Here is a 72,089-nt window from a genome sequence, read left to right as displayed (position 1 = left end):
GTGTGTTTACCTCTCCCCCGTGCACGTGCCACCGGGTTTAAACTGGGCTAATTCAGAGAGAGGATTTTGTCCTTTTCATGCTGGGATTAAGCCCCAAGCACCTGCGCTGATTGCACACACACACACACACACACACACACACACACACACACACACAGTGTGTGTAAACACGGCTGCTCTGGGTCCACTGGGCTCCACAGCTTCCAGGCTCTCATGTGCGGTTCTACACATGAGGGTCTACAGATGCGTGTCTACACATGTGGTTCTACACATGAGGGTCTACAGATGCGTGTCTACACATGTGGTTCTACACATGAGGGTCTACAGATGCGTGTCTACACATGCGGTTCTACAGATGGGGTTCTACACATGCGTGTCTACACATGGGGTTCTACAGATGGGGTTCTACAGATGCTGTTCTACAGATGCGGGTCTACACATGGGGTTCTACAGATGGGGTTCTACAGATGCGGTTCTACACATGGGGTTCTACACATGCGTGTCTACACATGCGTGTCTACACATGCGGTTCTACAGATGGGGTTCTACACATGCGGTTCTACAGATGGGGTTCTACACATGCGGGTCTACACATGCGGTTCTACAGATGGGGTTCTACACATGCGGTTCTACAGATGTGTGTCTACACATGCGTGTCTACAGATGGGGTTCTACACATGCGTGTCTACACATGCGTGTCTACAGATGGGGTTCTACAGATGCGGTTCTACACATGGGGTTCTACAGATGGGGTTCTACAGATGCGGTTCTACACATGGGGTTCTACACATGCGTGTCTACACATGCGTGTCTACACATGCGGTTCTACAGATGGGGTTCTACACATGCGGGTCTACACATGCGGTTCTACAGATGGGGTTCTACACATGCGGTTCTACAGATGGGGTTCTACACATGGGGTTCTACAGATGGGGTTCTACACATGCGGTTCTACACATGGGGTTCTACACATGGGGTTCTACACATGCGGTTCTACACATGGGGTTCTACAGATGGGGTTCTACACATGCGTGTCTACACATGCGGTTCTACAGATGCGGGTCTACACATGCGGTTCTACACATGCGGTTCTACACATGGGGTTCTACACATGGGGTTCTACAAATGCGGTTCTACACATGCGGTTCTACACATGGGGTTCTACACATGCGGTTCTACAGATGGGGTTCTACAAATGCGGTTCTACACATGCGGTTCTACACATGTGTGTCTACACATGCGTGTCTACAGATGGGGTTCTACACATGCGTGTCTACACATGCGGTTCTACAGATGGGGTTCTACACATGCGGTTCTACAGATGGGGTTCTACACATGCGGGTCTACACATGCGGTTCTACAGATGGGGTTCTACACATGCGGTTCTACAGATGGGGTTCTACACATGGGGTTCTACACATGGGGTTCTACACATGCGGTTCTACACATGGGGTTCTACAGATGGGGTTCTACACATGCGGTTCTACACATGCGTGTCTACACATGCGGTTCTACACATGCGTGTTTGCAGAGCCGCCACGCTTCACGTCGGCGCAGCTTCCTGTTGCGTTCCGGACGCTCCTTTGTTTTGTCGTCTGGCTTCTGTCTCGGCGTGGCGCTTCCTGTTGCAGCTCACCGACTTCAGCTGGAAACTTCTAGAGCTGCTGGTCGTCGGGTTTTGACGCGCATATTGTTGCTTTTATCAGACACCTTGGTTACAAGCCGCTGTACTTTGTCAAAACATGAAAAGGAAACCCTTCCATGCTGCATGAAACACTTATTTTTAGAGAGTTAAGAGGAAAAGTTGATGTTTTAAGGTCTTTGTTGGAGACGTGAGCCTCCACACTGCACAGAAATGGTGTTTTATTGTAGTTCTAGAGGAAGTAGAAACATTGACTCTGCAGACACATTGCACCACCTTCATGTCGTCTATTTTTACGCCAAACTGTGGTCGAACAGTCCCATCATAAGTTTCATAAAGTGCAGTGGTCACATACATGCATGGCATTGCAGATGTGGCAAGTCTTACACAACTGCCTGTTTTTCTACATTTTATGTCTGCTGTAAACTTTGTATAACTTATGACACCTCTGTGGAAAAAGTCATGATTTAATTCAGCTTTATTCACAACAACGTCGTCTCGGTGCGCTTTTCACACCTCAGTTTGAGCCGGTTTATAATAAATATCATAGCTGAGGGAAAACAACAAACAACCGACTGTGTTGAACTGACTTGGATCTAATCCTTCATCTGGAGCTGCACAAGGCGACAGTGGGAAGGAAAAAACTCGCTTTTAACAGGAATGAACATTTCTACACTGTTTAACGATACCAGCAGCTTAACATCAGCCGAGTTAACTTCTACTCACCGAACTGTAAGTTAATCTAAATCATTCACATCTGAATCAATGTTTAGAGTCTTTGAGTCTTGCATAAACACGAGAAGACACTAGATGCTCTGTTATGTGTAGGCTACGTGTTTATTTACACACACGAGGAAGCAACATCTGATCTCAGTGGTTACTTGACGCGTACGTGAACAGCAGGTATGAACTTGATCCGCTTGTGATCAGATCCCATATTGATAGGACGGTGCAATTTGAGCAGCTGCTGACTGAAGTCCTTACTTTTAAAGGTGGAAGTTGCAGATTTAAAGACAGTCTGCCACATTAAAAAAATGTCCATTTTTCAATTCAATTCAATTCAACTTTATTTATATAGCGTCAAATCACGGCAATGCCATCTCAAGACGCTTTACAGACAGAGGGGAAAACATAATGAAGGCCAATTCATAACAGCCTATATAAGGAAACCAACAGATTGAGTTGAGTCCAACTCAATCTCCCATCCTGAGCAAGCACACTGGCAACAGTGGGAAGGAAAAAACTCCCTTTTAACAGGAAGGAAACCTCCGGCAGAACCCGGCTCAGGACAGGCAGCCATCTGCCTCTGCTGTGTGGGGGGAAGAGGACAGAAAGACAACAGACAACAGGAACTGCTACTCCCGGCCAGGGAGACCTGCTGAGACAGGAAACATACATGTTAATGATGCAACACTGTTATGGGGGGGGGGATAAAAGAAAGAGATAAAGAGAAAAAGAAAGAAGCTCAGTGTATCAGGAAATGTCCCTCAGCAGTCTAAACCTATAGCAGCATAACTAAGGGATGCTAACCATCCCTAGCTATAGGACTTATCAAAAAGATAAGTCTTCAGCCTAGTCTTAAAGGTGGGGAGGGTGTCTGCTTCCCTAACACTAACTGGGAGCTTATTCCATAAGAGAGGGGCCTGATAACCAAAGGCTCTGCCTCCTGCTCGGCTCTTTGACACTCTAGGAACCACAAGTAAGCCTGCAGTCTGCGAACGAAGTACTCTACTTGGTATATAAGGAACAATGAGGTCTTTGATATATAGTGGTGCCTGGTTGTGGAGGGCTTTATATGTAAGGAGAAGGATTTTAAATTCTATTCTAGATTCAACAGGCAGCCAATGAAGAGAGGCTAAAACTGGAGAAATATGATCTCTCCTGCTGGTTCTGGTCAGGCTGCAGAATTCTGGATCAGCTGAAGGCTTTTCAGGGCATATTTAGGACAGCCCAGTAATAGAGAGTTACAGTAATCTAGTCTCGAAGTAACAAAAGCGTGAACCAGTTTTTCTGCATCACTCCGAGACAGAATGTCCCTAATTTTGGCTATATTACGTAAATGAAAGAAGGCTGTTTTAGTAACCTGCTTAATATGTGGGCCAAAGGACAGGTCAGGGTCAAATATTACTCCAAGGTTTCTCACTGTAGCACTGGAAGCTAAAGTAATGCCATCCAGGTTCATTACAAAACCGGAAAATTTAGCTCTGAGTTTTTCAGATCCAACGAGAATTACTTCAGTCTTATCTGAGTTTAAGAGGAGAAAATTTCTAGACATCCAAGTCTTTATGTCTATGAGACAATTTTGTAGCCTATTGGGCTGATTTGTTTCATCTGGTTTAAAGGATAAGTATAGTTGAGTATCATCTGCATAACAATGAAAGTTTATTCCATGCTGTCTAATAATTTTGCCTAAAGGGAGCATATATAGCGTGAAGAGTATTGGTCCAAGTACAGAACCTTGAGGAATTCCATGACTTACTGTAGTTTGGGAGGAGGACTTGTCATTTACATGAACGAACTGAAGTCTATCAGATAAATATGATTTAAACCAGCTTAACGCTGTACCTGTAATTCCGATCACCTGTTCTAGTCTTTGTAACAGAATGTTATGATCAACTGTATCAAATGCAGCACTAAGATCAAGCAAGATAAGTACGGACACAAGTCCTTTGTCTGAGGCCATAAGAAGGTCATTAGTAACTTTCACCAATGCTGTCTCAGTACTATGATGAGCTCTAAATCCTGACTGAAACTCCTCGCATAAATTATTTTTGCTCAGGTGGGCATGTAGCTGAGCTGAAACTATTTTCTCCAGAATTTTGGACATAAACGGGAGTTTAGATATAGGTCTATAATTTGCTATCACCTCTGGATCCAGAGATTGCTTTTTAAGTAAAGGCTTGATTACAGCAGTTTTAAATGATTGTGGTACATATCCTGTCACTAAAGACATATTGAAAAGATTTAGTAGTGATGTATTAATTAAAGGGAAAATGTCCTTAAAGAGGCTCGTTGGGAGAGGGTCTAAGATACAGGTGGATGGTTTAGATGAAGCTATTATTTTAGTTAATTCAGAGGGTTGGACAGGACAGAAACTATTTAGACACAAGTCAGATCCTGGTTCTAAGGATGCTTCGGAGACCACAACAGGCTCAACATTATAGGTAGAAGGAAGAGTATTGTGAATTTGATCTCTAATAGTGTCAATTTTATTCCTGAAAAAATTCATGAAATCATCACAGCTAAGTGAGAAAGGAATACATGGCTCCACAGCACTCCGGCTCCTAGTAAGCCTAGCTACAGTGCTGAAAAGAAACCGAGGGTTGTTTTTGTTTTCCTCTATCAATGATGAATAATAAGCTGTTCTTGCCGTACGTAAGGCTTTTTTGTATACGCTTAAACTTTCTTTCCAGGTTAAGTGAGACTCCTCTAGTCCTGATGAACGCCATCTGTTTTCCAAACGCCTTGATGCCTGTTTTAGAGCTCGAAGCTGGGAATTAAACCAGGGAGCCTTCATAATCTTACCTAATTTCTTCTTCTTCTTTAGGGGAGCAACATTATCCAAGGTTGTACGCATTGAAGCTGTTATAGTATCAGCATGTTGATCAATCTGAGCAGGAGTAAGGCTTAAAGGGGGACTCTCAGTCATGCTAACACATGGTAGATGTGAAAAAATTGATTCAATTGATTGTTTAAATTTTGTAATATTATTGTCTGATAAACATCTACTATAGTAGAATTTATTTTTGGTCAGTGAGTAATCAAATAAAGTGAATTCAAAGGTTAACAAGAAGTGATCGGACAAGACAGAGTTTTGAGGAAATACTTTGAGCTTATCAGTCTCAATACCATATGTTAGAACAAGATCAAGAGTATGACCATGAGAGTGAGTGGCTCCATTGACATTTTGTGAAAACCCAATTGAGTTTAGAATAGAGCTAAAGGAAATGTTTAAACTATCATTTTCATCGTCAGCATGAATATTAAAATCGCCTAGTACAATGACCTTATCAGTAGTCAGCACTAACTCAGACAAGAGATCAGAGAATTCGGTCAGAAACTCGGAGTAAGGTCCAGGTGGGCGATACACTAATGCTAAAAGGAGCGGTTTCTCTGAATTCCATTTTGGATGAGATAAATTTAATGTCAGGAATTCAAAGGATTTATAGTTAGTTTTGTGCTTAGGATTAATTAAAAATTCTGACTTAAAAATAGCTGCAACACCTCCTCCTCTGCCTGTAGTTCTAGGAATGTGAAAGTTTAAATAGTTAGCTGGTGTAGCTTCATTAATACTAACATAATCCTCTTGCTGTAACCAGGTTTCCGTAAGACAGAATAAATCAATGTGGTGATCACCTATCAAGTCATTGACTAATAAAGACTTATTTGGGAGGGATCTAATATTCAGTAGGCCACACTTTATTGTCTTATTTTCAGATTTTATTAGATCCATTGTTTTTATTTTTATGAGGTTTTCACGATTAACCCCAGAAGTGTTTTTGTGTTGTTTAATTCTTACTGCTGGGAAGTTGTATAAGGTCGGAATGGGGTTTTGGGTGGGCGGCGGCAGGCGGGAAGCTGCAGAAAAGTGTGTAGGACTACAATTCTGCCTCCTGGTCCCAACCCTGAGTTGTCAATTTAGCTGACTAATAAAAGAGTCCATATTGCTAGATAAGAGAGCGGCTCCATCCAACGTGGGATGGATGCCATCTCTCCTAATAAGACCAGGCTTTCCCCAAAAAGCGCTCCAATTATCTATAAAACCCACGCTGTTATCGGGACACCACCTAGACAACCAGCGGTTGAAGGATGACATGCGGCTAAACATGTCATCGCTGATTAAATTTGGCAAGGGACCAGAGAAAACTACGGAGTCCGACATGCTCTTGGCAAAGTTACACACCGAAGCAACATTAATTTTAGTGACCTCCGATTGGCGTAACCGGGTGTCGTTACCGCCGACGTGAATTACAATCTTACGGTATTTACGTTTAGCCTTAGCCAGCAGTTTCAAATACGATTCGACGTCGCCCGCTCTGGCCCCAGGAATGCATTTGACTATGGTCCCCGGTGTCTCTAGTGCCACGTTTCTGACTATGGAACTACCTATAATCAGGGTTTCTGCCTCAGCGGGTGTGTCGCCGAGCGGGGAAAATCTGTTAGAAACGTGAACAGGTTGGTGGTGGCCAGTGGGTTTTGGTTTGGGGCTACGCTTCCGCCTGACCGTCGTCCAGCCCGCCTCGACTCCCGGCTGCACGGGAACTGCTGAGGGATGGCTCGGGATTGCTGCCCTGGCTGGTAGCTCCGCACTGGCTAATGGGGGCTTGCTGACTAACTGCTTCCCTAACTGAGTGCGGAGTTGGGCTTCTAACTCACAGAGCCTCGCCTCCAAGGCTGCCAAGCTGCTACACTTAATACACCTACCGTTATCACTAAAGGAGGCGGAGGAGTAGCTAAACATCAGACACACCGAGCAAGAAAAGGCAGGGGACCGGGGTGTGGGAAGAGAGCTAGCAGCCATGCTAAAACTGAGTGCTTGAGCTGTTTAAGTCAGTAAACAGAAAGCCAAAGATCCCAAAAATAAATGCAATATATAGAACAGTGGTTTGGGAAGATATTGTGCGCTAAAGTGAGTGGTTGGTTAACAATAGATAGAAGTTAGAAAGAAGTTAAAGGAGCCAACGGCTCGTAGCAATCCGCAGTGACACACGCTAGGGAAACAGGAAATGACACAATACGTTACCGCAACGTCAGCGCGTCCATTTTATGCGTAATTATCAAGTTGCAGCTCAGACATCGTTAGTAAACATCAGTGATAATGCTGTAATAAAAGAAATAAGGGGCCAGTTGCTTAGAGCCCCTTTAGGATGACATATTGGTTCAATTCAGAGATAAGGAGTTCAAACTACTTTAAGTCTTTAAGTAGGGCTGGGCGATATGACCTTTTAGTAATATCCCGATATTTTTATGCCATGTCACGATATACGATATATATCTCGATATTTACCTCAGCCTTGAATGAATGCTTTGGTGCATACAATCACATCAGTAAGATGATTTTGTGTCTCCATTAAAACATAATTGTTCATACTGCATTAAGATATGCTGATTTTAAACATTCATGCCAAAAGGATGAAATTGTAACGAAGCAAACTGATCAAAACCGTATTTATTGAACCGTTTTTGAGTTGTCGTGTATTTTTTTTTAATCGCAGAGTTTAGCATAGAAATCAGTCTTATAATACAGGCAGAATGTCCTCGTATCGTCTCCAATAAACGGCTTCAGCCAGCTTTTAATTCAGGATTTGATTCCCACTGCTTTCTGTACTTTCTAGAGACATGACGAGCTAGATAAATAGTAGAAAAAAAAAGCCGCCAGATTTAGAGAGAAAGTGGCTCCACGCTGCCTCTCATGACGTAGCACGTAGCTCACGTTATGTACGTAACGAGGTGCGCTTGCTTTAACTCTCTGTGCAAAGCGGTGCAGAGTCGAGGAGGAGGGAGAAAAATCCACCCACAGCTAAAAACACCTGCGTGACAACAGGATACTCGAATATGACGAATATAGGCATTTTCTATATCGCACAGAGGACTAGCCACGATATATCGAGTATACTCGATATATCGCCCAGCCCTATCGTTAAGCCTTCAGATTGATTAAATTTTTGGAAAAAGAGCTCCGCATTGAACTTCAGAGAATAAACTGTGTTTTAAACGTGACAGCTGGGAGGTTTTAGTGATAAATGATGGAGATGTACGCCTGTTGTACGAAGCGACGTGTTGGGTGATGATGAGCGATGGATGTTGCTTTTTAAGCTGTTCAGGCACGTTTATGATTTGTCGACCGTTTACAGTCAGATCTTTCTGCTTCAAAGCTGTACTAATGATCACCGTGTTTTGGAGGGGTTTTTTTTGCTTTTGAAAAGTGGTTTCAACAGCCTCTTATATTATTTACAAAGTCTCAGTCGACCAGTTTGCCCAGTCAGTTTAAACAAGGGGAGGTTCCCATTCGCGCACCAGACGACTGCCACATGAAGATGATTTAAATCACAGAATAAACATCTTTCAGTCGGAGTTTACTTAGTTTTTGTTTTGTTTCTTACATTTTAAGGTGATCTTTAAAACAACAAACTGTAGAATTATAGCTATAAAAACTGTTTAAAGGCTGAAAAGGCCTTTATTTTATTAGTTAAAAGCAACTATTTAGAGATTTTGTGCAACATCCTGAAGTGAATTCCTAAGTTAAAGAAGACATTTAGTCCTAAACGTAACACTTGTAAGATATACATTTTAAAATGCACAAATTCACATTTTTAGAGTCGGGTTGTGGTTCACCTCTCCCTGAGCCGTTTTTTAGAGTCGGGTTGTGGTTCACCTCTCCCTGAGCCGTCACCTTATCGTGGTGGAGGGGTTTGTGCGTCCCGAAGATCCTAGCAGCTATGTTGTCGGGGGCTTTATGCCCCTGGTAGGGTCACCCATGGCAAACAGGTGTCTAGGGGAGGGACCAGACCAAGCACGGCTCATAGACCCCTATGATGACGACTAACCTGGGCATGAATGTTCCCTTGCCCGGACGCGGGTTACCGGGACCCCCCTCTGGAGCCAGGCCTGGAGGCGGGGTACGAGAGCGAGCGTCTGGTGGCCGGGCCTTCGCCCATGGGGCCCGGTCGGGCTCAGCCCGAAAGGGTTACATGGGCCCCACCTCCCGTGGGCTCACCATCTGCGGGAGGAGCTGTAGGGGTTGGGTGCAATGTGAGCTGGGCGGCAGCAAGGGGCGGGGACCCTGGCGGTCCGATCCCCGGCTGCAGAAGCTGGCTCTAGGGACGTGGAACGTCACCTCTCTGGTGGGGAAGGAGCCTGAGCTTGTGCGCGAGGTTGAGCGGTTCCGACTAGATATAGTTGGACTCACCTCGACGCATGGCTTGGGCTCTGGAACCAGTACCCTCGAGAGGGGCTGGACCTTCTTCCACTCTGGAGTTGCTCATGGTGAGAGGCGCCGAGCAGGTGTGGGCATTCTCATCAGCCCCCAGCTTGGTGCCTGCACGTTGGGGTTTACCCCGGTGGATGAAAGGGTAGTTTCCCTCCGCCTCCGGGTGGGGGGACGGGTCCTGACTGTTGTCTGTGCTTATGCACCGAACGGCAGTTCAGAGTACCCACCCTTTCTGGAGTCCTTGGAGGGAGTGCTGGAGGGTGCTCCTTCTGGGGACTCCATTGTTCTGCTGGGGGACTTCAATGCTCATGTGGGCAATGACAGTGAGACCTGGAGGGGAGTGATTGGGAGGCATGGTCCCTCCCCTCTGAACCCAAATGGTGTTTTGTTATTGGACTTCTGTGCTCGTCATGGATTGTCTATAACGAACACCATGTTCCAGCATAAGAGTGTCCATATGTACACCTGGCATCAGGATTCCCTGGGCCGCAGTTCAATGATCGACTTTGTAGTCGTATCGTCGGACCTGCGGCCACATGCCTTGGACACTCGGGTGAAGAGGGGGGCGGAGCTGTCAACTGATCACCACCTGGTGGTGAGTTGGCTCAGATGGTGGGGGAGGAAGCCGGTCAGAGCTGGCAGGCCCAAACGTGTTGTCTGCTGGGAACGTCTGGCTGAGTCCCCTGTCAGAGCGAGCTTCAACTCCCACCTTCAGCAGAGCTTCGAACATGTCCCGAGTGAGGCGGGGGACATTGAGTCCGAATGGGCTGTGTTCCGTGCCTCTATTGCCGAGGCGGCCAGCCGGAGCTGTGGCTGTAAGGTAGTTGGTGCCTGTCGTGGCGGTAATCCCAGGACTCGTTGGTGGACACCAGCAGTGAGGGATGCCGTCAAGCTGAAGAAGGAGTCCTATCGAGCCTTCTTGGCCTGTGGGACTCTGGAGGCAGCTGATGGGTACCGGCGGGCTAAGCGGCATGCGGCTTCGGCTGTTGCCGAGGCAAAAATTCGGGCATGGGAGGAGTTTGGCGAGGCCATGGAGAAAGACTTCCGGACGGCTTCAAGGAGATTCTGGTCCACCATCCGGCGGCTCAGGAGGGGGAAGCAGTGCTCCATCAATACTGTGTACAGTGGAGGTGGGGAGCTGCTGACCTCAACTCGGGACGTTGTGGGTCGGTGGAGGGAATACTTCGAAGACCTCCTCAATCCTACCAACACGTTTTCCCATGAGGGAGCAGAGCTGGTGGACTCAGGGGTGGACTCTCCTATCTCTGGGGCTGAAGTCGCTGAGGTGGTCAAAAAGCTCCTTGGCGGCAAGGCCCCGGGGGTGGATGAGATCCGCCCGGAGTTCCTTAAGGCTCTGGATGCTGTGGGGCTGTCCTGGCTGACACGCCTCTGCAGCATCGCGTGGACATCGGGGGCAGTACCGCTGGATTGGCAGACTGGGGTGGTGGTCCCCCTTTTTAAGAAGGGGGACCACCACCCCAGTGGTGTTCCAATTACAGGGGAATCACACTCCTCAGCCTCCCTGGTAAGGTCTATTCAGGGGTCCTGGAGAGGAGGGTCCGCCGGATAGTCGAATCCCGGATTGAGGAGGAGCAGTGTGGTTTTCGTCCTGGTCGCGGAACAGTGGACCAGCTCTATACCCTCTCTGGGGTCCTGGAGGGGGCATGGGAGTTTGCCCAACCAGTCTACATGTGCTTTGTGGACCTGGAGAAGGCATTCGACCACGGGGGCTCCTGTAGGGGGTACTCCGGGAGTATGGGGTACCGGACCCCCTTGTACGAGCTGTCCGGTCCCTGTACGACAGGTGTCAGAGCTTGGTCCGCATTGCCGGTAGTAAGTCGGATCCGTTTCCGGTGAGGGTTGGACTCTGCCAAGGCTGCCCTTTATCACCGATTCTGTTCATAACTTATATGGACAGAATTTCTAGGCGCAGCCGAGGTGTTGAGGGGATCCGACTTGGTGGCCTCAGGATTGGGTCCCTGCTTTTTGCGGATGACGTGGTCCTGTTGGCTTCATCTGGTCGTGATCTCCAGCTCTCGCTTGAGCGATTCGCGGCCGAGTGTGAAGCGGCTGGGATGAGAATCAGCACCTCCAAATCTGAGACCATGGTCCTCAGCCGGAATAGGGTGGATTGCCCTCTCCGGGTCGGGGGTCAGGTCCTGCCTCAAGTGGAGGAGTTTAAATATCTCGGGGTCTTGTTCACGAGTGAGGGAAGGATGGAGTGCGAGATCGACAGACGGATCGGTGCGGCGTCTGCAGTAATGCGGGCTCTGCGCCGGTCTGTCGTGGTGAAGAAGGAGCTGAGCCAGAAGGCGAAGCTCTCGATTTACCAGTCGATCTACGTTCCTACCCTCACCTATGGTCATGAGCTGTGGGTCGTGACCGAAAGAACGAGATCTCGTATACAGGCGGCTGAAAGTAGTTTCCTCCGCAGGGTGGCCGGGCTCTCCCTTAGAGATAGGGTGAGGAGCTCGGTCATCCGGGAGGGGCTCAGAGTAGAGCCGCTGCTCCTTCGCATCGAGAGGAACCAGTTGAGGTGGCTCGGGCATCTGGTCAGGATGCCTCCTGGACGCCTCCCTGGTGAGGTGTTCCAGGCACGTCCCTCTGGGAGGAGACCCCGGGGAAGACCCAGGACACGCTGGAGGGATTACATCTCTCGGCTGGCCTGGGAACGCCTCGGGATCCCCCCCGCAGAGTTGGCAAATGTGGCTGGGGAGAGGGAAGTCTGGGCTTCCCTGCTTAGGCTGCTGCCCCCGCGACCCGACCCCGGATAAGCGGCAGAAGATGGATGGATGGATGGATGGGTTGTGGTTCAGGAGCAGAGCTGTTGTTTGGGAACGTCAACAAATGGACACAAGACATTTACAAGCACACAGAGACGTGAATAAAAGTAGTTTAAGCCATTTATTTTTACACTTAGCAGCTTTAAAGAAGAGCAGCTTTGTTCACATTTATTTACAGATAAGAAGCATAAAAACAGGTCAGAATGTGCAGCGATGACCCTGCTGCTACACGGTAACACACAGAAGGTGCAGCACGATGCGTGCACACAGTAAAACTGGATTAAGTCTGTCTGTAAAACCGAACTGGGACTGGATCTGGCTGCCTTTCTGTGCAGGAGATCAGCTCAAACCACGTCGACGGCTAATACACACCGACCTCTTTGCACGCAGCCAGCAATGTGTACAGAGACAACAAGTTTTCTCATTGATGCCTTTTAGCAGCTGCTCGCTGCAACCCACAGACACAAGCCAAAGAAAAAAAGATAAAGAAACTCACAAGATAAATGAAGGAGCTGTTTAAACATCTTCTATGTAAGTTACCATCCTGACAGCACATTGATGTTTACCGTGTGCATTCCTGCAGCTGTTGTTGCCCTGCAGCGTCCCGAGGCTCAGAAATGGCACTGCACGTTTTTTTCTTCTAGCTTGGGGCATCACGTGAAAGCTGTGTTTTGCTTTACAACACCACGTCTTATCGCAGCGACTGTACATGAACACAGTGGCCGTTTTTAACGCGCACCAGGGCTGATTCAGCAGAGAAACAGCAGGATATTATCTGCAGAGGTGAGGAAAAGAAAGACAAAGGGACAAAGCAAGAGATAAGAGTCAACACGGGAGGATTTTTACTGTCTGGAGAGAGCTCTGAGAAGAGACAGGATGAAGTTGGGAGCTAAATTAGCCTTTTTGAGGGGCTGCTGAAGAGCAAAAATCTGCCAAAGTTCAGCAGACCCATTTAAAAGCAAAATTACCTTTTGGACAAAACGAGTCATGAATACAGATTTTAAGGTTAGAAAGTTACGGAAGGAAAAAAAGTTTTTAAAAAAAAAAGAGGAAACCTGAAGGGATGTGGAGAGAAATTTGTTTCTTTATTATCCAATCAAATAAGTTAGATTCTAAACCAAAACTGATTTTTGAGAGCAAAAAAAAAAAGTGAGAATCAAATGTTTTTCGCCGCGCCCTGAAGTTCACTCACTGGTTGAGCTACTCTGCTCAGGCCATGACCAGCAGACAACCTGCTAATCAGTGCGCTTGGAGCAGCAAGCACGGCGTTATAATTCATTTCTTGTGTTATTATTGTAAATGTATGACTGGTTGTGGCCAACAATATGTAGTGCAACTCATAACTTTTGGAATAGATTTCCAGACTAACAGGCTATCAACTTTACCTGCAAGCAGGACAGCAAGCGAAAAATGGGTGAAACGCAGAAGGCGCAGCTGGCGCCGGAGCCAGGTGAAACCAACCAATAGAAACTCTGCTCTCACTCACCAGCGCAGGCCCCGCCCATTTAATGCAGTTAAATTCGCAACCAAAACTTAAAACTTGCAGGCAAAGAGGACTGATTTGCAAACAAAACTTTATAACTTGTAACCAAATGTTTAACTGTTTTAAAGAGAAGAGGACTTCTTTTTATGCACAATGGTTGTAGTTCTTTACTTACAAACATTAGTTTTGATTGAAGTTGGAGAAGTATGCTTTCTCAAATATATATATTTTTAATTGGAACCTTATTTTGTTTCTAGCTCTTTTTTTTTTGCTTTCAGAAATCATTTTTGGTCTCAAATCTAACTTATTTGATTGGATAATAAAGAAACAATTTTCTCTCCATAAAGGGATAAATAACAAAATTTAGTTCATCCATTCATTCATTATCCAACCCGCTTAGTCCGATGAAAGGTTGCGGGGAAGCTGGAGCCTATCCCAGCAGTCTTTTGGCCGAGAGGTGGGGTACACCCTGGACAGCTCACCAGTCCATCGCAGGGCCACACAGAGACACACCCACTCACACTCACACAGTATTTAACCTAACATGCATGTCTTTGGACGTGTATGCGTGGAGAGAACTCACACATACGCGGGGAGAACATGCAAACTCCACACAGAAAGGCCTCTGTCCAAACCTATGCCACTGTGCAGCCCATTAAATGTAGTTTCTCAGTTTCTAATAGAGAAATGGATATTATGTTGATGTAAAGCAATAGATTACCTGGTCTAAACAGATTCCAAACAAAGCGAGCCTGGCTGTACTGACAGTTTCACACCATTATGAGATTTCCTTCGGCCAACTTGGCCTCAGTCCTCGTTTATGCATAAAAAACACTTTATAAGCATGATCGGAGGGCTCTGATTGGTCACAGTATTAGGTTACATCACCACAGAGCTGCATTAGTTATGGACAACATGAGATTGTAATCAAATAATAGATGATTGTAATGGAATGATTGCTTCAGTGAATGAGCTGTGTTCATACTGGAAATGCAATCAAGATCATGAATGCTAAAAATAGCAGCTATGGCATGTGTGTCTCAGCTGTATCACCTTTCTTTTTTCTTTTTTTTTTTTATCTCTCTGCAGGCTTGATTTTCTCCTGTGGTGTCTGTGTGGAGCGTGCCACACACCCACTCCACAACAACGACGGCTTTTGCTTGCATCTTCCAGTGTTTCTTCTGTCAGCAAGTCCAGCAGAGCTGCAACTCTTCCAGTGCCAGCCCTGACACCAGTGAGGAGCCCTGCCCCACTGACATGGTGAAGATGACCAAGTCAAAGACCTTCCAGGCTTACCTGCCGTCCTGCCACCGCACATACAGCTGCATCCACTGCCGGGCACATCTGGCCAACCACGACGAGCTCATCTCAAAGGTACGTCAGGTCTACCGGCAGCCGTCCTCACGGCGACCTGCTGGAGAAAAACGACACCAGCATGTATCGTACTGGAAATACACTCATCAGCTGTGAGTGTTGGCTCTTTCCACAGCGCTATAAATAACTATAGATAGTGTGATACAGCAGAAAAAAAAGCCAATGTAGGTTACTGTGACAGTTTTTTGTCAGTACTGTTTCCAAACATGTTGAGCCGTGAGAACAAATAGATAAGCTAACGCTGAATAAACAAACTCCACCAGACCAGTCAGACACTTTTACCACCAGAATTACCATGGTGCTGTGAAAGATGTCGTAGTCTTTTTCAGATGTACCTGTAAGAGTCCATGTAGGCGCCAGCCTCGTCCTGCGTGCTGCTGCATGAGTCAAGATCTCCTTTCTCCCCAAAAAGCTCGGCATCGATTTGCTTAAGTTCAGAGTCCTGCAGAGTTATTTTATAGGATGCAAAATTAAGATGTGCAAATTGATGCGACACCAGGATGAGTCGTGAATGTTTTTATTGTTCTCCAGCGAGATTCCGAAGACCGTTAACGTTCCTGCAAAGTTATTTCCTGCAGTGGTTTGGCCAGACGACCGCTATTTGCAAAAATATAAAACAAAAGGAATAAAGTAAGACCTGTTTTAGAAGTTTTGGGTCAAAACTGAAAGCTAAGCCTAATTTGGAGTTTCAAAGAAATATAATGAGGTAAAAAGCAGTTTATCTGGACTCTGCATGGAGTCTTTTATCTGAAAAACCTGCGCTGATCAGCGAGAAAAGGCTCGAAATGTGTCTGATCTGGAGGAGTTGTCGCTAAACAAAGAGCTTATGTGCAGGAAATATGAAGCATGAAGAGGGTGAGAGGCAACTGATAAAGCAGGATTTTACAGCTGTATTTCTGTTACTTGTAGTTCTGCTCCAGTTCACAGTGCTCACTATGATATGTGCTTGAATAAAAATGAGTCTTTTTATGTCAGAAAACTGTAAAAATAAGCCAATCATTCATGCAGATGAACATGTTCTTATGTTTCTCACCATCCAGTCCATCACTCCTGAAACCAGGCTGGACCAGTTGCTTCATGCAGCTGCATATCATCTGCATATCTCATAAACCTGCGTGTTCTTCCCATCAGATGCTGAAACTAAGACATTTTATGGTTTTGTTGTAAATATGAGCAGCAGCACATCTGAAAAGGTGGAGCAAGGGAAACTAACTGGTTAAGTAAAACACCTGGTCAGGTTAACTAGCAACAGGTTAGTAACATGACTGGGTATGAAAGGAGCATTTCAGAGGCAGAGTCTCTCATCTGATGTGTTGTTTATGTCCTGTTTGAGATAAAATGTGAGTTTATGTCGGTTTAAATTGTTCCCAGTATGCAGCATGTCGCAGCTTCTCTGTGGACAGATATGTGTGTAAACTGCACCTCAGCTGGCTGAAGGGCTCGACAACACGCAGCACGAGCCTCCCTCACAAATGCTCTTATTCAACATTATTCCTGATAAATAATCATCCAGGTAACCTTCAGTCATCATAAACACGTGTGAACGCGTCTTGTCACCGCTTGCACATAAATCCCCTCGCATTCAGTCTCCATTAATGATGAATTTTCACAGAGTAGGAAACAAACTTCATTCTGCATTCAGATCACAGAGCGGTGCGGAAGATTCAGCCCATTTCCCCAAAATGAAACCGTCCTGTCAGGTCTGGTCATTAATCAGAAAACAGAAAGGCAGCAAAATCTCAAGCGGAATGAAATCCATAATAACTGAGAAGAAGCTGCGCCTCTTGTGACTCATATCGCTGTTTATTCCAGCATTTCTGGCTAGAAGAGCCGTCATCAGCTGAACAACAAAAACGCAAGAATTCTGCTTTTAATCTTGATTGTGAATCAATAGCCGGTGAGGAAAGTCTGAGCAAAGTGTGAAAACTATCCGATGAGCCAGAGCCGCGGTGACTGAAGCACTGACCTTTTATGAGTTATAATAAGAGAGTGACAGCGTGCTCCCTGTGTGCTGCGCTCTCGCCACGCTCTAAGCTGATTATTCAAATGGCAAAGATGATCAATCTGAGCGCTTGCCATCTCCGTGTCAAAATCCATTTGCCTCCTGCGGTTCAGAGACTTGGAAACTCATCGTGTGTTAGTGCAAGCAGGGAGACGGCCTCTGTAAACAGCTCTGCAACCAGACTGCATCGCTGCTTTCTGCAGGAGCAGACGCTCCGTGATGCTAACTGAGGAGTCCTTTTGGTTTTAACCGCTGAAGACCATTGTTTATGATAAAAGTGATGCATGTCTGGCCAACGAGAGCCTCAGCTCGTTTATAAGCACCTCACTTAACCTGTCAGGAGCCATGTCAGCTGTATGAGGATTTATTGCTCCGCCAAATGCTGTGATAGATTCTGGGAGGTGTTTTATGCAGGGAACTTTTATTGGAGCCTGTTGGGGAAATTAAATTGTTGCTGCATAAAATTTCAACTGAATCCAAAAGCGGAGAAAACGGTGACATGTTCCAGTCGTGCAGATATACTTCGGTTTGCAGATGATGTGGAAAAAGACAAGTTTGCTGCATCATGGTTTAAATTTAGAACAAGGAAACATAAGAGGAAAAAAATAAGCTGAAAGACACTTTCCTCTTTTGTTTGTGACATCTGGCCTGCAAACAGAGAAGTAAACACTGTTAATGTTAATAAGGAAACTTATTATGTGTGAATTTGCAGTTAGAAGGAAGAAGTCTCGGAAAAAGGAGATTTTCTATCTATAAAAACACAGAACAAATGTGAGAACTAAAATACCAAAGTATGACGTGTGGGTTCAAGTAAAAGCAAAGTAACATCAGATTTAAGGATGCATCCCCATCAGGACAGTCCGCTAGACCCGGTCTGATTGAGGAGTCTGCTCAGCTGTAGGGGGGTGTATCCATGCGGACCGAGATCGTGTTTACGCTGCACTTTGGTCAAACCAGATAAACCATTAGAATAATATATCCCCATTCCCACCAGAGGTGGCGCTGCACTGGTATTTAGCAGAAGAGAGGACAAGACCGGAGTGAAGAAGAAAACTGTTTCCTTCACCTGCGAGTTAAACATGGAGACAAAACTATGGCTGTTTTGGGTTTTTATTGTCTCATGCAAGTATACTGCAGAAATACACTGCACAATGAAATGCTACGCCACATGCAGGAAGGAACTTTTTTCCTGTATTTGGTCCTCTTGAAACGGAGCGAGACCGCTTCTTTGGTCCGATTCTTTCCAAACTCGGATTCGGATCAGAAGGGCTGATATGAACGCACCCTAAAGGTGATAGAAAGTTCTGAGAAACAGGTTTACCAAAATCAAACCTCAACACTGAACAAAGGAAGGGAATCTAACTGGCGACACTCATGTGGAAAAACACCATTTAAAGTGCGTCTGTTAGAGATGTATAGCCTAGTGGTCATCAGCGGTATTGCAGTTTTGCTTGTCCTAAACTGGCAGGGTGGGTGAAAGTCGGCCTTTAGGGGCCGCTGTCCTGTTGCAGCGTACTCATCTCAGATTAATGGGTCAACATGCACCGGCAGCACTTGACAGCAATGGTTGTTGAAGCAGGGAAACATCTAAAACCTGCAGGGATGCAGCCTCGAGGACCAGAGCTGGACACGTCAACAACTGCCACCTGTTGGTCAGTGGTTTATTCCAAACCCTGGAAGAGCTGGAGGTGTTGCATGAAGCTTGTTCCATCCTCCACGAGAAGCAAGAACTGGTTTCTTGCTCTCAGGGCTGCAGGTCAGGTCCATAAATCCTCCAGCAGAAGCAGGTCTGCAGCGGGGAGGGGTCACTGCGAGGGGCGATGTCTGCTTTTCTGTGTAATGAACCCGGTTGTTACCTCCACCAGGTTATGTTTTTACCGGTGTCTTTGTGATCAAGATAACTCAAAACGTTACCGACGGATTTTTATAAAAATGTCAAGAGTGGTTGGAAATGTGAAAATGAAGAACTGATTAAAGTTTGGATCCAGGATTTTTTTTAAAGGATTCTTTAACATTGGCAGCTTGGCGGAGGTTTCCGCTCTCCGAGGGCTTTTCTAGTTTCATATTTAATGAGCAACTTCGTCCGCGGCAGGGCAGGTTGTATGGGTGGGAAAATCTAATCGAAAAATTGAAAATTGGGATTTTTTTTGTTTCACAATTTTAAAATGGATTTTTTTGTTAAAATTTTTTTGTTAAAAACGATCTTTTTATATATTTATATTTTATTTTATATATATTTAAATATTTGAAAAAAAATGATTTTTTTTTTTAAAAATTGATTATTTTGTTAAAAAATCATTAATTTTTTTTTGTTAAAAATCGATTTTTTGTTTAAAAAAAAAAAGATTTTTTTTCAGATATATAAATACAATCCATTACAAAATTTTTTGTCATTTTTCATTGTTTTTATTGATCTTTTAACTTGTTTTCTTGGGCATTATTGCAGCAGAATGATGATCTGGCTGCCGGGTTGGAAAATGACGAGCAAAAAAAAGTTTTATGCATTTTTTTTTTTTTTTGCTTTGCAATTTAAATTGAATTGGCTCCCAAAAAAATCGGAATTGAATCGGGACAAAAGCATATCATCACAGCCCTAGCGGGTCGTGCACGCGGCATGACGGGTCGTGCACGCGGCATGACGGGTCGTGCACGCGGCTGGGTCCGAGTGTTTTAACGCCACATGTAAAAATGTTGGTACTTTCTCACCACCTCGATCAGCTGTTTTATCAAAACAATCCGTTTTACCTGCAACAGTAAAAACACAGAAGCAGCAACTCTGCTTCATGCTTTCTCCGTGTTAACCACGCCCACCTCACATGTCCGACCAATCACACGTTACTTCTCGGAGCCCCGCAAGAAAAAAGTTCAGACAGCCCGATGTGTTGAGAAGTGTCTTTATGCAAGTATACTGCAAAATGACATCCGTGAGAACAAAATGACATCATTTTCTTCTCTTAACCTTGAGAACAAGAGAAAAGTTCTGGCTTCTCGTGGCGTACGTAACAAGCTTGATGTAGCCCCTGACCAGCGTGTTCCTGCTCTTTTGGAGCTTCGCGACTTGGACTCTGTGCAGCAGAGAACGCACAAAGAGGAACAAATGAGACGAGCTGCTTTCCACAGTTCAGCTTGTGCCAAACCTGGAGGTCAGCTGCCGAAGCGTCGGCTTGTAAATGTTTTTTCTAGATTTCTGAAGCGGCAGGACGTATTTGCGAATGCTGTGATGTACGGATGAGACGTTCCCGCTTTAGATGCACCTCAAGGTGCTCTACAGATTCTGTCATGTATGATTCTGCTCAGACTAGTTTGGCTTGGAGCCGATTATCTTAAACAGCGGCTGCAGGACTTGATTTTCTGGTTCATAAAAGTTCAGATGATTAATTTAAAATATTTCTTTGCAGATGAATGAAATCATGACCTTCACAACATGTAGTTAATCTCCAAACCGGGCTTTTCCTTTGCAGCGTCGCTCTATCTCTGAGCTGTATTTCTTCTTCGTGTCCTCAGCCTGACGTTGACTTATTATGAGCCGTTACCTTCCAAGCAACAAATAATTAGATGAGCGACATATTTATGAGCGCAGATGCCTGTGCTGCGGAGGTCAGCGTGGGAGAGGCTGGAAATGTTAAAGGCTGTTGTTTGCATGTTAGTTTTCCATCAGAGACACGCCACATTGTTTGCTCGGGTGTTTCAGAGCTGAGACTGGAGCAAGAATGCTGGGAAACCAGTAGCACCAGTGAGCTTCAAACTGGTGCGAGAACTAGATGGTTTGCTGCTCAGCTGATGTTCCCGTCATGTTGATTTACTGATAAAATGGTTTCTTCTTTGTTTGCTGCCTGTATTTACACGAGAACGTTTTAAACTTCTGTCTCATTTTGAGAAAACAGATGAGAGAAAATCCTCTGCAGCTGATTTAAACCTCAGTCAAATATTTATTCATGTCAGACTAGAGACGACAGAGATTACTCATATTAAACTTAAGTGGAAGATCAAATGTGAGCAGTAAAACAAAACCCTGAAAAGTGTCCTTAAAACCAACAGGGTAACGTTAGTGGCCTGAAATGTGTGGCTGCAACACAAGAAACTAACACATCGTGCAGAAGCTGGACATAAAAACCTGCTGATGTACAGAAATAACATCTCTAATGACTGGTACAGTCTTTATTAGAGGTGGCAAAATCTATCGAAAAATCAAATACCAGGATTTTTTGCTTCACAATTTTAAAACCAATTTTTTTGTTAAAATTTTTTTTTTTCAAATAAATAGAAATGATCCATTGTGAATTTTTTTGTCATTTTTATTGTTTTTATGGATCTTCTTACTTGTCTTCTTGGGCATTGAGAAATGACGAGCAGAAAAAAAGTTTCATACATTTTTTTTTTTTGTTTTTAATCTACAAAAATCAGCAATATTGAAGAATTGTGAGAATCACAATATAAATCGAATTGGCACCCAAAAAAATCTGAATCGAATCGGGACAAAAGCATCTCGTCACAGCCCTGGTCTTTATTATGTCCCATTTTTTACAACTTCTTTCCAATTTAATGCAAAAGTTCTTTTCAGCCTGAAGATAATAAGTAATAATGAATAATGAGTAAATAATGTCACTTTCAATTATGTACTGTAGATGCAAACTTATGGTAATGGATTTTTCTGCCAGCAGTGCTCAGAATCCAGAAAAAACCTCTGGTTTGTCCAAATTTCAGCTTTGTTGTTTCAGTATTTGTTTTAAATATACTCTTACATGTTCAGTAAGAAAACAACTGATTTATTGCCAATGCTCTGGTCTGGTGCCTCATGAAGGATCAACTTCCTGACTGGAGTTTTTTTTTTTTTTTTTTTGTTTTGTTTTGAGAAATTGTTGGAAAATCTGTATTTGTTTGAAATTTTTGCTCAGAAGGAAGCAGGAAGTCACTTTTAGGGCAAACGTTTTTGTCGTACCTGGAAGGTTGTAAACAAGATGTCTGTTTGACGAGAGGATTCAAAATTTGTATTTTTATTTATTTACTAAATGCTGCATCAGCATCAAAGGTTTATAGTCAGTTTTTAGTGACCAGAACTGAACATATTTCATTTGTTAACGCTTTAAAATCTGAATTCAGCAACAAATGGGTGTTAAATTCAGCCCCAAAAAAGCTGTTTTTAGAGACCGTCTGCAATAAAACTTCTAATTTCATTCTGCTTCACTTTGCTGAAGTAAAGTTCTCATGTTTGCTATGATTTGATAGATCTTTAGGTGTACGGCTGCATCATTGCAAAGAGATATTCCTAATCATGTACAAAGAAATGCTTTTTTTATTTGTACAGTGAATCCATTGTCTTAACTTCGTCTAATTCAGCGCTGCGGGAAGCTGGAGCTCATGTCAGCAATCATGTGGCGACAGGCAGGTACACCCTGGACACGTCGCCAGTCCTACCTGTGCAACGTCTCAATTTAATTTATTCTCCACCAGTAACACTTACACTGGTTTTTACACATCATCAACAAAATTTGCAGATGTTCCCTTAACTTCAAACTACTCTGAAAGTATTAAACAGACGACGTGGTTCCAGAGAAACTCTGAAAAATGAGGACAGGTGTCAGAGAGTTGTGGAGGTGTATTGAGTTACGCTCCTGTTTTGGTCAAATTTCATAATAAACAAAAAACATTTTTTATTTCACCGTTTTTTTCCGTATTTTTCTTCATTTTCGCCACTGTGTTGAGTTACAGTTAGCGTTCCCTGCAGAACAGGTTGGCACATTTACAAGTGAAAGCTCATGCTACATTCATGTTCTCCGACTTTAACCCCTGACCTTAATGTGAAAGGATAAGACGGCTTATCCGGATGCGGATGGCCTGTATAAACCACTGCCGTGAAGAGGGAACTGTCCACTGGGTGTGTTGTCTGTCTTGTTTGCTGGACTAAAGTGACTGTTGACAAATGACCTCATTAGTCTAAACAATCCACTTTGCTAATAATTGGATTTCAGGAAGAGATCTTCTTCGACAGTCTGTCTTTCTCCTGTAGGTTTCACACACACACACGTAGCTGCCGTTCTTCTGTTAATATGTTAATAACTCGCAGCGGTAAAAGGACATAAGTAGGTGAAAAAGTAAGATTGTTGCATTAAAATGAACTTTCAGATGTCACATTTTCATCTAAATGGATTTACACAGACTGGATTTGACAGTTGTAATCGCTGCGATGTCACATGAGAAGCCAGAAAAACACACGTTTGTTAACAAAGAGAAGCGAATGGAGAAACTGAATGGAAGAAGGGAGCTTCACATGATGAAGCCTTCAGGTTAAAGGCGATGGAAGAAGGAAAGGGAGCTGCTGCCTGCTCGGTGGAACCGTGTTTTCAGCTGTTTCTACGTTCATGTCTGCGTGGTAACTTACATTATGATTCAAATGCACCCTGAATCCCACTTCAGCGTGAACTGAGGTGGCGCTCATGCACAGAGGAAGACGCCACGTCATACGTGGCATGTTGTGTTGTACACTTGCTACCATGTGTGCATGTTGTTGTGCAGTTGGAGATGGAAAACATGTAAGGAATAATGCCCGACGAGGTGTCCATTAATTTCTGATGATGGACACCTCGTCAGGCATTATCTCGCTTATACCATGGTCACTCACAAAGGAAATATTTAAAAGATCAATTACTAATGTTTTTATTGCTGTTAAAATAATGTTTTTCACAAGAAAGGGCAGAGCGGACTATTTAATGTCTTTTGTTGTGGCGTTTGCAATGTAACCGGCTTTCAGAGCACCTGCAGCGCGTTTGGCAGCAGATACTATTGCAACCAAGTGGCAACCTCCGGCGGTTAAAAGTGAAGCCTATGTGGAAGTGCATAAAAGTGCAGTTCCCCCTTCATCCACTAGGAGCTGCAAGACAAAGCAAATCCCCATAGACTCCCATGTTAAAAAGACCAACTTCACAGCAGAAATAAACATGTTTACAGCCTGGTTCAAAAATCCATTTTAGGTTTAATAAGTCAGGTTTACTTTCATGACAACTGTGGGGGGGGGGAGTGAATTTTTTCTAACTCGCCCTTTTAAAAGTAACTTAAACTCGAAGTTCGGCATAATTAGGGGCGTGTCCTTTTGATTGACAGGTCCCGATCTCCAGTTTCAAGTCAGAAGAATGTAGAACAACTGCGGTTTTTGGCCGGTTAACAACGTGACATAGCTTTAGCCCGCTTACCTCTGTTAGCTCCTGTTATCTTCGAGTTAGCTCAGTTAGCTCTTAGCTACAGAAAGATCGGAGTTCGCTCAATGTCAGTCATCCACCATGATGCTCACAGCCCCCCTGTCAGCTCCACCTCTTTGCCCATATTTGTATTTTCCGGGCGAGACGACACGCATGACGTTGCCAAGATGGCGATGGTAGGAACCGCCCACCGAGCTTCAATTCAGCTCTTCAGTAACCTATGGGTGATGTCACGGAGACTCCGCCCATCTCTTTATATACAGTCTATGATTGCAACAAATACCCGATGATCCTCCTCAGTCTGCACACTGCAGCCAGGGGTAATTGTGGGGAACTCGGTGTGTATGAACGTAAGTGTGTGTGTGCGCACGGCGCGCCGTCAGGTGATCGAGTCTGAAAGATAAAAGAGTGTTGAACGGAAATGCCGTCCCATAAATATGATTATTTTCTGCCTGAAATGCATATTTCTTCACAATATGAAGGAAATCGGGGAGGATGTTTATCATGTTTATGTTGAACATTTCTGTTGCCACGGTTAGCAACTGCTGTTTGAGCCAGCGCACTGATTTAGAACTATTGGGCCATTTTACGGAACTTTTTTTTAACTGGTGTCCAATATTACTTTTTAAACGGCAACCTGCAGCCAATCAGAATCGAGTAATCACCCAGAACATGGAATAAAAACATGTAACATTGTTCCATCCAGTGTTTACATTCGATTTTCCCGCCTGCTCCGAAGCAGAATGGTGACGTCTGTCTCGCTTCAGTGACGTAAAAGTCTAATGAGATGTGATATGGCCGTTCAAACTGAAGGATATGGATCTGATTGAGTCTCTCATGTGAAAGTGTTGTGGATCGGGTTAGAAAGAAATGGATGTGCCACTCGGACTGTTGGAAAATGATCCAAAATGGGTCACATGGGGGCTAAAAAGGTCGGATTTGAGTCACTTTTGCCTCCAGTGTGAACAGAACGTACCAAACTGCGTGAAATCTGCCAGTGTCTTCATTTCAACGACTTTTCAGGACTTCAATTTCTGGTGTGATTTATAACTTAATGTGTCCATAAAACTAAATGTATGTAAATTGTAGGTGAAGAGATTTTTATATCTGACGTCCTCTGAGTTCTTTCGGCCTTCAGTCCCGATTAAACCCCGAACTACTGGGATCATTACGCTTTAAAGCAGCGTGAAAATGTCCATCCTCACATTTAAATAGTCAACCATTTGTTACAACACTTAAAACTGATTTAATGTTTTATATCGCAACCTGGAAATATCCCATATTTACATCTAAATATTGATTTGACCTCACTGCTCACAGATCTATTAATTCTCTTTTCTCTGCCACACCTTGCTGGCATATGTGTGTTCAGTAGTCCACCAGTCCTCAGCATCAATCCTTCTAAGCCGATTATGTTACTTAGGAGAAGATGACACCATAGTCTGGTGTTTTCCACTACATGCTGCCAAGGCCTGCTCGCCTTCTTTGATTTTCATCCTGAATGAAAGCACCGTGAAAACAACTACCAATTGTTTTGTGAACCGGATAAGGCAAACTAGTCAGGTTAGTCATGCTAAAGACAAAGGGACGCGTCGGATGAGCTCTGCAGGGTTTGGAAGATTTCTGTCCATGGTTGCAGCTTCTGGAGATCTCCTGAGCCAAGTATGAAAGATAAAAATAAAGAAATAAAAATCAGTTTCTCCTCCTGGAAGTTAGTTTCTCTGTCTTCAAGGCATGCCTGCCGACGAGCAGAGATGCAGATGGAGCAGCCCAAATGAAAGGATTAACCTGAGCACACAGGCCAGAAGGAGGTATGAAAGGCACAGTCCTTCCTCCTGCTTTACCTCCGCTCAGCTGTTAAATAAATATGGGAAGCCTCAGGGTGAGGTGGAATGGGAGTTTATAACCCAGTTCCACTTAAAGGTCCATGAAACCCTTTAGTCCAGAAAAGTGGAGATATATAAAGTATTTGGAACCTCAAATCAGGCGTTTGTTTTCTACAAAGTCAGACCCGACCGGTGTTGTTGATGTCGTTCTGATCACGCTGCATCTGACGAGTTGCTGCCAGTTTGTACGATCCGATCTGGGTTCCAACGTCACGGTGAAACCAGAGCAGAGCGGAGAGGCCGGTAGTGTGAACGCGGTCCTGGATACTGAGGAGGAGGCTGAGCGCCAGGGTCGTCCCACCCATCAGGCCGATGGAAGCCCGTCTCTAGTACTGATCACACGTCTCACCGTTAATGGACGCACATACCTGGAAGTCTTCCAGGACCCTGACGATAATGTTTCTGGTCTTCTGCTATATTTTTAATCTCATAAAGTGTGTTCAACACCGGGATGGTTTTATTTACGGCAGCATCGGTTTCACATCTCAGTGCTGAAATGCCCTCTGATGTCAGAGTTGTAGTGAAAACATCGCATCATCATTTAAGCCGAGTGTTTCTGAAGGCAGTTAAATCGCTGCATCTACTGCCAGTCTCTCTCAGTGACTTAGACGAGGAGGATCATCATGCAGATGCATTCCTCACATCAGAGTCTCAGTCTTCGCCTTGAAGGACCAAGCTTCGCCAGGCTGATGTAGGTTTCAGGAGCAGCTGTGTTCATGGTCATATGTCTTCCCCGGCACATGAAGATTCATTCTGAATCAGGAAAATCCAAACTTATCGGTTTTTATTTTCATAGATCCCATTGTTTGGTCATAACTCAATGATTCACTGCGTTAGACAGATGTTCAATTCTAGTGCAGATGTTTCCTGAATTCTGCTGGACGTATGAGAAACTTTCTTCTAAAAGCCTTGTTGAATGTCTGGATGACCATCGGTCTCTTCATCACGTCCTCCTTGCTTGTACCGAGTTGGACTTTTTTTCAGACAGAACTTCGTGTTTTAGATCCAACAAGGTGGAAACGTTCCTCAGAGGTTTCCTCCATGTTGACATGAAGCATCACACAGTTGCTGCACATCATGATGAGAACCTCCCAAAGCTGCTCTGCTGGATGTAGATCTGGTGACTGTGGAGCCGTTGGAGGACAGTGAACTCATCGTCATGGTGGAGATGATGTGAGCTTTGTGACATGGTGCATCATCCTGCTGGAAGTTTCCATCAGAAGATGTTACACTGTGTTCATAAAGGGATGGACATGGTCAGCAGCAGGACTCAGGTAGGCTGTGGAGGTTAAACCATGTCATACTGGTACTAAGGGGACCAAAGTGGACCAGGAAAATGGATGGATCCATGTTGTCATGATGTTTCCAGCAGATTCTGATCCTACCATGTGAATGTGGAGCTGAACTGGAGACTCATCAGACCAGCAACGTTTCTCCATCTTCTATTGTCCAGTTCTGGTGAGTCTGTGGGAATTGTAGCCTCAGTTTCCTGTTCTTACTGACAGGAGGGAACCCGCTGTGGTCTTCTGCTGCTGGAGACCATCTGCCTCCAGGCTGGACGGGTTGTGTGTTCAGAGATGATGTTCTGGTTGGAACCAGTGCTGACTGGACTTCCTGTTGTCTTTCCATCATCTCCAACCAGTCTGACCATTCTGACATTCTGGTCCAGACATTCTCTGGAAACCCTGGAGATGGTCATGTGTAAAAATCCCAGTAAATACTCAAAGCAACAACACGTTAAAAATCCCGTAAATCTCCTTTCTTCCTCCTTCTGATGCCCAGTTTGAACGTCAGCAAGTCGTCTTCATACACGACTAAATGCTTTGAGTTGCTGCCATGTGATTCTGTGATAATGTGGCGGCCAGTCAGTGTATGTTCTGCAGTTAAGTTTCTTTCCACAAGTAAAAGATCTGTATTTAGTTATAGTTAAGTGTTTTATTGTTTTATTCCTTCACAAGCTGAGTAAAAATGGATATGGCCTTTTATAATCCTGCAATATACAACAGCTCAAAGCTTTTCCTGGTTTTAATATGTGTAAAGGAGTCAACACACTCCACTTACTGTAAAACATCAGACATCTAATCTAAGATGATATTACGTCTAAACTGAATGTAAATAAAGCTTTAGGGTTTATCAAAGAGGTTTAAGTTGGAGATGAACCCTCACCTACGACAGTCGGCATCTGTTGGGACAGATGGTAAAAGTCAACCTCAGCAGGTTTCTTAATGGCTTTAAGTTAATCCTTTTATCACAACTTGTTCTGATGAACTGTATCATTCGCTGGAAGAGAAAAATAAAAAGCAAAAAGCAGCGTCACGCTCTGGTCTGCGACGCTGAAGCGCTTTGCCTCTCACGGTGGATTTAGGTTGTGTGTGTTTGGCTGAAGGAGTGGATTTCTCTGAGCGAGGTATTGTTCCTCCAAGTCCCATGTGGTCAAGAGGATTCAGGGATTTTCAGATTTGCTTTGCAGAATTCATTTCTTGAGAACAAGTGTTTGAGAGCTGCAGCAGCTTGAAGAAATGAGCTCAGAAACCACGTTTCGCTTTGCTCATGTTTTATTAAGCAGTTAAAAAAAGCTGAAAGGTTTTGGGACTGCGTCTAGCCTCTGCCTGATCCTCGTTGCGTTTCTGGAAGACAGTCCCTGAAGGATCTCGCTGGGGTCTGTAATAGGATTGCTGGAAGTCTGGAGGGTTATAATGCCGTCCCAAAATCGCATGGGTTGTTGTTTACAATGAAAACTGTGATCCAGCTTCATTTTCTTGCCTTTCTTTCTGGAGTTTTCTGTCGCTAATGCTTCAGCTGAGTGATCTCCAGCGAAGCTCACAGCAGCATGAGTAAGGAAAAAATGCTGCCAAAGTAAAAATAGACTGTGAGGAACAGATAAGGCCAGTAAGAGACAGAGCCGTCCCCTTTGTCTTTTTTGCCAGTGGTTAAGTTGATGCCTGAGCCACAGTGAAGCACAGATATGACACCCAGCTCTTGTCACATGGAGTAACCTCCACCCTCCCTGCTCTAAACGCTGTTGAAGTCTTGTTGTCGACTCCACAGGGACCGACCTAGTTCCCCCTGGCTGCTAAAGGTCGCATGTCTTCTGGCTCTGGACCGTGTGAGATCTAAAAGGAAGGTCTGAACACCTACAGAGCAGTGAAAAGATATAAGAATCTCATTTTTCTCCGCCTCAGATTGAAGTGGTTCCAAGCCAAACTCACACTATTTGAAGTAAAACTGTTTTGACAATTGCTGGAAAGTTAAAAATTGTCCCCTGAGCCTCGGCGGCGGTGGCAACGGCGGCGGCGGCTGTGGTCAGCGTAGGAGGCAGCTGGGGCTCCTATTAGGCGGTATTAGCTCAACGCCTTCAGCCGCAGCAACAAATGTATGCACCACACTCATTTGCAATGGAAAAGGAAAGCCGATTGGGGCCTGTCTGCTGGCGGAGGATGACAGGACGCGAGGATAAAAGCTTGGCTGGTTGCGTCGTCACACGCTGTGATGGCTTGGCTACTCTCTGTTTACATTATTATACCATAACGTCATGTGTGGCCTCAGAAGTGGGTGGACTGTAGAGGGAGACGGGTTTACTTTAACCTCCTAAAGTCATCGCATCATGCTTAAACGTTGTCATCTTGCCTGTCGCGTTTGTTGCTGGACGCAGCCTGTTTGTCCTTTTCATTCATGGCTAAAGTGAGATAAGCTCTCTATATACAGCATGTCTGTATTAAAAACACAACGGTTGATTAGCTGAGAAAGAAACTGATCAACTACGAAGACAAAGCTGCTATAAAAGCTTAAGGTTTGGCTGATTCATCACCTATCGTAACTTTCTTGTTTTAGAAGAACGGAAGGCGTCTCACAAGTGATATGATCTTTTATTTTGTTGTTTATAATCAGAAATTTTTCCTTGTTTGGAAATGAAAACTCAGAGATAATATTCCACTTTGGCTTTTTAGCATCTTTAAATTCAGTTCGGTTTAGTTTTCAGCACCATTTGTTCTTGTATCTCCGATATATTCTGGACTCTTCCAGTAATTCCTGCATGTTATTATATCATATCTTTATATGAGTTTTGGAGTCTCCTTGTCCACCCAGCTGCAGTGTTCCCACTATGTTCAGTTGCATAAATGTAATCCAACTCTTTCACATAACCTGCAGGGTTGCACCGGAGCGCATGACACTAGAAACTTAAGCAGATATAAGTAGTTTAACACAAACCAGGTGCAGCTTGCTGCAAAAACGACTTTCATTGGTTTGCTTTTCATTAAAATGAATAGTTTAAGCTCTTCATAAAAGTGTCTTTTGAAGACATCTTGTTGCTGTTTGTTTCTTATTTTCAGGAATATGAGCATATTGTCTGAAACATAGGAGAAGAAACACTGCTGACTGTCGAGTACATTTCTTTAATCATTTTAATCATTGTCAACCTTCAGACGCGTCTCTGGACAACTCTGTGGAGACATTTCCACACAAGGAAGCCTATGCATTATACATATTTATTTTGTTTTAATGACCAACTATTCCTTTCGGGGAGAATGTCGACAGTGTTTGTTTATAACAAGGTTCTGCAGGGAATCTAAAATGTAGCTGACCTGTACTGGAACAGACAGGTGTCAGTGTGTTACTTGTGTTTCGAGTCATTAAATCAGTCATAATCACCTATTTATATAATTCTTTACGAGAGTTTATGCAGTTCTTGTCATCGTTGTCTTGTTTTAATTGCTGTAGGAGCGGCTTTGTCCTTCACACAAAACTGCATCTGAGGTTTAAAACTCTGGGACAAAAATATGACTTTCATTAAATGTTTATGTGGACTTTACATAATCAAACGGAGATTTGGCAGATAAATTTATCACAAACATAGTTTCAACTTTTTCCTCGTTGCACACAAAGTCTCCTGCAGAAATAACCTTAAAATACTGAGCAGAAAATTCAAAATTAGTAGAAAAAGATTGGATTTATTTGTCCTGCTCTTGCATAACAGCGTGTTCTCGATAAACAAGAACATGTCTGTTGTTATAAAAGCTGACGTGATTACAGACATGCTTTCTGATGTGTACGTGCTCATCCCTCAGCGCCTCATTTTATTTCTTATCTGGAGCCAGCCTTGTGTGTGGAAACCTTGACAAGGTGGAAGAGCAAGTACGCACAGCAGTTACTGGGAGAAAAGCACCCCAGGGCATCATTTGCTGACATTCCTGCTCTCTGCAGTGTTGTGCTGTTGTTTAATGTTAACTTACACTATTTCTTTCTCTCTTTTTCTTTCAGTCATTTCAAGGCAGTCAAGGAAGAGCCTATCTCTTTAACTCAGTGTAAGTATGACTGTTAGTTGTTACCTTGCAAAGATTAAAATGATTTCTTTTTCTTGCCAGCTTTTTGTCCGGCATGAGCCATAAATCAAATAAATAAATAAATAAATAAAGTCAGGTGACTAAACGTTGTGTTCCCAGAAATTTCTGGTTCTTAAAGAAGGGCTGTTTCAGTGTGGATGATTTCTACATTTACTTCTTTTAATGTGCATAAATGGGTACATCATTCTTCCATACTTGCATGGATCATTTATGTTGGTATGGCTGTTAGACTATACATCCACCAGGGGGCAGTGGAGAGTTCACATCTGAGTTCTGATGTCATTATAAACAATGCGAAACATGGTGACGGCAAAGATCATCACAGTAGACGCCGGTGGTCTGTGCGGTCATTAAATAAGTTTCAGCAGCTTCTTTCTTTCTCTGGTTGCACTTCCGCTGTACAGCTCAACACTGCTCCCACGGTTTTTAGTGCTACTACTCCATTTGCTCCATTATAGGAAGCATTTTATAGCTCTGAAAATGAACCAAATTATGCACGGGATTGACAGAAGGCTCTGTTTGCATTTTTAGCATCGACCATCTGAGATATACTTGCTGATGGCAACACGTCCACATACATATCATGGCGCCCACGTTTTGTCAACGTACGTTTGGCATGTAGGTTGTGCGAGTTGATGTAAGGTAATGAGTTGCATGCGTGAGGTTCGGTATTGACTTGAACGCTAGATGCACAGGTACGGTCCCTAAACAAAACAATAATATGGCTCAAAAATAGGAACCATAACATACAAGAGAGACCATCAACATTTAACAAAAGTTTATCAAAGAAACCAATGGCAACCAAAGGAGGAGGGAGCCCCAGCTAAAATAAGCAAAAGAAAGGAACAGTCACAAAAACCAGCCGCGCAATGGGCCGTAGGATCTGGGCTGCTCCCCAAACAAAAAGAAGATCAAACCAAAGAACCAAAACCGAAAACTGGACCTCCGGAGACTCCCAACTCAAAAACAACCAAAAGGAACCGGTGGAGAGGTTGGCAGGGACCTCTGCCTGAGCACTGCGCACCCCTGCCCTATGTCCATCCCAACACGCCACTCTAGCCAATCACTGTAGAGGAAATATAAGACATAATGACACACAGCTGGAAACGGTAAAGGGAAACAGCTGACCATGGCACGCGCAACAGGCACTCATGCAAACAAGTACATCAAGACAAAATGGGAGGTACAATGGCCGATAGCGCCTCTCTGACCTTATTGGCCATTCCTGACATTTTTAGAATCATTCCTCCCTGTTGCACGGTGATGAACACTCGTGTTTAACAGTTAGCAACAGATTGGTTAGCTGTTGTGTACTGAAATGCCATGGAAATACAATGTTACCAATGGATTGACCTTTTAACTACAGTAGTTTGCAACGTTGACCCTTAGGGCGCTTTACAGACCATAATGGACTGTATATAAAAGATGGGCGGAGCCTCCGTGACGTCACCCATAGGTTACTGAATTGAAGTTCATTAGACGTTTCCTACTGTTGCCATCTTGACAGCATCTCGTGTGTCGTCTCTCCCGGAAAATACGAAATTGGGCAAAGAGGTGGAGCTGAGAGGGCTGATGTGAGTGTGGGGGTAGATGATTGACATTTAGCGAAGTCTGACCTGCCTGTAGCTAAGACAGGCAGCTACAGCTATCTGAGCTAACGGGAGCTAACAAGCTAATGACGGTAAGCTGGCTAAACCTAAATCACAATGTTAACTGGCTAAAAGGTGCTTGAATTGGCATATTGGGTACCTGTCAATCAAAAGTTCACCCCCCTAAATATGCCAAATTTTGAGATTAAATTACTTCTAAACAGAGGAGTCATAAAAAAATTCAATCCCCCCACAGTTGTCAGGGAGGTAACCCTGACCTATGAAACCTAAAATGGATTTCAGTACCAGGCTGTAAACATGTCTATTTCTGCTGTGAAGTTGGTCTTTTTAACATGGGAGTCTATGGGGATTTGCTCTGTTTTGCAGCCCCTAGTGGATGAAGGGGGAACTGCAGTTTTATGCACTTCCACATAGGCTTAACTTTTAACCGCCGGAGGTTGATGCTTGTTATAGACACATCAATTAAAGCTAATTTATAATAAATATCCTAACAAAGAGAAACTAACAGATTTAGTTCGGAGTCCTCGTACTGTGTACCGCCCTCTAGCGGTGACATCCAGTATTAAACGTTTGGCTGCAGTATGCTTGCGTTGTTTGTGGCACAGACGTAGCTCACCGTTGCCGTTTACACAAGCTTACATCCCAGCCCTTAATGGACCTTTATTGTATCCCAGAGAGGAAGATCTCTCTTCATCTCCTTAATGTGAATGTCCAATGCCGATTTAAAAGTCTCTCATGTTAATATTAACCCCGTCATGCTCGTGTCATTGCTGTGGAAAGGTCATATTTGATGTAAAATTAAGGTTTAGCTTATTAACATGTTACTTAAATGCTAATTATTTGTGTTTGAAAGGGAGTGGCATGATTGAATCTGTTCTCAGAGTTTTTATTTCTCCTGCTATATTATCTAAAAGCTGGAGTTAGTTGTTACTATGGTGATGTTTTTCTCTGTTTTAAATATGCTCAGAAAATGTCACTGTTGTCAGGTTTAAAAAAAGACAGAGACTCCAAAATGTCAATTTCTCTAAGCAGAGGCTTTAAAAAGGAGTTTTAGGGAAGTAAGGTATGAAAAACTAAATTCTTCATGCAAACAAGCGAGAGACTTTTAGTGGAATCTGAATTGTTTCACACATTTTTTTCCATTTGGAGTTTCTGTATCTCGTTGCAGACTTTTCCTCTGAGAGGTTTTCTCTCTTTCCCGTCTTCCTTACAGGGTGAATGTCGGCTGCGGGCCAGCTGAGGAGCGGGTACTCCTCACGGGTTTACACGCTGTGGCTGATATCTACTGTGAAAACTGTAAAACCACCCTGGGCTGGAAATATGTAAGTCACTTTTCTTTTTTAACCTTCCTTTCCTTCTTCATGCATCACATCAGTCTGCAGTCTTGTTGTGCAACTGAGTGGGTTTTCTGGCCTCCAAGGAGGAAAATTGATGTCCTTGCAAGTAAAAAGAGCAAAGTTGCATCCATTAAAGCATTGCTCATTAAAGCCACAGTGACACTTTTGTTCAGGTTCGTATTTAGCCTCATAGATTGAGCGCTTGTGGTATCCTAGCACGCTGCATAATTACAGTTCCAAAAGGTTGGCTGTAGACAGCCAGACTGGTACCTCTGAGAGTCTACACTGATTAAATGTCGCGGCATTTTGAAGAGACTTGTTCCTTTAATTGTCTAAAAAGACAGAAGGGTGTAAAATAACTGAACAAAGTATAAGACAGGGACTCAATTAAAGATGCTTCTTTAGTGACAAAACAATTGGAGCCACAGAAAAGGCCCCGTGAGCAAAAGGCAGAGCTGCTTTACAAGGCAAAGGTGGCTGAGGAGCGCTGAAGGCGCACAGCTACGGGGTTCTGCTGAACCTCGGCAGCACTGGGACACGTACTGGGACACGTACTGGAAACCATAAAGCTCTGAATGAAACGTGATGTCAGTCTGCAGCTTTTAGACATTTTTCAGAAATGATTTTTGTTGCTTGTGCAAACCGTTCTGTTGTTTTTTTCCCTGCATCACAAACACCTCGCTGTTCTCCGATAATAACAAGGCCAGATGAATAAGCGCATGTGTGTCTCATTGCCTTTCCTTTTTTCAACCTATATTAAGTCCACAGGAGAGATGCTGCACCAGTAAAGCATCCTCCCTCTGGTTTTGCCCTATAATTGACTTAAAACTATCTAAAAAAAGAAAAGCTTTCTCTCACTTTTAAATCATGTCAATTTCTTCATGTGGGTTTAAAATAATTTAAACTCTTCATCTTGATTTGCTTTAGTTGTTCATTTAAGTATATAAATCTTACAAAGCCAGCTCATCTGAGACTTATATTTTCTCGCTGGTTCTCTCAGGACTGTGAGGGATAAGAGTAAAAGTTTCTCAGACCAAATAAGAATAATAAAAAAAAAACAAATAACCTGAGGTTATCTGCCTTTACCGGAGCTTCCCATCATATCTTGCCATCTCCCAGTAATTCGCTCCGTTGGGGTGGAGAAGATGCATCGCTGCATGACAGCTAACGATCCATGAAACTCTGTAAAATATGGCTGAAAGCTCTGCATAAAGCTCGTAAATAGACTTTTTTTTGTTTGTTTGTCTAGTTCAGCATTTAAGCAAAATGATTTTCTGGATGCTGTATTCTGTTTGGAAAATTTACTTTGCCAAGGGAAGCATCATAGATATAATGCTCCCCTTGATATTCTGGATTCTTATTTTATTTTTATATTTATTTTGCATAATTGCTTGTATTACAAAGTTTATACTGCTGGACCGGATCGGAGAGTACAGAAGAGGGACAGAAAGAGAATCGAAAAGAAGAGAAAACAGAAATACACCTCGTAGAGAGAAAGAGAGAGAGAGAAGGAGAAAATTACTTTAAATGAGTTTTTTTTACCCAAACTGATGATGAAATTAAGCATAACGCCTCTTTTAAAGGTCAGTTGTGCAAAATTTGACTTATGAAAGGATTTTTGTAATTATTGAATTTATTCAGTCGATGTCGCCGCATGACTCTGATCATTTCAGATTACGGTCTAATATCTTAACGTACTAATACAGCATGCTGATCTACTTATACCTTAATATTGTCATTTAAATGTAGTTTTAAATCTTTTTTATTAATTCCTCGATTAAAGTTGAACTTGGTTTACATTTAGTGAAATTCAATCGAAGGTTTTCTTGTATTCTAATGTCTTTGATCATAAAACAGACTTAATCACATTCTGTTGATTATATGGTGATAATAATAATAATAATAATAATAATAATAATAATAATAATGCAGTCTTGCTGCTTGTTTTCACAGGAACATGCGTTTGAGAGCAGTCAAAAGTACAAAGAGGGAAAGTTCATCATCGAGCTGGCTCACATGATCAAGGACAATGGATGGGAGTGACGCTGCAGCCTCGCTTCTTTTTTTTTCTTTTCTTTTCCTGACCTTGGAATGCTTTTTATCGAACTGTGTGGAGCGACAACCATCGACCTGAGCCCCCTTCCCTGCTACCACCTCCATACCCTGTCCCTTTAAGAATAAAAGGCCTCCGCGGACCTCCACTCCCCGGTCACCTTCACGTGCACACAGCCACCTGCTCATCGTGAACAAACGAACGAACTGCGATAAGGAAGTGGAGCAAATCCCGTCACAGGAGTCGTCTTGTAACGTTGAAGATTATGTGTTCTCCTTCGCAGCGGCGGCGTTCCCCCGCTTGACCCGCCCCCACACCCCACCCAGTCTGCCTCCGCCCCACCGAAACACGCCAACAAGTGATTGTGGTGATGTGGCGCCCGCTCTGTGAACGGAGAGACTTCACTGAAAGAACATTTTCTTTTCTTTATTCTTCAACAACTTTGATGATTTAGAAGATTTTACTGTTATTTGCCATCGTTTTAACTTGTGGTGTGGTGAGGCTTTGGTTTGATGGCAAACGGATGTTACTGGTTAGCATTTTATTTTCCCCTCAGCTTTATGATATTGTTGTTTTTCTGCCTATAGCTAAGCATATTTTTCTTTGCTAATGTCCAAATGAGCAATCAGGGATGCTTGAGAAGCAAAGGGGAAAGGGAGTTTATCGGAGTTACAGATATGTAGCAGCAATTTGTTTTTCTTTTTATTATTCTTTTTAAACATTAATGGGTGGGAATGCAGTAATGTGGGATTTTTTACCTGATGTTTCCTTCTGTTTTTATCTATTTTCTTGTGTGAATTCTCTTCATTTCTCCCTTTCAGGTACCTTTCAGCATCCAAAAAAGCATTGAATGGAGCACCTAATATTTTCTTGACACATATATATATATATATATATATATATATATATATATATATATATATAAAACTATATATATATATATATATATATATATAAAACTATATATATATATATATATATATATATAAAACTATATATATATATATATATATATATATATATATATATATATATATATATATATATATATATATATATATAAAAATACATACATTTGTAGTGTATGGCTAAATGCGATTGTGGCTGGTCCCATTTTGCAGCAGCACCATAAACAAACGAGACACAAATGGGGAAGCTCAGATAAGTGTCCACATGTCATACTTTAGTATGAAGAACTGTATTATCCCGTTGTCTGGTAATGAAAAATGCTACATATAAATATAAATACACATACCATGACAACATATCCATTTATACTATGATATTGTTCGTAGATACTGGAACATTGTGTGTTATATATAGTTATATATGTATATATGTATGTATATATATATATATATATATATATATATGTATATATGTATGTATATATATATATATATATATATATATATATATATATATATATATCTGTGTATATAATATTTGGTGTAATACACATATTGTATATATGCATATTATTGTGTGTATATATGCAGTTTGTGTGGTGACACATTACACAGTGGCATACTTGAAAGACGTTACTTCATTTGCACTTTGCAGAGGCCTTCGGTTCATCTCGGTTTAGAGGCAAAAATTGTTTCGTTTTTTTCCGCTCTTGTCTGTGTTTTAGTGGCCTTCTCACAGACACATTGTTCAAAGAAAGTTACAGTTGTGGGTTTCTCCATCGAGCGTCTCTTACACACCTCTTGGACATTTTCTTTACTTTTATTGACATTTTAACAGTAAATTTAGTTTCTCCCGTGTTTTTCTCCCCTCCTAGAACAGGCGGTTTAGGCTTTTTGCTTTGCTGCTACATTCGCACATTGGAAATCCAACCATCTTTCTACTTTTCTAGGTCTTTTGCACTTTTGTCTCTTCCTGTCAGAGCATACCAACTGTGAGTTTTGCCTCTAAGCCATGTGAATCTTGTGCCTCTTCAAAACATGAACGGCCTCCCTTCTTATTTTTTTTTTTCCTGTTGTGCTGTGCATAACTCAGAAAACCTTTATGTGAACCAATGTGTCTTCCTTCTTTTTGGTTCAAAGTGGCCCTCAAAGTTATCTTCACCAAAATCCTCACAGTCTGCCCAGCTTGTCAGATTTTTGTTTCTTTTCCTTGGATAACAAAGAGTTAATATACATAAACGTGCATATATTTTCTACAGTAAGATTTAGAGGTGCAAAAAAAACGTTGGATATTCAGTATATTATTTCTCAGACTAAAGCATAGAGGAAAAGGTTTGGGGTTTATGGGATGCCCAGGGCTTGTTTGACCCATTGAGAACTGTCCTTTTGGGTTTAGATGATGGCAGCAAGTGAAAGTGGAGCAGGGTCGGATAGGAGAGACTTAAAAATCAGCAGTGATTGATTACTTTGCCGGCAAGGTCAGTCAGATCACAGGAAAAAAAACAAAAAAAAAACAAACAATGACAATGCAAACCCTTAATAGTTAGCAATGATACCTACTTGAAAATATTAATACAGAAATAGCTAAGATATTGGCCCATGTTAGTTTTTGTACATAAAGTTACATATTTAAGGTTTTATACGTATTTCTACTGGGTTAGTTCTTTTACTTCCCCAACTTGAAGCACTTTTGTTCACTGTACCTCTAGCTGTGTGTGTGTCGGTGTGTGTGCATACATGCTTGTGTATTAGCCCACGTGCATGACTGCACACAAAAGCGAATGTTTACTTCCTCTTCCTAAGTTCATCTCTTTTCTGCTTTTGTTTGTTTTTCTTCCTTTATTGCTTTTTTTTTCTCCAAAAACACTTTTGCAGCTGTTTGGTTTCACTGTTGCTCCCGCTGATCTGAGGTTGACACTCAGCTTAGTTTGTTTAGAATTGAGTTATCCTTTTTTCTCTTTTTTCCCCTTGTTAGCTTGTTTATTTAGCTTGTGTGGTGAGAGCCCATTAGAGGGCCACAGTTTAGGTCTCTGCTGAGCCATGTAGACGTTGAGGGTGAGCTGGAATCTCCCACTATGTTGCAGGGAGAGCCTTTACCAAGACCCTTTTTCCACCACAGTCAGTGTCTCCTGTATTGAGGGCTTTCAGGCAATGAAACGCACCCTGTGGTAGCCATGTTGGAGATCCTTAGTATTTGACAACTCTGGCTGTGAATATCTGATTGTTTTTCTTGAATGTATTCACTTTTGTGCTGGATCTGTCCAAAAAAAAAAAAAAAAAAGAACTGTTACTCCATTGATATATTTAATGTGATGTATTGGTTTGATCATTTTTGCTCTGTTTGTAAAGCTTCAGTGGTTTGAAGTATGCATATCAAATCTCCTGAAAGTTGTAACAAAGCCTGTCCTTTTTTAAATTGTCTTTAAATGCAGCCTTTTTTTGCAGCTCTATCCTACAGTTAGGTGCATGAGTTTTAGTTTAAAAAGCAGCACATCTGGCTGCTGTTACCGTGAGGCAGAAATGCACCTCCAGTTGTGTTAGCGCTCTCTGACAACATTGTTTAAACCTTTAACCGTTTCAGCTCATTGTTTTGCAACTCTCCAATGGTGCAACCCTGCAGTCTTCAGTTAATTTATACCTAATTTATACATGCGATCAAAGATAAATCGACACTGAAAGATCATTTTTGATCTTGGCAATGGTATCCAGTTGAATAATTTGACCAGATCTTGAAGGTTTTAGATATTGTGATGGCTTAAAAGTAACCAGAGAAGCAAAAAATTGTGCATTTGGCCACATTAGAATGCTTCATTGCGTCCACAGAGTCCTTGGTGTAATGCTTGTATCCCTCGAATGTTGCAGCCCCTGAACTGGGATGAATGTTTTATCTGAATAACAAGCAATTTGTTTTAACTGGTTGCTTAATTTGAAAGTTAACCTACTTTGTCCAAACATTGATGTTTGTTTTTGAATGCATGTACAATTTTCATCTTGTTATCTGCACAGTCAGTTTGTCAAAAAAAAGGACCTCCAAGATGGCGCCAGCAGCAGTTGCTTGGAGATGTGTGACTCTCCCTTCACTTCATCAAAGTTGAACTAACAAAAAGCAGTTGCCAGTGTCACTGCCTGTGTGTACCAAATAAGAACCAGGTTCTAACAAATGCACCAGTGTCAGCTGTAGTTGGGCAGAGAGAAAGCCACAAAGAGGCTTTAGTGGCTCCTGGAGATTTTAACTGCTAAACCAAAATCAAAGAGTAGAAAGCCGGTCACTTCTCTTGTCATCTTTCTGAAGAATGTTTGGATTTTATTACCTTAACAGCATCAAAGCAGCCTGGATGAAAAATGTACATATTTGCTGCTGAAACTGTTTACTTTTTATTGTCATTATGTTTTGTTGTGACACTGGCTACCTACTTTTTGAACTCTGTTACTGTCTGAAACTTACCTGAAAGGAGGTTGATCAAGGACAAAATGGTTTTACAGGAGAAAAGAGTAGACAACTTCTTTTCTTAGCGTTGTTTAACTACAATTTAAGGTCTAAAGCATGTTGTGTTTATAATGGCTATATGTTGTGCCTGTTTTATTTTTGTTTTGTTTTGGTTTTTCTTTTTTTTCTTTTTTTTCCTGAATTTGAAAATGAATATTATTGCTTTTTATTTGACTACATTGCTTTGCATTCTGTCTTAGTAAAGCCATGTCACATGTCTGTTTTCACTCTAATGTAAACTATAAGATATCACAATAAATTTTCAATGGCATAACTTTGCAGGTTATCTCTCATTCCTCAACATTTATAAGATGAAAAACTACCATAACGTCATTTAAAAGTATTGAAAACAAGCTTCTCGGAAGACTCACAATGCAATATTATGCTTGCTAACTATTTGCTAAACCAATCACACACTTTCTTGGACACATTTCTAAAAACAAAACAGTCCCGAGCACCAAACATTGGTGCTGGATCACTGAGATCTTTAAGAATGACAAAGGTCTGTCTGAAACAGTTGTAGGAGGTAATCCTGATTGGTATAGTAGTAGTAGTATCTCTTACGTCTCACACAACAAACTGGGTTTGATTATTGATGAGGAATGGCGGAAGAAATTGTTGGATTAAACATAGTTTGGACAACAAGTCTTCTCAAAGACAATACACTCTGGATTGGCCAGACCTCTGGCAGACAGAGCAGATCTCAAGCTGAAACATGTCTATATCAAATTGGAGCATGATATTCCTGTTGTCCAACAAGCAGCAGCACTTTCCATCCTGCCAAAGTTGTTAGGGTTAGCGAGCCATGTGTGCAACAATGACTGCAGTAAAAGTGTGTCTATAAAAGTAAACTGGACATGCTGGCAAGTCTTGCATCTAGCTTGGAAATGTTTCTACCTGGTCTCAAACCGGGGACCTTTCACGTGTTAGGCTGATGTGAAAACCATCACACCACAGAAACTGTAATGTGATGGCTTTTTACTGGTTGGCACAACAAAGGACAGGAGAAAGTTTAAAAATGAAAAGTCCTGTAAAATGGGAGCCAATGAGTATAGACAGTAGTCACATAGAAAGACATTGTCAGAAGTGGGATTCAGACCCACTCATCCAGGAGATTATTCAATTTTCAATTCAACTTTATTTATATAGCGTCAAATCACAGCAATGCCATCTCAAGACGCTTTACAGACAGGAAAAAAAAACACAATGAAGGCCAATTCATAACAGCCTATATAAGGAAACCAACAGATTGAGTTGGAGGTCCAAATGTTGGAGGTCCAACTCAATCTCCCATCCTGAGCAAGCATACTGGCGACAGTGGGCAGGAAAAAACTCCCTTTTAACAGGAAGGAAACCTCCGGCAGAACCCGGCTCAGGGACAGGCAGCCATCTGCCTCTGCTGTGTGGGGGGAAGAGGACAGAAAGACAACAGACAACAGGAACTGACATCAGGAAATGTCCCTCAGCAGTCTAAACCTATAGCAGCATAACTAAGGGATGCTAACCATCCCTAGCTATAGGACTTATCAAAAAGATAAGTCTTCAGCCTAGTCTTAAAGGTGGGGAGGGTGTCTGCTTCCCTAACACTAACTGGGAGCTTATTCCATAAGAGAGGGGCCTGATAACCAAAGGCTCTGCCTCCTGCTCGGCTCTTTGACACTCTAGGAACCACAAGTAAGCCTGCAGTCTGCGAACGAAGTACTCTGCTTGGTATATAAGGAACTAATTAAGACTAACTAAGATTATTTAGGCTGTTTAGTTACACACACTCAGTAATGTCAGCTACAGTCTCATTATTCATCTGATCATTAAACCAGAGTTCAATCATATTTCCTATAAACTTGTGTGCTACCTACATAATTTCCCATGCATAGCTAACGCACACTTCGTCATATCGCTCCCACGCTTTAGTAATACATGGAGACATTAAAGTTCTTGATGTCACCAGAGGGGTAGTACTACAGAACTACCACAGAGTTCTCCATACAGAACTCAGTTTATTTACTAGTATCCTGCTTTTGCTCACTCAAGACTGGTTTTCACCAAAGTTCCCACTATTTATGTAACAATTCCCAGTTTTCCATGTCTTGTCCACTTCTTTGGGTAAGTACGTTCACCTCTGGGACCTTTTTTTAATGTCAATCTTTTTGTTATATCACATAAATGCTCATGGATGTTTCACGGTGGGAATGTACTTATCCTGTTCTGTTAATAAGAGATGAAATGATAAGATAAAAGCTACAACGCAGTGATTTAGTAGACTTTTTAAAGGGTCATTTCTAACCATTTTAATGGTTTCGTAAAGTGAAGTTAGGAAAGGAGTGATATGAAATGTTTACTTGACTTTAGAAAGTGACGGTGCATCTTTCACTAAATATTTCTCTGTGTGTTTTTATGCAGTCTCAGGAAAACTGAGTGCAGATCTGAGAAACAGAGCGTTCTTCTCTTGGCGTATGCTTTCATGCAGAGTACCTGGTGCTACTTTCAGTGCATACATATTTGAGCGTGGCAGGTCCATTGTGAATCCAATCTCATCTCTGCTTTTCTAAGAGCCATATCCTGGAGTAAGAAAAAATGGAGGGAGTGGAGTGGATTTTGTTGTTATTGTTGCCGTGGCTGCAGAAAGGCAGGCTGCAGTGATGCAGGCTGTGTTTGTCGGTATGTGTTTGTCTCATGCTCATAGTCCTCATGTCTCCTGACCTACTTGTGTGACACTCCTCCACAGGTGGACCTCAGTGTGGGTGGTGGCAGCGGTGTCACAGCCCAGGCGTCCAGCGCTTGAATGGACATATCGTCCAGTTTCTTTTGCACACACTCCATTAGCGGAGACACACTCTCTGTGTGAAACAGGAATGAGGCAAATGAGGATGAGCAAAATGTTTGGGTGTTAGGAAGCATGAAGAGCGAGTGGTAAACGGAGAAGCTGTGGGGGAAGGAGGCCTTGTTTACTGTCCCCATTGGAAGTAATCTTTATATTCAGTCAAATCTTCCAGCCTCTTCAAGCGTTCAGATGGTGCTTATACACAGATAATTACAGGCTATTAGCATTTGCTAAACATTTAGAAGAACACTCTGACTGAACAGCTACACGATTGTCAAAATAACCATCATTCTTTGTGGAAAAAATAGAGAGATATAAATAAATAAAGAGATATAAATACCTCACAGTATATTCAGCTTGTTGATTTCTAGCAGTCTTCCTCCGTCTCTTGTTCACACTGGCAGAACGATAAAATTACATGAAATGTTTTAACATGTTCAGAGAAATGATCAGGTGTAAGCAGGGTGCGATTTGTTGGGGGGATTTACCCCCCCCCCCCCCCCCCCCCTCTGGACATTCATTTTTTTTTAATTCCAGGGGAGGATGGACTACTGTTCTGGTCTTTGGTCAAGGCAGTCAAAAAGTTATATAAAAAGCTATTTACACGGAGAAAAGGTCAAACAAAGCTGAGATTCCTCCCCATACTAGACTGTTCTGCTAAGTTTATAGGTAAGGGCATTAAAAATAATAAGAATCTTATAAATAGGCCAAAATTTTGGGAACATTATACTGACTTTTATTTTTATTTTCCAGATTTTTCAGAAAACCTGCGTGAAAGACAACGTGTTGCCAGTTATTTTATAAATAAAACATTTTTTAAAATGCCTCCCCCCTCTGGTTTTTTCATAAATCCCACACTGGGTGTAAGTATAAAAGTATCTCATGTTCAACTACAACAATCACTGTCTTTATTTATAATTTGATTGCAGATTTGAAAAACAACAGATGAAAGAGACTAATACAAAATAGATATTTTATGATACATAATGGACATTCTTACTTTTCGCACCTTCTCCGCATGTGGTATTAACTTCAACAAGATCTCCAGCCAATTATCCCCTTTTTTCTATCACCTCATTGTTATTTATTTCTATATATTTTATTATTATAATTCTTCTAATCATGATAATTATTTCCTTCATTCGGCCAAACTTCTCCCCTCGTGGTTGGGAGTGGCTGCCCAGGGTTGCAGACCTCTCAGCAGGCTCCCATGACTGGAAGCTTTAATGCTGCTGCTATTTCAGGCCCTCTGATGTCATTCCAAGGAGGAGCCAACGCTCAGAGTGGTGAGTCACAACCGGAGAGAGCGGCGAGATTCAGGGAGGAGAGCATCCAAACATCAGTGGCACACTGTTTAATCCCATGTTGTCACCTGAGAGACAATGTTAAGGAAAACAACAACCAGTACATGATACTGGTGTAACTGGGATGTTAATTTTTGTCTTATCGAAAGAAAATAGATTAATTTGTCATCATTACTTTTATATCTCTGTGTTATTGTTGAATTCAATCTGAATGTTCAGCTATGCTTTTGGTTTTTTATAGTAATCTTTAATATATCACAAATATTTGGCTATTTTTTTCATTTATAATAATATCTTTTGTTTTTGTGCTTTCTCTGAAGATTTACTTTTTTTTTTTTTTTTAAGGAATATCAATATTACATGTGCAAAGTCAAAGCATCTCCATCCTTTTTGACACTTTAGTAAGTTTTGTTTGATACAATTGTGTGCATATTTTTATTTTTTTTTTTACTAATTTTAAGCATTGATTTATTTGTCTATTCATTTATGTTTTTCAACAGGAAAGCATTTCTATAATGTCTTTAAAACAGAGAATATATACTAAAATTGTCTGGGGCAGTTAAAAAAAAATACACATAAATGTATAAAAAGTCATCTTTTTTTCACAAAAGATTGTATAAATTATAAATTACATTATATTATATCATATCATATATCATATTATATTATATTATATATAGTTTAATAGTTTGTGACCAGTTTACAGGGAATTAAATTTCATTTCCTGGTATTTCTGTCCAACAAACCAAGCCAAAAAACATTTTGTGCTATCATCACAGGCAGAAAAACAGACACAGGAACTGAAGGAGATGTTGTTTTCCTCTTGTCTCCCTGAGTGATGTCATCCCCATTCAGTCTCTGCCTACACAAAGTCGTGGCAGTACTCAGCATCCGCTGTCACCATGGCTACTGGACTGCACCTGCCTCACTCCCCTCAGGAACTTTCATTGGTCAGTTTGCCACAATGGCAGGAACTCTGTCCAATGAAAGAGGGAGTGAGTGATGTCATTGAAAAGATGGGACTGAAGCAGAGATACATATCCGACCATCGAGTGTCAGAGATCTTCTGCTGACGCACCAACTTAATATGAGAGGATTTCAATTTAGAATGATCTCTTTGAGGGAAACAGAGAAAGCAGACAGCAGGCTTCTGGAGTCACACCAACCATGTTTTAGTAATAATAATACCAATTACATCCAGTCTGTTTACACTGTAGGAATGCCAAGGTGGAGTTGGGCGTTTTATTGGAAAGTGTCTCAAAATATAGCAGAACTGGAATGACCAGATGTTTTAAAGATCCCATATTGTGCATTTTTCAACAGTTTCATGCAGGTGTCAGAAGTCCAACAACGTTGTTTTCAAAGTGCTTTATCCCAAATTCATCCTTGGTTTATGAGCGGCGTCTGTCCACACCATAGACTGTGTATCAAAAGATGGGCGGAGCCTCCGTGACCTCACCCGTAGGTTTCTGAAGAGCTGAATTGAAGCTCGGTGGGCGGTTCCTACCATCACCATCTTGGCAGGGGCATGTGTGTCGTCTCACCTGGAAAATACAAATATGGGCAAAGAGGTGGAGCTGAGAGGGGGGCTGTGAGCGTCATGGTGGATGATTGACATCGAGTGAACTCCGAGCTTTCTGTAGCTAAGAGCTAACCTGGAGCTAACAGGAGCTAACCAGCTAACGGAGGTAATCGGGCTAAAGCTAAGTCACGTTGTTAACCGGCTAAAAACCGCGGTTGTTCTACGTTCTTCTTACTTGAAGCAGGAGAACATACAGTTTCTTTGTGTTTTGGATGAATAAATCTTTAAGATAACTTAATCCCAGTTCTTCCTTGCCTTAACCACTGACTGTTTCTTGCTCTCCAATTTGTCATGATGTGGAGTTTGTTTTGTCTTTTTAGTTCCGGTTTCCTGTTTTATTTTGTAGTTTTCCTTGTTTAGTTCTTGTCTTTTTTCCTGTTTTTCCCACCATTTGTTATAGTTCACCTGGTTTCATTCAATACCCATGTGTCTGCTTCTGTCTGTATTTCTACCACTTTCTATTCTCATACCTGGTTCATTGTTTGTATTCGCCGTCCTGTCTTCATTCAGTGTCTTTGAGGATTAAATCTTGTCCCTGCATCTGGTCTGCCTCCTGCACCTTGGGTCCCCACACATCCACAAACCCTGACACGATTATTCTCCAGTAATAATGATAAATTCATTCGATCGCATGTCTTATCCTGAACCACAACCTTTTTCACAAATAAAAACCAGTAAAAGAGTGTTTTGAGAATCAACTTTGCTTATTTCAAAACCTTTTATGCTGCTACACAAAATTCCCATTGCCTGAAATATTACTCTGCATTTAGAGCCAACATTACCTTTTGCTGCTGAGCAACATAAAACCAAAAGTTTCTTCTAAGTTATGAATTATTCCACAAGAATATAAAACCCAACATAACCGTTCTGATTGTTTTTGAGCCATTTTGCATCATTTTATGGTAAAAAAAAAAAAAAAAAAAAAAACTTGGTCCAAACCCGGTCGAAAATTATGTGAATCTTGACTTCTGCTCCCTGACAGATACCAAGAAGCAGATGATTTTACTGTAATCATTTTGGCATATTACATGGTAATAAATGGTAAATATCCACTAAAAATGTGTATTTTTTGTCATATTAAGACAGAAATAAATAACTTGTATTAAATTTCTTACAGTTTTTTCATGGGTCAGGCTTTAGAGAGATATGACCGAAGTCCCAACACAGTTCTAAAGTACAGATTTTAGACAGCAGCAGCTTAGAAATAACTTTGGCGTGACTTCTGGTTGACATTTAGTCTTAAAAGGCTGCATGTCAGCGACTATTTAATACTCGTTCTGTCGGCTGGAAGCAGCAATGAGAAAAGATTTGAAGGGAAGTTGACCGGAGAGACAGAACAGAAATTAAATAACTTGACTGAAATTCAGAGTTGTGGATGGCATCTTATGACCACTTCAGCTAACTTCAACATATCTGATGCTATATTTCAAAGCCCCCAAAATTAACTTACAGAAAAACATTTAATCATTCATTATCCGAACTGCTTAGTGCGATTAAGGGTCGCGGTAGAGCTGGAGCCTATCCCTGCAGCCGTTTGGGCGAGAGGCGGGGTACACCCTGGAAAGGTCGCCAGTCTATCGCAGGGACACACAGAGACGAACATTTACAGAGAAACAATCATCTGATGATAATTTTGTTATTTGATTAAAAAATGTGCAGATGGGGAAAAATGTTTGCTGTGGTCATTTTCTTGACTTTCTGAGGGAAGTTTTTGTCTGTTTTAAACTGATAGTATACAGAAAACATTAGATATGTTTCTTTGCTTTTACCACACTTCATTTTCTATAAAAAAAAAAACAAAAAACAGAGGTGCTTTCATGTCATTTATACATATTATATCTTTATTTTTACTTATCAGTATGTGTCTGTCATATTTGTATTTTCTTATTTGTGTTTTAGCCAAGAAAAGTTTTTTTTTTTCCCTGCTTAATTTCCCTTTCCAGTTAAAGCAAAGATGGCCATCTATTGCCTGATCTGATTGTTGACACCCTTAAATATGACACCATTGGGGTGTTCTATAAGAAAGTGTTTCTTTTGAGCCAGATATCATACGTTGGTGTTCGTGACCCCCACCCCCGTGCAACAACGGAGTAATTACTTGATTGATATGTGAAACAGATCATCCTGCAGCATCCTCTAAATGTAAGGATGGAAAACTGTCAGAATCTTCATATATAAAGATGACAAAATGATTTATTTTACTGCTTTGACAAAGATCTACGTGCCCAAAATCAGCTTCTTTTGCAGAGATAACTCAGGTTTTTATTACAACATGTATAACTTTGTTGTTTATGTGACTTATAATGCTAATTTCACTTATTTATCTCTGCAATCATGCTTTTATTTTAACAATCCTGGTAAAAATCCCACTTTTATTTGATAAATGTAGGACATATATTTTTGACAGTTATCTGGCAACCCCCTGGCCATGATGGGGGTCCCAACCCCCAGTTTGAGAAACATGTCTCTGAGGTGGTTGGCAAACATTTTGAACCACTGTAAAATAATTTTTCAGCCCATTATCCCTCTAAACCTGTGGTGTCAAGTTTACGTTTTAGTTCAGATGCAACAATCAGGACAATCTGATCTCCAGTTGGTTGAACCAGTAAAATAACAGCATAATAACCTATAAATGATAATGACACATTTTCCCCTTTGTTTTAGTGCAAATAAGTTGAAGACCTTCATCAAAATGTCTAAATGTTATGAACTAAATGAAAAAATAACAATTAAGAATCTTGCTTGTGGGCTTCTCAGTCGGCTCTGATGCTGTTTATTGAGTCTCAGATGCCAGATGTGTGTTTTAAGCAACACAAGCTCACAAAAGTCAGCATTACCATCACAGAAAGAAAAAAGAACATGCAGGTTTTTTATTCTCCTGCACACAGACGCAGAAATGACTGCACATGACATGACGTGATTTCAACTTCACTTCGTTTTCAGTCGTAGCTTTAAAACAGCTTTAAACTGATAAAAACAGCCATTTCTGCTGTGTGGTGTCAGCACTGAAGCTTCCCAGGTGATGAATCCCGTCTAATCATACTAAACAGAAGAGAAACCTCTCACTGAACTGCAGGCGTAGAGTAAAACAATAACTCATAACCATGTCCAACAGCTCAAATAAAATCATTTTGGTTTCTTCCTGCAGAAAACTGGCAAAAACAAACTATGTAGAGATTTTTGCAAATAAAAAATAAAAAATTTACTCCCACTTATTCAGGTAGAGGCAGCTGACATGAGCCAGTGTGGCCCACCAGCATGTGGGGGTGTGTCATTCATACAAACCCTGGGTTATTTCTCTCTAAAACAATTACATAATCATATATCGCACACATAAGACTATGTGTATGTGCAAACTTTTTAATGGTGCTTTATAATATTAACAGAAGTATACACAAAGTGAGAGATCTCTACTGCAACCTATTTGTCTCATCTAATTACAAAATGAGTTTATAAAAGCTTGTGGATAATTCTGGTGAGAATAAACTCACATATGGAAGGATTTCATGTGGAGAATTCATTTCAACGTGTCTCTCCAGACTAGGTCACATAAATATTTTAGATTAGAAAGTTATAGAGCTCAGCTGCAGCTCAAATAAAGCTTGTGGCCTGGCTGTGGTGCAGAGAGGAAGGGACGGTCACAGATCACCTCCGTCTCCACGATGACTGATTCATTTCCTCGTCTCGAAAAGTAACGAGCCTTCTCTTCTCCTTTCAGAACCGTTTCAGTGAAATGGCTGCTGCCTGGAAAATGGAGGCTAAATGAAAGCAGACAGACAGCTGATGGTTGTAATTTAGAGGAGTAGAGATATAAAAAAGCTCCAACACTGGTGTTGACAGCTGATTCCTCAGGGGCTGGAAACACAGAGGGTTTCATGTTTGTTTGGGTTCTGGAAGGAATATCTTTATAAAAGCCAGGCCTTTGTCTCCAAACACACAGCTGACAGGAATAAAAGCAATGTTTAAAGCTGGAAATCATCCAAATGGAAATTATTCTGGTTAATCAAAGGTGTTTAAACTGCTTCAAATCAACACAATGATGCAAGAAGGAACGGCGTATTTTGGGTTTTAATAATCATCAAGCGCAGATTAAAGTCATCATTTCAGCCATCAAACACTCAGGGGTCACTTTATAAGGTTCAGCTGTTTAAGCACAAATATCCAATCAGCCAATCACATTGCAGCAACACATTTAGTCACGCAGACGTTGCTGAAGCTCAAACTCATCAGAATTAGGAAGAAAGCAGATTTAAGTGGTTTTAAACATGGCAATAATTACTTTCAGCTTCAGCAGACTAAATATAACTTTAGATACTTGTAAATTTATTGTTCCAAAATCTAGGACAAGGGTGAAACAGAGATGTTTGTCCTTTCGGGGGGTTCAACTGTGGAATAAACTCAGTAATGAAATAAAGGAATATGTTTCTTTATTTCTATTTAAAAAGATTTTTTTTATCACTTTATTTTTGAGAGATATGTGACTTTATAAATGATTTTTCTTTATAAAAGTCACACATTGTGTCTGTAATGCATCTGCTTTGTTATTTGTATAATTTAAGGTAACTACTTGTAAGTGTACATTTTTAGATATACAAGCTTTGCTTCTGCCTGCTTTGTTTTTGTTTTACTTGATTGTTTGACTGTGACTGAAACAAACAAAACAAAATAAACTAACTAAAATTTTGATACAATACATAAAACTAAATAAAAAAAAAAAAAAGATAAACATGTTGTTGATCTGAGTATTTCAGAAACTTTGGATCAACTGGAGATTCATGGTGATCAAAAAGCAACAGTAACTCAAATAAACACTCTGGATCTGCAGAACATCATGTCTGAACACACAACCCGTCCAGCCTGGAAGCAGATGGTCTCCAGCAGCAGAAGACCACAGCGGGTTCCCTCCTGTCAGTAAGAACAGGAAACTGAGGCTACAATTCACACAGACTCACCAGAACTGGACAATAGAAGATGGAGAAACGTTGCTGGTCTGATGAGTCTCCAGTTCAGCTCCACATTCACATGGTAGGATCAGAATCTGCTGGAAACATCATGACAACATGGATCCATCCTGCCGTCAGGATCAACGCTTCAGGCTGCTGCTGCTGGAATGGTGGGGGGAGGTTTTCTGGTCCCAGTTTGGTCCCCTTAGTACCAGTATGACCTGGTTTAACCTCCACAGCCTACCTGAGTCCTGCTGCTGACCATGTCCATCCCTTTCTGAGCACAGTGTAGCATCTTCTGATGGAAACTTCCAGCAGGATGATGCACCATGTCACAAAGCTCACATCATCTCCACCATGACGATGAGTTCACTGTCCTCCAACGGCTCCACAGTCACCAGATCTACATCCAGCAGAGCAGCTTCGGGAGATTCTCATCATGATGTGATGCTTCATGTCAACATGGAGAAGATCTCTGAGGAACGTTTCCACCTGTTGATTCTCTGACACAAATAATTAAGGCAGGTTAGTCCTGGGCCTTTGTGCTCATAGGGCGGGCGGGCGCACGCACGCGCGCACACACACACACAGTGATACGTACACGACGTTCATAACTGACAAAAAATACACGCCGTAAAAATGCACAAAGAAAAAAACAGTAAACAAAACCGAATCAAAATAACAATAAACAAGTGTACCCAGTTAAAAATAAGGAGGGAATACTGGGTGAAACTGGGTGAAAAGTATAAAGCAGAAAAGCAAATAATAGTTTTATGTACAACTAACTTTTTCCTCTGAAGACTTTCAGCTGATATTTACAACATAACACTTTTCTGCACGGTGAAACTTTGTGCACATAAGGTTTAATAACCCCGCGGGTATTTTTAGATGGTTACCATGGTTACTTGGAAGGATCCAAAGACTTTCGTTGTTTACCACAGTCATTAGACCAAGGATGTGATTATTTCTAAGACATTTAACACTTGTTTTGTTTTTATTTTAAAAACTTGGATGATAATGACTCATTTTTAACTTTCGCAGGATGATGAACCGTGTTTTTAGTGTCCAGAGACTTTCACATCGATTTTATGTTTCTTAGACTTGTTTATTACCTTTAGAGTTATTTTATCTTGTGTTTCCGCTCCTTACTCCTGGCCGGTCTTCCTTTAATTCTGTTTTACTGTGCAGCATTGTGGTCGGTGTTGCTGCGGTTTTTAAAATGCTTTATAAATAATGTGGTATAGAATGGTTCAATGTTTCCATCTTGACTATAATAAACCATTAAATCTGTTTGCTTGTTTGTTAAAGGAGATAAAAAAGGAACATTAAAGCACTGTTTTAAAGCAGCAAAGCAGGAACATCTTCAAAACCTCTCGAGGATTCAGCCTGTTGACACAGAACAAAAAGGTCAGTCACTTAAACTCAACGTAATATTTAGATTTTATAAATATTCTGACGAGATTTTTGGATTTCCAGGTTGTGAACTGGGTGTAAAAGCTTAAACGTGTTACATTTACGGTGGTTGAAAAAGCAAAATTTAACAAACTGATGGAGATGCATCAAGTTGCTGTGGAGTGCAGGAGACCCTTACATGTAAATGCAAATAAAACGTAATAAAAAAGTGACAGGGAGTCTGATAACTATCCTTTTGAGGGTTTTCTGGAGCTTGGTTAAAATGTCAGCAGGTTCTGCAAGGCTGCAGAAATGTCTCCCTTCACATCAACGTTGCCCTGCTCCGAGTCGGACTCGTCATCTGCTGAGACCACAGGAGGAATGAAGATCAGCTTCCTGAACCGGCTTCTTTCTGCAGAAAAGCCGCTTGTTTTCAGCAACACTTTCATCCAAGCTCAGCATGTGTAGCAAAGTGTCAAACGTCATTCCATACAGCCGAACAAAAACCTTCAAACTAAAAAGCTTCACAAAAACAGGAGGATATGAAAGCAGTTGCTAATAAACTGGCAACAATGCACTCAGCCGTTCATCAGATTTTACACTGGAGTGTAAAATCAACTGAACTTAATGTCTGAAATGACTCGTCGTTCATATCAGCAACGTCTGCAGGAACCACACACACACACACACACCTCCATTATTCATTCAGTTAGTGTCCCAGAGCGTGCTGGAGATGACTTTCTGCTGCCGTGTTGATAGGAAAGTATAAAAACCAGACTTTATCGTCACGCCACGGCTCAGTTTTAACACTCCACGTGTGAAAAGGATAACCGTGTAGGTCAAGCAGTTTGGTTTCAGAGGGCATCAACTTCACTTTGCATTTCCAGCGTTGGCAAAGCCTCAGTTCGCTCAGACCCTGAAGACACTGCAGGGTGCATTCAGTCAGGTGAGAGCGCGAAGCTCGGCGACTGCTGCAGAGACCTCAGCGAAATAATGAGACGAGAGGAGCAGCATCAGGCAGAGAAGCAAGCATCTGATGAATTACTTATGTGGCACGAAGGGGCCATCGCCAACGCTGCACTTCCAGCAGCGCAACCAGGATCTGAGAGGAAGGATCCCACCAAGATTCTGCTGATGGCTCGTCATATTTCATTTTACATTTTTACATTTACGCGTCATTCTGGGAATCTGCTGTCACGGCACGGACGTTTTTACAAAGAAATCACTGAAACTTCATAATAAGAATATGAATTAAAAAAAAAAAAGTTATTTAACTCTGACACTGACGTTTTAAACCTGATATTTTTAATAATGCTGAGAAATATTCCAAATATTAATGATATAGGTCACCTTTATAACTCTAATTATAATTAAAAGCTGTCTACATCAACATTTTGTTCAAAGTTACAGCAACCTGACTTCACCCCATCCAGACTGACGGTTTTAAATCTAATTCATTTAATGTTCAAGTGTATAAAAGTCTTAAGACTTTGAATTTGTGCCGCTGGAGTTAAAATAAAGATAAACTTTCTGCTTCCAAGCAGGTCTGATCAGTCTGGTGGTAAATCAATAAACCTCCCAATAAACTCTGAAATGAGAAGAATCTGCACTAAAATGACAGAAAACCTGTCAAAATCTATCAAGATTCATCTTCTATGTGTGAGAAACATTGACTTAAACCTATGGATCAGGTGTTACCAACTTACTTGAGTGTTCTAGATGTTTTCCCTGCTGCAACAGACCTGATTAAAATGACCTCATTCTGCAGAAGCCTGTTAGCAACCCAGACTTTTGCAGAGCTGGACATCAAGCTCTGCACAAGTCTGAGTCGGGTGTGTTGTAGCAGGGAAACATCTAAAACCTGCAGGACCGTGGTGAGCCATGCCTTAGATGTGAGCCAAGGCGGTGAAATGACGTTGGGGCTAAAGCTGACATGATGGAGACGGTTTTAAACCAAAATAACATACAGATCAGGCATCTGCAGATCCACTCCTCAAGGTCTGCAGTCATGCATTATTTTGGATCCTGGTCCTTGATGGCCGGATTCCTGCAGGGTTTAGAAGTTTCCCTGCTGCAACACACCTGACTAACTTGTGCATATCTTGATATTAAGCTCTGCACAAATCTGCCATTTAACTAGTGATTTCTGTCAGGTGTGTTGCAGCAGGGAAACTGGTAAATCCTGCAGGACCAGAACTGAAGATACCTGTTTTAGGTGTTTCCCGCTTCAGCACACCTGACTCAGACTAATGGGTCGTTAACATGCTTGTTCAACAAGCTGCTGGGGATCCATTTAATCTGAATCGGGTGTGTTGCAGCAGGGAAACTGGTAAATCCTGCAGGACCAGAACTGAAGATACCTGTTTTAGGTGTTTCCCGCTTCAGCACACCTGACTCAGACTAATGGGTCGTTAACATGCTTGTTCAACAAGCTGCTGGGGATCCATTTAATCTGAATCGGGTGGGTTGCAGCAGGGAAACTGGTAAATCCTGCAGGACCAGAACTGAAGATACCTGTTTTAGGCGTTTCCCGCTTCAGCACACCTGACTCAGACTAATGGGTTGTTAACATGCTTGTTCAACAAGCTTAATAAGCTGCTAGGGATCCATTTAATGTGAATCAGGTGTGTTGGAGCAGGGAAACTGGTAAATCCTGCAGGACCAGAACTGAAGATACCTGTTTTAGGCGTTTCCCGCTTCAGCACACCTGACTCAGACTAATGGGTTGTTAACCTGCTTGTTCAACAAGCTTAATAAGCTGCTAGGGATCCATTTAATGTGAATCAGGTGTGTTGGAGCAGGGAAACTGGTAAATCCTGCAGGACCAGAACTGAAGATCCCTGTTTTAGGTGTTTCTCGCTTCAGCACACCTGACTCAGACTAATGGGTTGTTAACCTGCTTGTTCAACAAGCTCAACAAGCTGCTGGGGATCCATTTAATGTGAATCAGGTGTGTTGGAGCAGGGAAGCATCTAAAACTTGCAGGACAGAAAGAACAGTTAGGTGTTTCCTGATGTCCTGGACAGGGAAAACAGACAACGGTGCTTCACATGACATGTTTGTTATCTGCGAATCGGTGTTCGCACATGAGGGTCGACTCAAACATGAGATTATTACAGGATTTCTGAAAAAAGTAGCTTTAATCTGCAGATTCAACTCAGAGATAAAGGACAAAACAAAACAAAAACATTGCATGAATTTAGCTCAGATTTAGCCTGAATAGCTAAGGTAACAAAAAAAAACTGGATGCCTCAGCGCTACCAGGAGGTGAAGTCTCCGAAGCTGGTCTTGCCTTTGGACTTCTTGGCTGCTGCGCCGCTGGTGGATGGAGCGCTTTCATCCTCCGCAGCTGGACGTTTTCTGAAGGAGAGGAAGCAGAATTTTAACACACCAGCTGCCGTCCGACACCAACACACGGGGCAGGTAAGCTGCTGGTTGGGCTGAACCTCGCCAGGTGACTGCTGAATTATTTAAAGCCAAAGCGAAGTGTTTTAATGTTCACTACATGAAGCGTAACTTAGAATGTGGATCATTCAAGTAGGAGCACATTTCTTTTATTTGACTCTTTCTGCATCAGTTTGATGTTTTTAAGATGAGAAGAAAACCAGCTGAAGTGTAACTAAGTAGTTCCCACAAGCTGCTTGCTTCAAAAGTCTGGAATAAAGCAGTAAATCTGATGTTATCTACATTACAGGGAGGCTAGAGGCGATTTCACACACTGAGAAGTGGACATCATTACTAATAGTGTTGGAGTCAAATTCAGTATTTTCTGAATTATAATTTAATTTAAAGGAAAGATAAAAAATATTAAAGTTTATATTTGGTAAAATGTAAAATTTTATATTTCTTAAGTTACCATACATCACTGGGAAGCTGTTAATTAGTCAGATTGAAGCCAGAGACGTTAGAAGAAACAGAGTTTTTTGACCGTGTGATCCTGTTAATATTTTGTTAAATTGTTCTTATTAAAACTACAAGAAATAAAAAACGGTCAACTGTTTTCAAAGTGGTGGTAAAGAAGAAAAAGGAAGTGCCGCTACAATTAGTAAGGCAGAAAGAGCAAGGGTAAAATCTGTGAGCTAATCCTTCAGTACGGTAGGAATGTCGGAAAATGAGGATATTATGAGAATATGTAAAAAAAAAAAAAAAGAAAATTAAAACGGAATAAATCAGCTGATTTGGATTTTTTAAGAGCAGAAAGAGTTTGGTGTCAGAAAACCAAACAATGGTTTTAAAGCAAAGTTGTATTATTTGTTTAAACTGGCTTTTTCTGCACAATAAGTTCACTTGTTAGATCTGATTTTATTTTGATTGTTTTAAATTCATTGCTTTTAGATGACTGTAATTTTCTAAAATTGTTATTTATTCTGGGTTTTTTTTAACCCCCCACAGTGAGACACTTTGGTCAACATTGTTGTTTTTAAAGTGCGTTAGAAATAAAGTTGTATTGTATTGTATTGAATAGTTTAATGATCATCAAATAAACCAGTTCTGGGTCCGAATCCTGCAGGTTTTAGTTGTCTCCCTGATCCAACACACTTGGAACACATTAGATGTCTCTGCTTGTTGTTGAGTTCTGCCCAAACATGTTGGAGCATGAATCTGATTCAGGTGCTGCAGGAGGAAACGTCCAGGAGCTGCAGGTAAACGGCCTTTAGGGGACCAACTTTGGACACCTTCGTCCCAAACTGTCCATCTGGTGAACGACAACTGTCTCACCTGAAGTCAATTCTAAAAAGCTCATTGCAGACCACTTTAAACTCTGATATTTACATCTTATATTGGCCTGAAAGCTGCAAATCAAACAGTTCCAACCTTTCTATAAACCTTCCTATAAACATCTGATCCAACGTCCCACATGCCAGTTTAACACACAACTGTGGCAGCATCACAAAAAATTAATGTGACGGCAGGAGTGAGACAGGTGGAAAAAAAGTGTCAAACCTCGTGCTCTTCTCAAATGGACTCGAGACAAAAAACCCCCAGCATTTCCAGTTCAGTTAATGCACCCTGATAGCAAAGCATCGCAGCACTTCCAGCCTCTGGCAGATGCTGCAGGGCGACACGTTGTGTGGAGATATTATGGTGTTAAACCTCTTTTTGTGTTTCACAGAATAGATTCAGAAACCATCTGAAAGAAGTGCCACTAAAAAGGTACAAGCTGTTCTTCATACAAGGAGTGAAACTAATTTCACATGGGAAATATGTTCTGGGTGATAAAGCACGAGGGGAATTGGTATTTCTTTCTGTAACAGGCAGTTTTGCACATTAGTCCTCTCCACAGTGTGTGTTCCTCTCTTGTATGCAGTCGCTTCATTACTTCTTTGTTTTTAACTCCTTCACACCAGATTGTGGGGAAAAAACAGAAACCAAAGGGGAATAAACGTTCTTTAGGTTCAGCTTTTCACAGCCTTGTTGGTAATGTCCATGGATGAGTCACATCTGCATCAATATAGGAGCTCAGGGTGTGTGTGTGTGTGTGTGTGTGTGTGTGTGTGTGTGTGTGTCCTTACACTGTGGCAGGGTTGATGTACTTCCCCACGCCTTGTTTGAAGGTCTTGGGTGCCTGCTCCTCCTTGGCTTTCTTCACTGTGGCGCTGGCCTGCTGCTTCTCCTCCTCCTGCTTCTGCAGCTCCTTCTCTCGCTCTGCTGCAATCTGAGTGGAATAATTCATGAGATGAAACTCTCCAGATGAGAGGACAAAACAACAGCAAGGTCATGTGACATCAGATTACAATGTCTGAAATGCCGTATGGGTTGTCTGACGGAGCTATGTCGGGACTTTTCCCTTTTCTGAAGGGTCAAGCACTTTGTTTTACAGCAATAAATAAAATAAATGAACATTAAAGTAAATATTAGGGGTGGGAAAATTGAATCGAAAAATCAAATATCGGGATTTTTTGCTTCACAATTTTAAAATCGATTTTTTTATTTAAATTTTTTTTTTTTTTTTTTTTAAGATAAAAATAATTTATTATGACATTTTTGTCATTTTTATTGTTTTTATTGATCTTTTTACTTGTCTTCTTGGGCATTACAGCAGCAGAATGATGGTCTGGATACTGGGTTGTTTTTTCCTCTTTTAAATCAAGAAAAATGGTGAGCAAAAAAAAGTTTTGTACATTTTTTTTTGTTTCTATCTACAAAATCATCAATATCAAAGAATTGTTAGAATCGCAATTTAAATCGAATTGGCCCCAAAAAAACATCAGAATCAAATTGAATCGTGACAAAAGCGAATCGTCACAGCCCTGGTAGATATATGTCACAAAAAATAGATCAGAGCAGCCACTGCTGATTGTTTTCCCAAACACCTAAAAACCAGCCACAAATACCAGCATGTTTCATGTTTGCTGCTAAATTTTTACATCCGCCAAGAAGGATACGGTGTGTTTTCGCCAGCGTTTGTTTTTTTGTAGTGGAAACTTTACACTAAATATACTGGACGGATTTTCATGATTTTTTCCCCTGCAAACAGGTTTTTGCATAACTTAGACTCCATTAAATGTTGGTAATGATCCGGATCAGCGTCTGATTCCAGGAAAGTTTTGCAAGATTCTTTATCATTGCAGGATCGGGTCGTTTTCAGCAGATATGCATAAAACTCCAGAGTAAAGGATCAGCGTTCCCAACTGGTTTTACAAGATATAAATACAGATCTGGATCCTGTGAAAAGTCTGGATACTACCATCCAGAACAGGAGAAATTAGGGGATCTTTGGAGTTTCCATCACCACAAGAGAACAAACATGCAACCAACACGCCAATACAGCCGAGACTGTATAGATTGATATAACCCGTTTATACGTTGATATAACCCGTTTATAGGTCGATATAACCCGTATGTAGGTCGATATAACCCGTATGTAGGTCGATATAACCCGTATGTAGGTCGATATTACCCTTTTATACGTTGATATAACCCTTTTATAGGGCGATATAACCCGTATATAGGTCAATATAACCCTTTTATACATTGATATAACCCGTTTATAGGTCGATATAACCCGTATATAGGTCGATATAACCCTTTTATACATTGATATAACCCGTATATAGGTCGATATAACCCGTATATAGGTCGATATAACCCTTTTATACATTGATATAACCCGTATATAGGTTGATATAACCTGTATATAGGTTGATATAACCTGTATATAGGTTGATATAACCCGTATATAGGTCGATATAACCCGTATATAGGTCGATATAACCCGTATATAGGTCGATATAACCCTTTTATACATTGATATAACCCGTTTATAGGTCGATATAACCCGTATATAGGTCGATATAACCCGTATGTAAGTCGATGTAACCCGTATGTAGGTCGATGTAACCCGTATGTAGGTCGATGTAACCCGTATGTAGGTCGATGTAACCCGTATGTAGGTCGATGTAACCCGTATGTAGGTCGATGTAACCCGTATGTAGGTCGATGTAACCCGTATGTAGGTCGATGTAACCCGTATATAGGTCGATATAACCCGTATGTAGGTCGATATAACCCGTATGTAGGTCGATATAACCCGTATGTAGGTCGATATAACCCGTATGTAGGTCGATATAACCCGTATGTAGGTCGATGTAACCCGTATGTAGGTCGATGTAACCCGTATGTAGGTCGATGTAACCCGTATGTAGGTCGATGTAACCCGTATGTAGGTCGATGTAACCCGTATATAGGTCGATGTAACCCGTATATAGGTCGATGTAACCCGTATATAGGTCGATGTAACCCGTATATAGGTCGATATAACCCATATATAGGTCGATATAACCCGTATATAGGTCGATATAACCCGTATGTAGGTCGATATAACCCGTATGTAGGTCGATATAACCCGTATGTAGGTCGATATAACCCGTATGTAGGTCGATATAACCCGTATGTAGGTCGATATAACCCGTATGTAGGTCGATATAACCCGTTTATAGGTCGATATAACCCGTTTATAGGTCGACATAACCCGTATGTAGGTCGACATAACCCGTATGTAGGTCGATATAACCCGTATGTAGGTCGATATAACCCGTATATAGGTCGATATAACCCGTATGTAGGTCGATGTAACCCGTATGTAGGTCGATGTAACCCGTATATAGGTCGATGTAACCCGTATATAGGTCGATGTAACCCGTATATAGGTCGATGTAACCCGTATATAGGTCGATATAACCCGTATATAGGTCGATATAACCCGTATGTAGGTCGATATAACCCGTATATAGGTCGATATAACCCGCATATAGGTCGATATAACCCGCATATAGGTCGATATAACCCGCATGTAGGTCGATATAACCCGCATGTAGGTCGATATAACCCGCATGTAGGTCGATATAACCCGCATGTAGGTCGATATAACCCGTATATAGGTGGATATAACCCTTATATAGGTCGATATAACCCGCATGTAGGTCGATATAACCCCTATATAGGTTGATATAACCCCTATATAGGTTGATATAACCCCTATATAGGTTGATATAAGGTATAAAATTCCAACCTGAACATCAGCTTCTTCATACGGGTCCACAAACACAGATGTGCTTAAGATCTTGATCTCTGACTGCAAAAAACATAAGAATGTAAAAATTAATTTCCACTTTTACCTAAATGGAAACCTAGATTCTGTGTGCTTCAGAATGGCATTTCCAACTCCTCCCCTCGCCTCATTTCACGTCTTTGCACCTGACCTTTACCAGATCCCTGTAAGGGTCACGGTACTGTCATGGCACAAAGACTGACTTTTGTTCTCATCTGCTGCCTTTAATGTCAGGGATGTAGAAACTTGAACAGCTTCCACTACTGAGCTCTGTAACTTGCTCTGGATGAGGAGGTCAACCTCAGTTCAAGACCGTAAAATGAAACCTGATTTGACATGTAACAAACCTATGGAGGGAATTTTCTCCTCACCTCAGAGACGATCCAAACCACACATTTAGGAGACAAGTCAGTCAAGAGATGAGACAGAACTTTCCCCCTACCTTTGGCTTGTCTGTTTTGGTATCACACTCGACACTTTCCATGGCTGTGAGTGTCTCGAACCCACCAACTACCCTGTAAGAGACGAAAAGATCCCATGTTTATCATGAAAAGAAGAAATCTGTTCGCGAGATTAACAAGAGCTGCACATCTGTCACAAGAAAACTAAGTGATGAAAGTGGAAGCATTTACACTGTTAAATGACTTCACCGTCAGAGCGACCATTTTTAACTTTCAACCCGACTCGTTTAATCCTGACAAGACGGCTGCAGGGTGAATCTGGCGGGCAGGAAGAAGCGGGGCTCAAACCCCTGAGGTTATCAATCTACACTCACAGACATGAACTTAGGTTGACTCTGCAGCTGATCTTCCATAGGTGCAGAGAGAGAGGGGGGGTATAGCTTTCGCTTCCTGCTCAGCTCAGAGCGGCACTGTGGGAAGGACGAGGAAGTTCAGTTTAAGGGCATATTTGATGCCATGAATCAAAGCTTCATGCTTTATTCCTGCATGGCACAATTTGACTGTTCTAGTCTGTATCTGTTGGCTGTTTTGTGCAAAACACAAATCAGTTTTTAACCTTCAACACCCTGCCGGTGCATGAATGCACTGAAATTACAACAGGGTGATTAATCGGATTTTAATCTCAATTATGATCTGAGTTTCCAACGATCCTAAAAATAAAAAGGTGTGATTATTTTTCTCTCTGCAGTTTCCTCTCCTGCTGTCTTCAGCTGCTAATCGAGCGTCTCTGGCGTTGCAGCGCTGTGCTGTAAACTCCTCCCACAGCCGCTTTGCTTTCATTCAGACACTGTTGCCAACTTGGAGACTTTCTCGCTAAATCTGGAGACTTTTTTTGTTAAAAGCGACAAATCTAGCAACTTTTACTGGAGCTATTAGAGACTTTTCTGGTGTTTTGGCGACTGACTTGAAGGCACATATTGTTCTGCAGTTACTGTAAGGAAGGAGCAGCGGGAGCCTCTCCCGTCCTAAAGCACTCCCAGACGGCCAGTCTCAGTCGGCTCCGGCTGCAGGTCAATGTAGAATAACTGCAGTAGGTTGTGGAAGTTCACCTAAACATAGTTTATACCATTGTCAGTGACAACTGGCTGAATTATTTTCCTATACATAGTTCGGCAAGTTAAACACGGTAATATCCCTCCGTTACGGGGCGTTACCATAGCAACATGTTAACCAGCTGGTTCAGATCAGCCGTCTTTTAACAGGTGGATGAGAGAAACGCGCTGCAGCCTGACAGCGGTTGTTTGGTATAAAACGTACATCCAGGCCAACGTAAAATAGTTCCTATAGAAGCGGTAAAAGCGGATTAAACAACTCCGAACCATGCATTAGACGGTTATAATGCACGACACGGAGTATACTCGATAATTGTGTTCAATAATGGAGATCTCAATTTCAGCCAAAATAATTGTGATTATATTTTTTGTCATAATCGAGCAGTTCTAGCTGAACTCAAGTAACACAGTTTGCTGTTGGTGAACTTTTAGAGCCACATTTAGAAGACAATGATGTGTCTGAAGGGAAAATGTTTGAGTTATTCTTCAACGAAGTGATCATCGCTGTTCGTCCGCGAGACTAATCGGTATGTGGTCCAAGTAAAAGATGCAAAGGCAGACAGAGCAGGACGATCGAGTCGTGTTACTTTAGAAACAGCTAGGCATAATTTTTTCTGTTTGTGAAAAAGAACACAGTTTTATAAGGAAAAACTTCCATTTTTTTATGCAGTGTGATGAAAGTTAAGCTTGTTTCCTGATAGCGGGAAACTTCTGCTGCCAGGAAGCAAGTAGGTCTAAAGAACGAGGCGACAACGCTGATGTAAGTAAGCTCTTCCCAGTTCTACTCACTGCACATTTTATTCATGTTCCTGTTTGTTTGTTAACACAAATATCTGATCAATAACACAGCAGCAACTTTACACACCATGTGGAAGTTCAAACTGAGCATCAGGCAGTCGGTCATAGTGGAGAGAGAAAGGGAGTCGAACCCAGAAATAACCAGGTAGACCTGATGATGTGCTCGCAGACTGCAGCCAAATGAATAAAACAACAACAAAGAGCTAAATGTTTAAAGTCATCTTAGATCATGAACAAAAGCCATTTCTAATAAACAGGGAGTAAACATGTATGACTTTGTGGGATTTGTGCTGATGGCATCTCCATTAGATGAAACTGGACAAAGGTCTCGCCTAAAAGCAAACATTTAAAGTCTTCTTAGCAGCACATCGCTTTGGTGTGTAAACACGGCAGAGGAAAAACAATCACTGAAGATCCAGAGTCTGCCAAACACTGAGGGGCCAACAAGCCTTCTGTCAGCGATTCCCCGGGTACTGAGCACTTTTAAAGAAGCTGCTCTCACTTTGCTCTTTAAGCTGCAGCGTCTTAATCGAGCAGCTCCAGCGGGAGACCCCTGGTACGATGTGCAGAGGGAGAAAACTTCAATAAAATACATACAGCTAGATAAACACATCAGGCAAATGACAGGAGATAACTGTAAGACTGTTCTGCTTCCAGCTGCTCAGAGATCAGAGGAGCTCATCACCAGAGAAAATAAAACAATTTCTGTCATTTACTTACTTATTCGTTAAAGGTGGAGTATGTAAGATTTTCAATATTTTCAAAATAAATTAACTAAACAAATAACTACAATCATAATTAGATAGTTTTTTTTAAACATGTAGGTTCCACTCTGTCCATATTTGATGTGTTATTAAATTACAAGTTTAATTAATTAAATGTTTGCCTACCAGTAAAAAAAAGAGGGCTTTTTGTCATTTGTCATTAATTAAACTTGTAATTTAATAACACATCAAGTATGGACAGACTGGAACCTACATGTTTAAAAAAAACTATCCAATTATGATTGTAGTTATTTTATTAGTTAATTTATTTTGAAAATATTGAAAATCTTACATACTCCAATTTTAAAGCATGCCATTTACCACTGCTTACACAGGGCATTCGATATAAACTAAAGGCATCCAAGAGGCTTTAACTGCTCAGAAAAGCCTCTTTTCTCCCATTTAGAAGAGAAAATATTTTACACTTCTAGAAAATAAAACCTTCCTGTGAGGAAAGCAGCAATATTCAAAGAAATTTCTGGATAAAACTGCAACAATGTGGATAAAATCCTCATGATTCATAAAGACGGCCCGCCATACTGATGTACATTTCTATGTGCATTTAACCCAGAAGCTATAAGAAGCTTGTGACAATTTTCCCCGAGCTTACGGCCGTCCACACGGCGCTGAATTAAAGTACTTTAAGCAATCCGTCTTTTTATCCACATGAAATCGATGATTCGCCTCCAAGAGACTGATCATGTCTGAAAGCAGGCGCCGAGGTGGGTCGGTCTGAAACCTCTGCTCGTCCATCACGACGGCGTAACTGCACAGCTGGAGGATACGACGTCAATGTGACGACGTTCTTTCTTTTACTGCGAACTTTATTCTCAGGTATTTTATTTTCAGGTATTTCGTGTGGAGAATCAGTCGGCTAAAAGCGCTCTAAAAGATAGAAACCATTTAAAATGATGCTCAACTCAGCAGAGACTTCCACAGAGATTCAGCATCCACTAAATATTTCATCAGCGTGGCCCAAAGTCAGACTGGAAGTCACATCACTGTCTGGAGCTTAAAAAGGAAACATGTATGTCACAAAGAGGCGAGCAGAGAGTCAGAGCGACGAGGAGTGTTTCTGGGATTTTTACCTTTCAGTGGACTTCATTTAAACTGAATAAATGCACAAGTAAATATTTTAAAACTTTAAGATCTTACCTTCCAAATACCGTGTGCTTCCTGTCGAGGTACGTGCACGACCGAAATGTGATGAAGCTGAGAGAGAAATCAAGAGGAAAAGATTTTAATCAGTGACATAAAGATAAAAAACAAATTTCAGTCAATGGAAAAAATAATAAACCTTTAATGGCTCAAGAAAAATCAAGTGTTATAATCAATCTAAACTTTATGTATGGAGTACTTTTCATACAGTAAAATGTCGCACAAAGTTCTTCAAAAATAAAAAAAATATAAGAGTTAACATCAGTATTTAAGCATTCAGCTACACACACACACACACACATAACCATATAGTTGCACGCTACTGGTCAAAGGCTGTTAATACTGAATATAAGTTTATAAGCAGCAATTAAACAATAAAATTTCTATAATGTATTCCAAGATCCTCTGACGTAATTATTTTTTATGAATAATGGATACGTAGATCTAAGGGGGTAAATAAATTAACACTTTTACACCCAGAGATAATCACATATGTTTAAAAATATAGTTGACATAAAGCGCTAAAAAGGAGCAAAACAGGAAAAAAAAAACTTACAAAAAATACAAACAAGATCTACTATATCAGTTTTCTACCATCACAAAAACAAAAAACCACAAAGAAATAATAAAATAATAAAATAAAACTAAATAAAACAAAAAACATTATAAAATTATTCAAATAAAAACAAAATAAATATAAATTAAAGTAAAAATAAATTAAAACAAAATAAAAAAATATTATATAAAATAAACAAGACAAAAAAAATAAGCTAACGCAAAAAATAAATTGAAACAAAAATAAAATTAATTTAAATAATAAAATAAACAATATAAGACAATTAAAATAAGCTAACGCAAAAAATAAATCTAAACAAAAATAAAATTAAATAAAATAATAGTTGTATTTATTAGCTGTGAGGTGAAGAAATTAAAAGAAATTAAAAGAAAAAGCGAAGCTAAATCTCAGGCTAACTGTTTTGCTTGGAGGAACTGTTCACAGCAAACAGAGCGATGTGAAAAACATTTCTTACAACTGAGACTTGTTGGTGTTCGGACCCGAGTTAGCCATACTAAGAACTCCCCGCCCCGTGTGAGAAAGGTTGGGCCGAAACTCGTCCTTGAAAGGTTTTCCCCAGAAGGATTCACCTCCTGGGAACATGAGCGAGAGAAGAAAACAAGGAGAGAAACGGAACGGGGAAGACGACAAGATGAAAAAATCGTCAGAAGAAATGAGAAATAATTCATTCAGAAACAATTTCATCCATAAATGCTGTAATAAAGTCTCAATATTTACTCTCACCAAACATATCTAATGAGACGTCATGGAAACGGGACATTGATGGTTTCCATGTTACTGTTCAGCTTGCACATTCCTGGAGTGATGGAAACTATCTTTGTTTGGAGCCGCCACCTTGTTATCATTTCCAGCAGGGTAGCTGAGGATTGACCACATCTCTTAGCTAATTATTGGTTTCTTGTTTCCCCGTTAATAAACATGACGAGCAGCGCCGACAAACAGCACGAGTAGAATCACGTATGTCGCATAAGGTCTGTGTGGGTTAGACAAGAGCCTAAAATCACAGTTAAATAATAATAATAATAATGTAACTGTATTTATGCAGCTGTACTGTTATAATATTGATTATCATGTGAATAAATGTAGTGCTTTGAGGAAAAACTAATTTTATGCACATGAAAGGACATGTGTTGCAAACAGTACACATTTGCACCTTTTTTTAAAAAAAAAAAAATCATTATTACAATTTATAATAAAAATGTTAGTATGAAAACAAGAAAACTGACCATTTCTGTCAGTCTGATTTATTGTAATTACTGCAGCATCAGAGAGACAAGACACTCTGCATTTTCATAAGAAGCAGGACGAGCATTTGCCCTTGAACGCAGAGCCTGTTGAGAGCCTTCAGCTGTGAACCATTATCCATCCTGACTTCATTATTAAGAATCATCATGATGAGAACACAGGAATACACACTGCAGGAGCTTACTGGCTCCCAACAGGAGAGGATCTGTTACCCCGAGGTGTGTTGCAGTGTCCTGCCTGCTCGGATACGCGCATAAGGCAGCGTGAAGATATAAAAAAAAAATATATATATATTATATATATATATATATATATATATACTATAACGCATATACATACTGTACATATATATATGTACAGTATGCATTTTGTGACTTTGTTTGTGTTGGTTGGAAAAACTCAGACGCTGCAGCCACCAAGTTTCCCTGGTGACATTTTTGCATAATTCATCAGCATGCTGACATTTTACCTCAGCATGACTGGATCATAAATAAAGGAGTGAGAAGACAGAAGCAGCAAGAGACAAATCCAAAGAGTTAACCGATACGTCATACAGTATTCTCTCCAATGACCATCATTTCCTTAATTTATACAAAAAAAACAAACAAGTATGAGTGCTGTGAGACGTAAACATGCCATTTTGGTATCTGCAAACATGCAAGCATGTACTTCCTGCTCTAAATTTGGATTTAATTTACATTTCAGTGTTTAAAACTTGTGTTTCTCCAAAGATTCTGGTCCTGGAGGGTTTAGATGGAGAAGTCTGAGCCACGGGAGCCAGTTGATGCCAAAGGAAGCAGTTCGCTGTAATTCATGCACAAGCTACAAAACAAAGGGCTTCGCTCGACATGTGTGGAGAATTTCTGAAGGATTTTCCCAGTATTAGTGAGTACCGATGACAGCAGCTGGTCGTCCTTGTTCTGCTTCTCTTGCATAGTGAATCTTAACCAGCATTAAAACCTCCTTTATGTTCTGTTTGGAGTGTCCGTGCAGCCTGCAGGGGACCATGAGGAGAGCAGAACAAGGTCCACCATCACCCTTTCCTGTCTAAGGTAAAGGTCTGTGGGCAGAGAGACTCGTAGAGGCAGACATATACAACACCTCTTAGTTCAACTAAACCTGGTGCAGGAGGCAGTTCAGGGCTTGTTCAACCTTCCAGATTTACTTTTCCTCAACCAGAGCGACTCTCGTCTGTTGTGCAAATAGTTTTGATTCCTTCAAACCGGTGACAAGTGTTGCAGAAAACTTGCTCATAACAGCGTTTCTTTGCTCTATTCTGGCTCCAAACCAGTCGTGTGTTGGTCAGGCCGCGCTGACAGCGACACTGAGACGCAGGAGATAATCAGTTACTGGTGACTTTACTCAAAATAAAACACTTAAAGTAGTCCACCACAAGCAAATCAAACACTGATCATTTGCAGATTACATTATTCTCCTGGACAGAGAAGCTAAATTAAATAAGAATAGGCAGTTAAATATATTCTGCTCCATGTTCCCACACTGAGGGGGAGGAGAAGCTCCCCCTCACACAAAGACAGACATTATCTATGATGTTAATGAGTTCATTTTCTGCTTCTCAACATGTTCTCCAGGGTTTCTACCTGAAGACTCTGTCTTCCTAGACGACGCCAGCCACGTACGCAGCGGCTCTTCATCTTGTTAATGATCATCACTCAGCTGCTACAGTCCACATGCACTCCATCATCTCAGGTTCATTATCGAATGTTGCATATTTAGTCTGTTTTGTGATTTAAACTTTAAGACGAAGCTTTCATCTCGTCGTACTTGACAACGAACCTTCAGTGTGACTCATCGCCAGATGGGCAGGTATAAAAGCAGAGCAGGATGATGGCTGTCAGACCTGGGTTGCAGAATTACAGGAGAAGTAGCAGCCCATTCCTGGAAGGTAAGCTGCATGTTGAGGGGCTGCTGTTCAGCCCAGGTGATGAGGAGAATTTTGCCCACAGGCCAGAAATTCTGCGCCTTCATAAATCCGTCATGACGGATGCATTTTGCACACCGCTCAGACGCCTGCAGACACAAAACTCACTTTGTGCTGCAAACTCTCCCAGCAGCACAGGCGCAGGAAATTAACTACACTTTGGTGCCTTTTCACTCGTTTTTAAAGCCTTTATTCCACCGTTCAGTGAACCTTTATTCACCGTTCTTCTATCCTCCTCATGTGTCTTCCCTTCTGAACGTACTCCCATGTGCCTTCATGGGGTATATTTAGGAACACTCCTAACGCGCATCTCGACTTCCAAGCAGTATTTATGCAAAGCTTCCAAAAAAGAAACTATTAATAATTCAAATGGGAGGTGTTATGCAATTGAAAATGTGGTTTAAGTGCAGAGCTGGTCTTACCTGTCCCGGTGCCAGTGGGATCCCCTCCTTGAATCTGGAAACAGAGAAGCTCCATTAGGTTTGCTTTGTCATCACAGCCGGACTGAACGGATGTCATTTCTGCAACGTTAAATCTTTCACTTCTGTGCAATGACATAAAACTGCTGATAAATGAGTAAATCTATTAAAATGTTGATATTAAACAGCAGCTATTTTAATGAATCAGCTGTTTATCTGATGTCTTTATGTGTCTGATACTACAGGAAACTAATATGTGACACTTTCTGCCTGTTTTTCACCGCATGAGACATCATGAAACATAAATGTGAATTCCTTTCACACAGGAAAGACTGAATAAATGAACCAAGAAATAAATAAAACAAAACTTCCTTTTCCCAGTCATTGAGCCTGGCGTTGTGTACCATGTCCAGTTCCATCCAGTCAAATGTTCAGTCTGGTTTAGGCTTCACCGTCCTGCCAGAGCTCTGCAGTTCTGCACACTTATTTAGGCCTCTTGTTTAAAGAAAAATGGTCATTTTTTGACCACATATGATGCCTGTGGAGCAAAGTGTTGACAGTAGGGCGTCTGCAACGTTGTACTTTGTTTAACAGATCTAGAGGGATATCTTGGTTTTTAGGAGATACAGGTTGTCGTGTTCAACAACGAAGCAGAAAATATAAACGACGTAGCTGAAGACGAATTAAAATAATTTGAATAAAAAATGCTGATGGCAAGTAATAATAAAAAAAATACAATGTGAAAATAGGATATGATGTTACTACAGTATTTTACTGACTATTCAGGAACATATCTGGGTCTTAGATAATAAAAGCAAACAGTATGTGTGTGTTTCTGCAGGAATAAACATCCCTCTCCTGCTCTTTCTGAGAGTCCCTGTGCAGCTGGCAGCATGAGATACATGCAGTACTAAACATCTTTCCACAACTACTAACATGAAACATAAAAAAACATCAGGGATCTCCACCAGCTGCAGCATCCAAATGAAACACGGTTAATGGGAATGTAATAAAAACACGAGATCATCCCAGTTCGCTCTGGAGCTTCTCCACACAAACGCGGAGTCGTACAAAAGCAGATAGCAACACGTCTGTCTCGTCACTGTGGGGCTAAAACTGCGGGAGCTAGAAGCCAAAGAGAAGGAAACAAGCTCATAAATAAATCACTGCGTCTTACTTTAGCTGTTTTCAGGTCATAAAAACTCTGCTAATCTGATCTCCTGTGACTCTGCTTTTATCTGAAGTGAGTCGTGAAGGTCCTGCTGGTTTCCATGGAGACGAAGGCGGTTTTAGAGTGAAGTATTCCCTCTTTCTAATTCATGTTATGTTGCAAGTATTCACATTGTTTCCATGCTATATTGGGCTTCACTTCTTTCTAGATCCTTCTGAGGTGAATTTAGAGGCTAACTGGATCTGCCTGAGGACGGTGTTGATAATCAAAACAGGCTGACGGCCTCCTGACAGATTAAAACATCTCAGGCTCCCTTTATTAGCTCACCACACATTATTTTATTTATTCCTAGCTGAATCCAGCTGCTCTCTTCAGGTTCTCCTTTTAGAAACACACAACTTTACATGTTCTGCTTTGTTTCAGACAGACTTGTTCAGACACACACACACACACACAGTAATGTATTGCGAATCGCTCCAGCGAGAGCTGGAGATCACGACCAGATGAAGCCACCAGGACCACGTCATCCGCAAAAAGCAGGGACCCAATCCTGAGGCCACCAAGTCGGATCCCCTCAACACCTCGGCTGCGCCTAGAAATTCTGTCCATATAAGTTATGAACAGAATCGGTGATAAAGGGCAGCCTTGGCGGAGTCCAACCCTCACCGGAAACGAATCCGACTTACTACCGGCAATGCGGACCAAGCTCTGACACCTGTCGTACAGGGACCGGACAGCTCGTACAAGGGGGTCCGGTACCCCATACTCCCGGAGTACCCCCCACAGGAGCCCCCGGGGGACACGGTCGAATGCCTTCTCCAGGTCCACAAAGCACATGTAGACTGGTTGGGCAAACTCCCATGCCCCCTCCAGGACCCC

The 72,089-nt window shown here is 41.5% G+C and overlaps 2 protein-coding genes across 2 annotated transcripts in view; one reads left to right on the top strand and one right to left on the bottom strand.

The window, feature by feature from the left end:
• Positions 1-15,095: 15,095 nt before the first annotated feature.
• Positions 15,096-36,625, top strand: ypel1 (yippee-like 1; the record flags this gene model as incomplete). Its single annotated transcript, XM_079250755.1, has 4 exons — positions 15,096-15,212; positions 31,553-31,596; positions 34,459-34,567; positions 36,536-36,625. 4 exons carry the CDS (start codon positions 15,096-15,098, stop codon positions 36,623-36,625), a joined length of 360 nt encoding a protein of 119 aa, XP_079106881.1.
• Positions 36,626-56,199: 19,574 nt separating this feature from the next.
• ppil2 (peptidylprolyl isomerase (cyclophilin)-like 2) overlaps positions 56,200-72,089 on the bottom strand; it is a 37,452-nt gene continuing 21,562 nt past the window's right edge. The window contains exons 14-20 of the mRNA XM_079251552.1: positions 70,043-70,076; positions 66,888-67,005; positions 65,854-65,910; positions 62,066-62,138; positions 61,585-61,647; positions 58,586-58,728; positions 56,200-56,432 (exon numbers count right to left, since the gene is read on the bottom strand). Coding sequence (XP_079107678.1) covers positions 56,330-56,432; positions 58,586-58,728; positions 61,585-61,647; positions 62,066-62,138; positions 65,854-65,910; positions 66,888-67,005; positions 70,043-70,076 — 591 coding nt within the window. The 3' untranslated portion in view covers positions 56,200-56,329. The remainder of the gene's footprint in view (positions 56,433-58,585; positions 58,729-61,584; positions 61,648-62,065; positions 62,139-65,853; positions 65,911-66,887; positions 67,006-70,042; positions 70,077-72,089) is intronic.

This window comes from Telmatherina bonti (assembly GCF_933228915.1).
Source record: "Telmatherina bonti genome assembly, chromosome: 13".
NCBI classification, from domain to species: domain Eukaryota; kingdom Metazoa; phylum Chordata; class Actinopteri; order Atheriniformes; family Telmatherinidae; genus Telmatherina; species Telmatherina bonti.
The sequence above is the reverse complement of the archived record's forward strand: the minus strand, read 5'-3'. Positions and strand labels throughout refer to the sequence as shown.